The 72,089-nt window shown below is 40.1% G+C and overlaps 4 protein-coding genes across 9 annotated transcripts in view; 3 read left to right on the top strand and 1 right to left on the bottom strand.

Moving 5' to 3' along the window:
* The first annotated feature begins 16,369 nt into the window (after nucleotides 1-16,369).
* Nucleotides 16,370-39,087, top strand: gcc2 (GRIP and coiled-coil domain containing 2). Its single transcript, XM_079666404.1, has 24 exons — nucleotides 16,370-16,709; nucleotides 17,372-17,434; nucleotides 17,572-17,656; nucleotides 17,733-17,812; nucleotides 17,926-18,030; nucleotides 18,781-19,285; nucleotides 19,741-21,590; nucleotides 22,650-22,713; nucleotides 22,842-22,942; nucleotides 23,186-23,284; nucleotides 24,250-24,369; nucleotides 26,222-26,386; nucleotides 26,952-27,056; nucleotides 27,881-28,043; nucleotides 29,397-29,497; nucleotides 29,703-29,780; nucleotides 29,894-30,031; nucleotides 31,080-31,192; nucleotides 31,555-31,731; nucleotides 32,487-32,695; nucleotides 34,494-34,718; nucleotides 35,002-35,141; nucleotides 37,034-37,235; nucleotides 37,360-39,087. Exons 1-24 carry the CDS (start codon nucleotides 16,704-16,706, stop codon nucleotides 37,431-37,433), a joined length of 4,968 nt encoding a protein of 1,655 aa, XP_079522530.1. The 5' UTR covers nucleotides 16,370-16,703; the 3' UTR covers nucleotides 37,434-39,087.
* Nucleotides 35,530-36,995, bottom strand: tmem223 (transmembrane protein 223). The gene has a single exon (XM_079666411.1). It carries the CDS (start codon nucleotides 36,633-36,635, stop codon nucleotides 35,841-35,843), a length of 795 nt encoding a protein of 264 aa, XP_079522537.1. The 5' UTR covers nucleotides 36,636-36,995; the 3' UTR covers nucleotides 35,530-35,840.
* Nucleotides 39,088-40,830: 1,743 nt separating the features above from the next.
* On the top strand, nucleotides 40,831-71,381 carry lims2 (LIM and senescent cell antigen-like domains 2). Of its 5 annotated transcripts, XM_079666407.1 has the most exons (12): nucleotides 44,315-44,363; nucleotides 49,447-49,800; nucleotides 62,473-62,632; nucleotides 63,980-64,046; nucleotides 64,208-64,328; nucleotides 64,873-65,022; nucleotides 65,372-65,522; nucleotides 66,972-67,064; nucleotides 67,906-67,954; nucleotides 68,203-68,278; nucleotides 68,665-68,853; nucleotides 69,850-71,381. In XM_079666407.1, exons 2-11 carry the CDS (start codon nucleotides 49,700-49,702, stop codon nucleotides 68,807-68,809), a joined length of 1,113 nt encoding a protein of 370 aa, XP_079522533.1. In that variant the 5' UTR covers nucleotides 44,315-44,363; nucleotides 49,447-49,699; the 3' UTR covers nucleotides 68,810-68,853; nucleotides 69,850-71,381. The 5 variants fall into 5 exon arrangements, with proteins under 5 accessions (XP_079522534.1, XP_079522535.1, XP_079522533.1 ...); XM_079666408.1 differs by lacking the exons at nucleotides 44,315-44,363; nucleotides 49,447-49,800 and adding an exon at nucleotides 40,831-40,986; XM_079666409.1 differs by lacking the exon at nucleotides 49,447-49,800 and having other exon boundaries at nucleotides 44,223-44,363.
* A 622-nt stretch (nucleotides 71,382-72,003) lies between these two features.
* ranbp2 (RAN binding protein 2) overlaps nucleotides 72,004-72,089 on the top strand; it is a 45,885-nt gene continuing 45,799 nt past the window's right edge. The window contains exon 1 of one of the 2 annotated variants that reach the window (XM_079667232.1): nucleotides 72,004-72,089. This exon is cut by the window's right edge and continues 152 nt beyond it. The gene's annotated coding sequence lies outside the window, so the exon portion shown is untranslated. The other variant, XM_079667233.1, reaches the window with a different exon arrangement.

Here is a 72,089-nt window from a genome sequence, read left to right as displayed (position 1 = left end):
TACTACTCTCTCTCCTTTCAATAAGTGATAGGGGGCGTTACTCCCCCGCTTAACCAATCTCTGCACTCTATTCTCACAAGCCTATCATAGCGCTCTGCTAAACCTTTTAAATCTGCTTTCCCCCCTCTGACAGTTGTCATTTCAGGTGACTCGACGCAACGCTCCTCCACCCCTTTTCGCCTCCTGTCGCTCCGAATCCATGCTCGAGCTAAGCCGTTCCTCTTCAGACCGACCCCAACTATCCATTCACCACCACCAGTGCCTAGACCCCGGGGATTTAATCGGATCGGTTCTCCCTTCGCCAAAACTCCATTACATTCATTTGTGTATCCCTGGCAATAAATGTGTATTCTTACATCAAAACCGTCTCTCCTGATTGAATTGATTCAGTGCTGGCTCGGTATTAGAAAATGCTATAAACAAGGGAATATCTAGTGTTCTTTATGGTGTGTCCCCTAATGTAATTGTTCTAAATATCTGACAGAGAGAGTAAAGAGTTCTTTGTTTATGTGAAGAGAACAAGCCAGTGTTTTGGTCTGTTGTCATCAAACAATTAAATGAGCAGCAGTAATGAATGTATAATTATGGGGTTTTATTGACTCTTTATTGTTGTTTAGTATGTGTAATTGACAGAAACACAAATTAAACTGAGTAAGATAAGAAGAGAAGAATGGTTGGACACAGTCATATTACCAACATTGCTTTTTTACATTCAGTTTTTCTGCTGCAGTTCCGATTCATGTCTCTCTCTAGTTTGTACAGGAAGCAGGATAATCAGGATAATCAGGATAATCAGATTACCTATTTGGAATAGGGAACGATAATTCAATCTTACTAACCTATTTATCAATGTATTGCCCCTTGTACGAATCAGGACACCCTTTTCAAATCCAGAGGAATGGCTCTTAAATCTAGATAAATGAAATGGAAGTTGAATTGTTTTTTTTTTTCTTCCTTCACCAGTCATAGAGTTGTGATTATCTTTACATGCATGCTTGTATTGTATTATATTATGCTGGGATGTCTTGGTGGGTAAACTCTTCCTGAACTCTTCTTGACTGAAATCAATACTCATTATGTTATGTTCATCATATAGGTCATGACTCATGACTGTAGACGTTTGTGCTTTCTGCTAAAAAAAACAGGACAGCTCTTCTCTGTCTGAGTGTTGCTTCTTGCACTTCTAGGTAAAGTGCATCATCTGTGTCGGGATAGAGTTGAGTTTTAGTTTGGGGCAGTGAGGGTGGAGAGCTAAATGGATAAAGCCCTGAAGACTTTGAGGAAGCTAGGGAAACAACAAAGACACACACACACGCACCAACATACAATTCTCAGTGACAGAGGAACCACACACCAGTAGTTGCATAAGGACTGTCTGCCTTAGGTACAAAAGCTGACCCAGAATGGTCTCTGAAACGTTGGCACACAATTTACATTACCATCACTGACTGAGAAGGACACAGTGAAACCAGTTGAATAGTACTGTATAGTCAAGTGTGTATAGTCAGTCAAAGTAGGCCATACATCTTTATTTAATATTTAAAAATATTTAATTGTAATTCTCTCTTCTATTTGAATGTTGATACCAACATTGTTTAAGTGTTTTTGGAAATAAGCAAACTATCTGTTGTGTGGCTAAAGATATAGCAATAAAAAACTGAATCAATACATTTCAAATGTACGCTTTTCAATCGGATCTGGTCATCTCTGTCACGCTATCTGACATTTCAACTCAACTTTCTAAAAAAACAACACAAAACAAAACTGTGTTTCAAAGATTTGCCATGTCATGCACAATAGGAAATAGACGTTTTTTAAAATGGCCTGCTCAAAGAGAGGCATAGTGTACAGACATAATGTGTGATAAATGTCACAATTAGCATGCAACCTTGATCAGGCAGGGTTTGCAGGTTTTCCACCCGCATTGATTTGTTTGACAAAGAGCAGCTAGGATAGAAACTAATGGTTGAAGAGAGAGGGGGGCATTTAATCGCCCACAGGCAAAATAGGAGGACAAACATATTTACCGACCTGGTAAAAATGTTTTCCATCAATGTGAAGAAACATTCCAGTCCTGACATTTTGATGCTATAAGCAACATGAACATTTCCAATCTTCACTTTGAACTGTCAAGTCAGTCCATGTGTTAGGAATGATAATACATCAGAATTCTGTAAATGCATCTAAGGAAATAATAACAACAGTTTAGTTTATAGAAGTGTATAGTCTTTTATCCAAAATAGTTTATGTCCATTGCACATACAGCGCATGATGTGAATGAGAAGAGGCAGTAAGAGAGGCAGTAACATGGTAGAGTAACTCTTTCTGTAAAATGAAATGGGTACCTCGAGAGAGGCGGAGAGGCTATTTGTCTCCTCGTCCAAACAAGCTGGATCTAGGAGATCAATACTGATATCTTTAGGTTTCTAACTGCTCCACTAATATATTATTGATGTCTGGGTCGCTCCGGATTGAATTTGGGCTGCACACAGCCGTTCATCTTGATCAGCGTAGGGGAGATGCACCGAGAGAAAAAACTATAATTCCCTTGGAAATGTGTATATGTCCATAAAGCACAAAAAGACAGAAAGGTATTGCTTTTTAAAATAACTGAGTAATGGAGGAGGTTACAGAGTGTGATTGGAAAAGGACAACACAGCCTTTCGTCTGATCTGTCCAGTGGTGGATTTTTCGATGTTCAGGCTGAGAACAGGAATGCTTAGCCAGGGACATAGGGGGAGCTGGGCTACTTATCACTTTCTGATAACGCCAACACTCCCCCGCCCCGACACCTGTGAACATCCAGGGCATGGCTGTATCCACCATTGAGGTCACTGAGGTCCGGACCTCGGTAATATTTTTCGAGCTGTGTTTACAAAACTTGTGAAATAATTGCACTAAACGGGGTTCTTTGTAGTACTTCCATTTACTGCCGATGGGGGCGCTGCCTAACTACGTAGCCTCGATTAAAGCAGACAGAAGAAGTCGACATGTATCAACAAACCACCTCAGCCCGTACTTGTATCGGAGCAGCGGAGGAGTGATGAGGTATCTAGAGATCTGAGTTCAGCGGGCTGCTTGTGTTTCTGTTCCTCAGAGGACATCATATGACCAGCAGATCTTGTGTGAACGCTCTACGTTTGTCAGTGGACATCCGATAACATGCACAATAACTTATATTACAGCTATAGGCTATACTTTGGTTTAAAGGTGACCTATCATGCAAAATGCACTTTTGTACGTCTTTTATACATGAATATGTGTCCCCGGTGTTACAGGGAACTCACCAAGTGTCAGAAAACACAACCCTCTCTATTTTCCTCCATACCCAAATCTCCTGTTAGACCCCAAGCCTGTTTTTCAGGTTTCAGTCTCGAAAATAACAGTCCCAGAACGAATGACCATATCTTCCCTTCTAAAAGGGTTAAATTAATAATCTTTTTTCTCAAAGTAATGATAAACCTGTGACTTGGATGTGGAAAAGTCAGAATCAATATAGATGCTTTTTATTTTAAAGAAAATATAGATTGAACATGGTAAAAAACTGTAAATTATAGTGTCCGTCCAAAAGATATTTTGTACTTATAGTGAAAACTAACCTTGGATGATGGGTTAGTAGACTAAAAGCTTTAGGAATCCAAAGTACAACATATAATAAGTACCCTGTATCAAGATTGATGTAAAACAAGTGATATTTGACCTTTTTAGACAGATTTAGCACAACAACAAAAAAAAACTTCTGGGGCCACTTGGATGGATTTTCCATATCTCTGGCCCCCCTTGTTCGATTTTGACATGTGACATCTCTTTCTGACCGTTAGAGCCAATAGAATCCAAGGGAAATCGTCCCGCACACACAAAAAAAGATGGTGTCTTGCAACAGACGGGAGAATATATATGCTCTGATATAAAGCAACTGAAAAGCTGTTTTATTGCTTATGGATTATCAGAACATTTCAAAGGGGACGCAGCCACATTGTATATTAACCTATGGATTAACTACAGCATCGTTTTTATCGTTTTAATGCCATTGAAGACCAGTTTAGACCAGACAAAGACGAAGGTAAACCATGTTAGCGTTGTGGGCTACCTAGCGCCACTTGTTTTGATGTACGTTTTTGTTGATAACGTCGCGAGTTTGTATCTTTCAGTGTTGAGGCGGGCACCGTTAGATTCTGTGTCTCCTTGCAGTCATAAACGATGTGTTGGATGTGCACTTAGGATAAGTAATAAGGCAGCTAGGAGAGATTATTGGTGCAGTAATAGGTTAGCATTTTTTGCTCAGGGGTCATTTAGATGCTTCTTATGAGACTTGTGTTTTGTTTTGGTAAAAATGGTTTGTATCGTCATTTAGCTGCGATTATTCCCATTAATCTGGTATAACAGATTAATAGGTTCTTAAATATTAAGATCCCCTGAGACACAGTGTCGTGAAAAGACCCGCCGGCGGGGACCTTGAGGCTTAACAGGTTTTAAAAAGGGGCTGCAACGGATCTGATACAGACTGATCCAGATTTGAACACTTCTATGACGTCACAGAAGTGGCACTATGGCTATTGGGCCAACTCCACCAATCAGTAGGAGACTGCCGTTCGAAAGCACTGGAGACGCTGTAGTACATATGCCAGGCCTGTAGATGGTGCTGTTCTCACAGAATCAGGCCATGCAAAGACAGTGTTAAATTGAGCGAAATGAGGAATGGCTAAAATGCATGATCTGTTTGGTATTTTGAAAAATAAAAAGTATAAATATGCCTTATATAGGTATGGTCCTACACATTGGTGGCGCTAGGGGGTGGCTACTTGGGCTCAAGCCCCGGATGTTTTCTGAAAAGCCCCGGATGTTTCACTTAAAAAAATATATAAAGATAATAATATATATATATAATTTTTTTTTAAACGTCTCGGGAGTAATGTGCAGTACCGGAGTCCACCAGAGAGGCAGCCTCTGTGGGACAGTAGCCTGCGTACTGCGTAGCCTTCCCTGCCCTGAAGAAGAAGTGATCCTTCCTAGTGCCCAGCGCCATATGGCTCTGCTAGTGCCTGACGAGTTTTAAGCTAATAGCCTATAAAGTTATGGATATTAGAAAGTAATTTTTCATTGAAAAAGGCGCCACAAGCTGCAGCAGCAGCAGTAGTATCAGCAGCTGACAACAATGTCATCACCAGTAGTGAAGAAATGGATGATGTTTCAGGTTTGTGAATCTAATGGTGATATCTGCAGTCTGGCTGACTGAGTAAGAAGTGAATAAGAGTGATGTAATGTTAATGTTATAGCTAGTAAACATGGAGTAACCACACTAATTATACCCTTACAGTATATGTTAGTATGTATACAGAACATGACTAAAAATTATCCTAAGATGTAACGTTAACCCTTCATACCTCAGTCTACCTTTAAGACACTAAAATAACGTATTCCAATTTTTATATTGTTTTGGAATTATACCGGCTCTCGTTTCAGTACACTTAACAACGGAAACATAGCAACGGAACTGACAGGCAACGGAACTGACAGGCAACCCTCTGAATCAGACTCCGATTGGCTGTGACTGCATCCACTCAGTGTCCGATTCAGAAACGTGACTCTTACAGTCTTTAGGTCACAAACAAAGATGGTGGATGAGAATAGATCTATAAAACCTTAAGCAATGCGCCAGAATCAAGGTGAGACTATCCGCATCCTTTAAAACTCTACGCACATTCGTTTCACCGAAATAAGTAAACGACTATTTGACTGAGTTAAGGTTGTTAAGTTAAGTTTGCTTCATTAAAGGATGTTAATAAGTGTTCTCCAGTGCCTTTTGTCAGCTTTAAGGTGTTATTAAGGTAGGGTTAATGTTGTTCTCAAAGTGCACCAGATTGATGCTTTTAACTTCAATATTTAAAAAAAAAACTTCCCGGGGGAGCATGCCCCCGGACCCCCTAAAGAAGGCTACGACCCCCCTAAAGGATGTTTGGTCCACCCCCCACTTGTAAAAAAAATAGCACTTTACCCCTGCACCCCCCAACAACTCCTGGGCTAAGCCCCGGATCTCCTACAATCCTAAATCCGCCACTGCTCCTACACTATGACTGAGGGGCCAGGCTGAGGCCAGTTATTTTCTGAGGGGGGCACAATAAATGCAGGACAAAAAAGACAAAGACAGTATGAAGTAATTTTGTATACACCTAAGAAAACAATGCAATACAGTTATTGGTATTTGTTTCATTACACATTATTATATGCTTACCTTTGTGTGCTGTTTGGGTCTGTGGGACCCGTTTTCAGTGTTTACAAAAAGAAAATGTATGAAATGTAATTATTTGAACCTGCTTTATTTGGGGGTGGACCTAACCTTCTCTAGGGGGGTCCGGGGGCATGCAGCCCTGGGAAGATTTTTTTTGAAATGTTGAAGTTAAAAGCATCAATCTGGTGCACTTTGAGCACAAAATGAATTCATGGATACAGCTCTCAACACTCAGATGAAAGAGAGCTGTATAATTTTCAATAATCGAAAGATCTTTAGAATATGATCACAACCAATAACAAATCATTTAAACTAGTTTATTCTTATCTTATGTTACCTATAGTTAGTATTCTTTCTTTTTATTTATGCATATTTTACTAATCACTCCCCTTTCAAACTGTTTTTTGTTTGTTACTGTCCTATAGTACACATTGGAATGACTTCTTGATTTTAAATAGATAAAGGTGTGCTCTCTCTAGCTCTCTCTCTCTCTCTGTCTCGCTCGCTCACAGAGGCTCTGTGCTTCTCCGTGGCGATGACGGCTTGCGTTAAACATTTTTTTTTTTTTTATATTTGTAAAGTGGGGGCTATTGAGGTCTTTCGAGATACCGGTAGCTCGTGATCGACGTGTTGGAGACCCTGCTCTAATGGGTCCGACTAGAATGACAAATATCGTTACTTCCTCCTATTCCGTCAGCCAAGAAATCGTTTAATCATAAAGTTTTTCTTTTTTCATTTTTAGGGGGGCCACAGGGGGGTCCGAAGTCAGTGTTAGGGGGGCACTGGCCCCCCCTGCCCCCGCCCTATAACCGCCCCTGTAACAGTGTATTGTTTTCTTTTTACACTGAATCAGCTATAATGAAAAGACTACGTCAGTCGAAGCTCAGCTTTGGTAAGGAAGAGACAGGACAGGCAGAGAGAAAAAGAGAGAGAGAGAAAGTGATGGAAGTCAGGGAGGAACTGCGGGTACAGTCACACAAAAGAATGTAGGCTTAATAACCCCATCTATTTATCTATATCTATTTATCTATCTCTCTATCCATCTATCCATCTATCCATCTATCTATCTATATATCTATCTATATATAACAATAGTCTTCATTTACAATAGGCATAATTTAAAACAACATACATCTATTGCAGTTATGATGTCATAATAACATACAATTGTATAAAACACCATTTGCTTACATCTTTGTTATCTTTTGAGTATCAAACAAAACGGATTTAAATACAAAAAAGAATGTAAACAAGTGAAATGAACTACAGTAAATGGCTGAATTGCTTTTTATTCACTGGCAGGAGCGACAAGTGAGGAGGAGCAAAAAGTGAACAACGAGGGAGAGATTGAACAAAGAGAAAGAGTAGAGGACTGAGAGAGTAATGAACAGGAAGAAGACAGAGAGACTAAAGAAGATGGAAGGGATGGTGCAGGTTATGGAAAGGAGAGAGACATGGAAAATGAATGTTGACCATTTTTTGTGATCATTTTAGCCTCTTCTGCAGGTCCAGATCATTAATAGTAACAATCAACTGATTCTTATGCATTACACTTTCAAAAAAATGTATGCTGCAGCCCACTGACATGGAATGAAATCAATATATTATCCCATTTGTGACCCCCCACAGGACTTAAAAAGCACATAACTAGATCATGAAAATCCCCCAAATCTCGGGGGGTATCCCCCGAACCCCCCTAACATGTTTGGACCTCTGTATTTAGTAAATCCGGGATACGGCCCTGATCCAGGGAGCGGACATCGAGATTGTGAAATCTTACAAATACCTGGGTGTTCATCTGAACAATAAACTGGACTGGACTGATAATTCTGCTGCTCTGTACAAGAAGGGACAGAGCAGACTCTTTCTGCTGAGGAGACAGGACACCCTGTCCTCCCTGTGCAGCTCCTTTAGCGACAGGCTGCTACATCCCTGCTTTCTCACGGAGAGATACCGCAGGTCCTTCCTTCCTGCAGCGGTCAGACTGTACAACCAGCACAGCCCCTAGTAGACCCCCCCCTCCCCTACACACACCACAACATAGACTATATCACCCCTTGCTACTACAGTAAATGCCAATCAACTATGTGCAATATGTGCTATATGTGCAATATATATATGCCGTTAATAACTGTAATTTATACCTGGCTGCTAAATCCTTAGAATCGTTACAAGGTGTGTTTTTTGCATTTTGTATTTTGTAAATTGTGTAACTTGCTGCTGTTAAATACCATCAAACTATGTGCAATATGTGCTATATTTGCAATATATACATTATTATATACATATGCCATTAATAACTGTGCAATATATACCTGGCTGCTAAATCCTAAGAACTGTTACAGGATTTGTATTTTGAAAAGTTTTTTTTTTTTTTTTTACTTTTTTAAAAATTATATCATAACTTAGTACTTTTTTTTTTTTTTACATATGTAACATTAAGCTGTCTGTGGCTCTTTCCTGCTCTAACTCTGCAAAATGTCCCCTCTGTGGGACTAATAAAGGTATTCTAATTCTAACCACTCCACCTTTATACTCGTTAATCTGGTTACTTATGACAGGGTATTCCACCCTTTTCTCGATTGCTCTCTGGCTTTTAGCAATCAACAACACAGCTGCATCATCAGGGATGTTTCGAATGACAGTCAAAGAACAACAACAAAAGATGAATGCATAGTTATCTGTCCCTTGTTAATGTGACTGCATTTTTGCATTGCACTATTTACATTACAAATAGTGAATTAAAGTAAAACATCACCATCTGGGTTAAAATATACTGATGCTAAAGGGTTTTAAATGATAAGGGAATGTAGACTGCTTTCTGTCAGTAGAAATATGGACCAAAGCCAAAACACTCCTTGCCAAATCCAGTAATGAAACTTTCTTACTTTATATTTTACATGTATTCCTCATTCAAACCAAAATGCTCCTTAAGCAGGAACTCTCCTTACTTAATTAGTGTTATATTCAGCCAAAGAGGCACAAGACGCAGTCTTCCAGTCAGCCCATCTGGAGCTCCTCATCAACACTGCACTGTAATTGATGTTTCTGCCTTTACCAACCTGAAAATAACATTAGATTATTAACATATTATTGTAGACTATAGGTTTAGGTTTTGAGGATGGGTAATCTTTAGAATCTGCTTCAGTCCGCACAGTGAGTGTTTCCTGCACAAGCACATCACAACTGATGGATTACCAATTGGAATTCATTAACTTCCCTCGTTACCCCGTCTCTTTTTGCTGCACTGTGAAGCTGCTGTAATTCCACTAATGGAGTGCTTACCATTCAGGGCCAGCTTTCTGACAGTGACTGATGCTGCTTAATTGCTCTAAAAAATATATAGTGATTCCCTTCCTTTGCTAAATGCAGCATTACTGTAGCTACAGAGTGGTGCATGAGCTCTAATCTCGATACCTACGATACATTTTAACACTTAATCACATACTCTTGGGGGTCACAAGGGAGCAATATTCATTTGTGAGACTGCACATTTATGCTGAACCAGGAATTTCCATTTCTTATGAACAAAATGACAAGCCATTATTTTGCTGAGCTATGCACAAAAGAAATAGGCAATGACCAATAATACCGTTTGCATGTGTGCAGTATAGAATGATTCAACGCTAATTGTGCTCGGTTATATATGTTATCTTCGAATCAGAGGATAGCAAGTTTGAGTCCCACTGCAGTCAGCATGTCGTTGTGTCCCTAGGCAAGACACTTCACCCCAAATCGCTCCTATGGGGATTGTCCACAGTACTGAATGTGTGTAAGTCGCTTTGGAAAAAAGCATCTAACAAGTGACATGTAATGTAATGTAATGTAATATGTAACTCTCAAACATTGGAATTCATACAAGACACATGTGATGTTTTATACACAGCAGATCTCTCAGATACTGTCGAAACACCAATGTGTCTCTGCACTGTACAGTGATTTCCCTTAAGACAGCAAACATTGCAAATGTATCACCAATCACTTTTTTTCTCAGTCTTAGTGCTTGGATGGTGAACAGTCAGAAATGTCTTTATATTTTGGGTCAAAATGAATTTTTAATCCAGTTTGTTTCTAGTTCATTTTAATTATTTACTTTACCAAATCAACAAAAATCATTGCTGAGGAGCATTATTTTTTAAATGTAAGTATTTTTAGTTTATTGCTGTGCTAATCTTGGCAGACCTTATAACACACAGTGTGTATGCAGTGCTGTGGTTGTGTGTGCGCTAAGGACCAAGGCTGAGCTGAGTGCCGGCCAGCACTTCCATTAGCTTTGATTAAAATTGAGGCACTGCAGATGAAATACATTCAATTGAGGTTAAGAGTCTTCCTCTACACATATACACACACACAACTACAGGCCGCAGATTTACAAGACGAAGATGAATGAAGAGAAGCAGAAGAGGGAAGAAAAAATGGAGAGAAAAGCAGCATAGCAGAGAGACAGAGTGAGGGAGAAAGCAGTATTTCAGTCACACTTAGCAAAGGGCTGTCATTGGTGAATCCAGATGCCTCATCACTCTCAGCCTTCAGCTACTGTGTTGTTTCTCCCCCGCTGCTAATGAAATCAACACTGGCCTGCATGTGCATGTGTGTGTGTGTGTGTGTGTGTGTGTGTGTGTGTGTGTGTGTGTGTGTGTGTGTGTGTGTGTGTGTGTGTGTGTGTGTGTGTGTGTGTGTGTGTGTGTGTGTGTGTGTGTGTGTGTGTGTGTGTGTGTGTGTGTGTGTGTGTGTGTGTGTGTGTGTGTGTGTGTGTGTGTGTGTGTGTGTTTGCATGTGTTGGGTTGTTTTATTAAAAGGTCCATGCACAGGTCTGTCATTTCAGAGCTGCCTCACTGGGCTGAGTAACTCAGTACATTAGCTTCCATGGTGACTGCACAACTGAGTTATATACAACACAGTGACACAATGAAAAATGATATGCTCACTGATGTTCTTAAAAAAGTGTTTGTAATTCGTTAACAGCTGCCTTGCATGGTGGAAACCGTCATTGGTGCTCAGATATTGTATGGTATCAAAAGCTGATGGTTCCAAGACTCTGCAAAAACTGCCCTCATTTATAATTTGGTTAGTGATTGAAACAGTGTTGGTGGTGTTGGGCTTGCTCACAGCTATTTCTGACAGTTTCAGAAGCAATTGAGTTGTGTAGCTTTATTAGAGTGAGCTGTGTGAGTGAGCACACGATCTTCCTACATAGTTCTGTCAACATATGCGATAGAAAATGGATGGCAACAAGTCTCACACGAAATACATAAATAACATTTGAATTGTCCCTTAGTGAGTTTTGGAAATTAGCAAACACAAATTAACTTAAAGAATAGTATAAACACAAAGGTACTTGTGTTGCATTTGTCTCTGTAAAATGTATTCACTTTGATATATTGCATTCTCTGATGACTAATTGTTGTTCTCCTGTGCAAAACCTAAAATAGAGAAAGCTATTTGAGTCCTTCCAAAAGCATTATCTGGAACCATAAGTTCTAACATCCGAGAATTAATGTGAATCTCACAAATACCTTTCAGAAATATTTCAATAACGAAATATTCAGCTCTTAGCTTGTCCATCATGTGAATGGAACATCATTTCTGAAAAGTAGTTTTCAGGATTAGGCTGGGAGGCATTTTTTGGCCACAAAGATGAAACCTCTACCACAGTTTATGCTTATGTTTGGTTTTCCTTAGATTTTTCATCATTGTTTGTGGACGCGAAGATATCCTAAAACTTAAAAGTGCAATTTCTTAGATATTTAAACAGCAGGAAATTCAAAATGCAGCAAATCAGCAAACTCCTTAGGCCAAGTCTTCATCAGTGTTATTTTGGAGAAAGGTGACACAACAACCTTGTTTCAACTGCACTGTTGGAGGAAACTAATCAGGGAATCTACAACATCTGTACAGGATGTGCAGAATGTGCCGTAAGCACGCAGAAGAGGAGGGCAAAAGAGAGGAGAGGAACTGAGTGCGGCGGATGAAGAGGGGAGGACGGTTGTAATCAAGGGATGAGCGCTGGTGTAAGTGCAGACGGATGCAGGTTGTGCCCGTGGTCCTTGATGAAGTGCTTTTCTCCTGCTGAGCCACCAAACTATTTATTTACAACAAACTGGGCATGGAAGAGAACTTCTACCAATACTGCTCTTTCTTCCACTCTCCCATCCTCATAGATTAAAACATGGGTCGCACGTTACACACAAAGCTAAGAACCAGCATGTATTGTCTTCAAATATTCAACTGACTAACTAACCTGACTGTATACCAATCTATTGTGTGTCTCACTTCATGTGTTGGACTGGGCGGCTTCTGCCTCAAAAACTAGGAACAACCTGAGCATGAGATCCTCGCACAGATCAAAGGTCAACCATGCAGTTTGGTTTAATCACATCAGAGCCAAGCTGACAGGATGCGAATGTGACATCATCCATAATAGACGAGCATCAGGATGAGGTCTCTACTGCTGCACATGTATACACACAACACCAAATAAAGGTGTAAACCCTTTACACAAATGTTAGCTACCCCAGAAGTAAAAGCTGTGTATGTCACCTTCAAGATTAATGCTATTCCTATCAGTTTTTATAACAGTTTCTACATATACAGTTTATTGCTAATCTAATGCTAATTTGCATTAACGGGCAAATGTACACCAGAGAGTAGTGGAGCAAGTTGCAGTGAAAGGTAAAAGTTGATAAGTAACTTTTTGATAAAAAATAAGTGACCAGATTCGACAAGCTGCCAATCAGAAAACAGATTCCTGTGGTTCCTGTGACATGTTGACCTTTGTTATAAATATTTTTTTGCACCAAGAAGGGCCCCTTGTTTAACATCCTATCGCCAAAATGTCGCTTTCTAAAAAATACCTTAGTATCAGTGTTTAGAGAGGGTTCAAGTGTACAAAATAATAATGTAGCAACCACAAGCTTGCGAACTAATACAAAAAACTTGATTCATTAATGACCTTTTATCAATTATCTCACATACGTTTAATTAATCATTTACAGCTTCTGACAGATTACCTTCTCTTGAGATGATGACACCCTGACTTGATTAACTATTAACCTATTATGTTAAGAGCCAGCGCTATTAACAGGAGCGCAGAACATAATGAAATATTCTGTCATCTTTCAGAGGGTATTTATTAGAAAACCCACTTTCTCTGGCTTTGTGGTGAAAAGAACAATATGAGAGGTTCAATTCTCTCATTAATACATTAAAATGTCAAAGCTATATGTTAAAATGTCAAACCTAATGGTTCTGCCAGTCTGCAGAGGTAAATGTCAGGAAGAAAACAAATGCAGTTTGCAATGAACAAAACACAAGGCGGAGTGCTTTAAATGCCGGGTAAAGGTAACAATCTTATCTGAGAGATTCATCCAAACAAATGTAAATACCAATGTTGTGATGAAGGCGTAATCTGCAACTGCATCTTTCTTGGCCTCTGAAGGGGTCCCACTGAGAGGCTTCAATCACGCTGTAGGGGGTCAGTGACATAACTCCCCAACCTTGCCACCCCCAAAGTCACCTTTCGCTGATTGGGTAGAAGGTGGAGTGCAGTGCAGTGGAGTGGAGAGGAGAGGGGGGAATTTAGTCTGGGGATGAGGACTACGGTATGTACCCCACCCCATACAGTGTGTTCCAACAACATTGATTTGTCTCAAAAGATGACTGAGAGAAAAACAGTCACAATGTTCTATACACATCACTGCTTTAAACTTTAACAAGGCTTGAAATGTGATAAATATAACAACTTTTGTGAAGCAGTTATGCCCATAAAGTAGTTGTGGCCTGCCTGTGTGGCACATAATAGCCTACTACAGTCAAAGCAGCTAGTGTGCTTAGCTTAGCGCAACGATAGGAAACAGCAGGGCTGGCTCTTTCTAATCATTAGACAGAGCCAGCCATTAGACTCTAATAGAAACAAGTAATTTCTTTAGCTGAACATTGTATGCTAACTTATAATATAGTCATTTACGTTTTTAAAATAGATTAGGAGTTTAAAACAACACTTCAAAAACATCTACGACAAAACATTCCGTACACCATTTTAATAGCCTAAATCTTACACAAATAGGAGGCCTACGTGCAATCTGTTTTGTGACAATTGGTACAAGAGGACGATTCTTCACAGGAAAAGTTAGTAACCGTAACACATTCACAGTTATGGACTTGGCTCCACAGCTGAAGCTATCAATTTGATGTCACTTAATTTTAGCTGTGACATATATACATTAATAATATACTGTGCCATATATTTAACTCAGCAATGCAGCAAAGGGTGACTTCATAGATACAGTGATTGCATCTTTGACTCAATCTTTGCACATGAACTTTAAAGACACGTAAAAAAAACAGGATGTATCATTTTAAAATAGTTGTTTAATAAATAATTGCCTTTATATTAGCAGTTTATGATGACTGTTGAAAGGTATTATTTTATTTACTGCAACAAAAATGCCAAGTCAAATATATAAAACACAGTTGCATTTAAACAGTCAGAGTAGCCCCCAAGAGATGATGAGAGGCAGGCAGTAAAGAGGAGAATGTATCTCACTGTCCATGTTAGTTTGAATTGTGGTGATTGTTGAGACAAAGAGAGAGAGAGATAGAAATAAAAAGAGAGACCGAGAGAAGCAGTTTCTGTCGCCCCTCCTGATAGGCCCAGCCAGGCTATTCATTACTCCCTGTACGCCAGCCGGTGTCAGTTATATTATTGCAAAGCCGTCCCTGACTGACGGCCAAGAGTGGGGGGTGAAAAATGGCTGCAAAATACTGCTCAATGCCCTGGGAGAAAACAAGGGAGGGGCTGTGATGGATGGGTGTGTTTGACCCGGGCGGGGTGGAAGGCAGAGAAGGGTCTCCTCCAGATGAGACAGGAAGTCGGCAGAGCTTGTGCCCCTCTGCCCAGAGCAGCCCAGCCTTGTCAAGATGAGAGGCATCTCGCTAAGCTGCCTCCGTCAGTGCTTCTATCACTTGTCTCAAAACAGACGTTCTCCATATTCAACAGATAAAACTGGATCTCACGTGATCGGAATACAGAAGCACAGCTAGGCCGTCCACTGAGTTTGTGACAGGCCTGATGTCAAACCCTGGCCAACCTCCCATAGCAGTCTCAAAAACAACATCATGATATATTAGACAGCTTTGGGATGATTTTATGCCCCATGTGGCCTTGCACAGTGAAAAACAAACAATCGGAACAGTTGGTTTTAGGTTCTCAGCTATATGTACTCAGAAGCCTCCATGTCAAGCTGTCGATATCTGGGTTTCAACATCACCTCTATTTTGCAATCAAGATCTGTGCGTTTTCTGTTCATTTCTATGCTGGTGCTATGTCAACATGTTTAATTGTCATTAAGACATGTTTTTTATGTCAGTAAGGTGTGTGTTCATTGGAAGGAGATGCAATTTGTATTATATTGAGCTCTTTTAAAATATCATGTAATCACTAAGAAATGTGTTTATTGTAATGCTTTTGATACAATTCTAAAAACTATTGTGATATGCTTCTCCTTACTTAAAAGGACATGTGATGCGGTTTCATTATCTTACCATATGTCAGAATGCAATTAAATACATTTACTACATTGTATAAACAAGAGCATAACTAATGTATGGTCCCTGTTTATTGTTTCTGTGGCTATGGGCCACAATATGTATTCAACTTTGTATCTTTTATTTTACAATCACGTTTGGACTCCCGATATAATTGCCTTGGAACCAGTTCTTTTTTTTTTTTTTTAAACAGGCTAAAGGTCTTAATTTGACCTTTTCATTACTCAGTTTGACACATGCTGGAGCCCCCCTGCTGCACTGTGTGGTTAATTACATGTTTGCCTCCAGGGAACACTGCAGTTTGCCATATTGCAAATATGCAACAGTGGTTTAAGATGAAGAGAATCATGTTTTGGTAACACAAGGTGTTCAAAGGGTGTCAGTTAATTGTCTTACTAATATTTTTAATTTCAGCATCGACAGACGAATAATGTTCAGTTAATTCAGGTGGCTGTACCCAATAAGTACAAAATTCTGTCAAAGAAAAAAAATGTTCCCAAACTAAATAATTACATCCTGATTCTGTGTACATCTCAGACCCATACAACATCAACATCAATCCGGAAGTTGATAGACGCCATCTTGTGCAACTAGCCTAAAATTATAACCAAATAAGCAAAAATTAATGCATCCATAAAATAATGGAGAATTGTTGCCATTGTTGCTGCGACAGGACTTAACCACGAGCCAGGATCCTGTTTGACGCGTGACGTACATAATGCTGACGTCACGTGGTTGACGTTTGCGGAAGCAAGCCGTTGCTTTAACGGCTGTTACCTCACAATCAAAACAGAGGGGATGTTTTCGTATTAAACCTCGAGAAATCACTAAAGATATAACAGATTTCGCTTTTACTCTGTCCGGTCGACATACCGGTTATCTCTGTTTGCCTGACAGACGACTGAGAAGTATCTAAACATTGACTGAGATGGAGGTAAGTGTTCAGTGTCGAGGAGTTAGCTTTAGCCAGTCTGAAACAACTTAGTAATACCTGTATAGCATCTTAAAGTAACCTTAAAATATAATGCTCTGCTGTATATAGAGTTGTGCTTTGGACATTGAAACAGGGCTGTAAAGCAATAACATGTTAAGGGACTCGTTTGTTTTGTTTACTAGCGAGCTTCACTTCAAACCATCTTATTTAAATTTACTCAATATCGACTAAAACGTTACTTGTAAGGACATTAACATACTATATACAGTAGTACATATATTATATTCTAAAACAACCGGTATATTAAACCTGATTCCTCACCGTTTTTCATAACTTGCCTCTACCATCAAGTACATTGTGTCACTGTTGACACAGGGAAATATGAATACTTTGACTTAGTATATGTACATGCTGAATAAAATATGAGCTCCCAATGAAATGTATAAGCGGGTAAAACATGCTCTGTCAATTTGACATTTTGCAGACCAACATAGCGATATTATATTTTAGATTTTCAAAGGAAATACTGTAGGCTACTAGTACTGACTAGGAGACTGGTCTTTTGTCAAGCATGGGGAAAAAAGGAATAGCAGAGTTTTTAAATGTTATTGTTACAATCTGCACATATTTAGGTTTGCCTTTTTTTCCTTTGACTGAAACAGGAGCCTAGTGGTACCGGAGGAGAGTCTCCAGCTCCATCACCAGCAGGTGCATCCAAGTCCAAGGTACTGCACATTTAAATTCAGACTATTGATAAAAGGGATGTTAAAATATCTAATATTTGTCGAGATTTGTGTACAGTTAATTAATTGTTTCATATGTATTGGTATATATTCCTTCTTTCTAAATATTGTATTTGCAGCTGGACACACTGCCCAAAGATGACCTTATCAAGTTTGCAAAGAAGCAGATGGCTCTCATGCAGAAGATGAAGGGCAGATGTGGAGGTAGCTATACATGCTCTAAAAGCTCGTTTCTGTGGACCAACAGTGTACATCTTTGTGATAACATTTCCCCTTTCAGCTTTGGAAAAAGAAGTGGAATCCCTCAAACAGCAATCCAAAAACAAGAATGGCAGTTCAGATGACTCCACTCTGATACAGGTTTGTTTGTAGGGCAGAAATCTATCATGTGTCTGCTTTAAAATAAGGATTTGTTAACATGTCCAGTTCAGTTTCATACTTGCTCATGCAAACCCTGTGTGTATGTGTAACAGGAGTTGACTGAGAGGATGGATGCCTTACTGCTGGAGAAGGCTGAAACTCAGCAAAGTCTTTCAATTTCTCGCAAAGATCTAGAGAAGACTAAGCTGAAAGCCAAGGTGACTACAGCACAAATACTTTAATGAGCCAGTTTTACTGAATTTTATGCTGTTTCTCTGAAAACTGGGACATTTCAGCATATTTGCATACATTGTAAAGGCAAGGCAAGTTTATTTATATAGCACCTTTCAACACAAGGCAATTCAAAGTGCTTTACAAAAAATGAAAGACATTAAGAAAATGGCATTTAAAATCAGTCATTAAAAAGAAAAGATAATAAAATAAACATTAAAAGAAAAAATGCATGGATAAAAGTTACAGTGCAGTTTAAAGGGGACCTATCATGCAAAATGCACTTTTGTATGTCTTTAATACAGGAATATGTGTCCCCGGTGTGTCAGGGAACTCACCAAGTGTCAGAAAACACAACCCTCTCTCTTTTCCTCTATACCCAAATCTCTAAAAACGGGGCTGCAATGGAGCTGATACAGACTGAGACAGATTTGAAATTGTTCTGATGTCAGAAACAGGGAGCTCCACCTATATGGGCAACTCTCCACCAATCAGGGGAATGAGAGGTTGGGCCACGGCCGGTCATTGCCGCTCGAAAGCGCTGGAGACGCTGTAGTACATATGCCAGGCCTGTAAGTGGCGCTGTAGTCTGCCACAAATGCAGCGTGCCATGGTTGCCCTTCTGTCCCCTTCTGTTTGTTCTCCGCTGTGGCTCTTTTAAAGTCCAATCATTGATGCATGTATGCTTAAAAGGAACATATATTGTCATAAACCCCCATATAACTTATTTTGTGCAGGATGATGTAGCAGTGTTGCAAGGAGAGCTTGACCGTGCAATAGAAGATCACCAGAGAAAGATCACAAACCTGGAAAGTACAATTGAGGAGTCCAACAACAAGCACCAAGAAGAGATGTCTTATTTCCAGAGATTACTTAAAGAGCAAGAAGACAGTGACAGGGAGAGGGAGAGTGAAAGAGAGAGGGAGCGCCAGGCTGAAAGTGCCAGCGCAAAAGAGAGCACTGAAGAGGTCAGCCGTTGCTTAGAAGCACAAATGGAAGCGCTTCGATCTGAACTGGAAGCAATCCAAGAGCAAAGATCCAAGGAGATCGCTGAGCTGCAGGAGAACCACCAAAAGGAGTTCACCAAGGCCCAGCAGGAGGTGGAGAACCTGAAGGAGGAGCTTTCTCACAAGGGTCTGCAGCACGAGGAGGAGATGAGGGCGCTGGAGGAGGACTGTGAGATCGAGAGGGACCGTCTCCTGCTGCTCCACGAGGAGCTGACCGAGCAGCTCGCTCTCAAAGGTACAACAGAACTTTATTTGACAAAAGAGGTCGGAGCGAGACCTATTGCAGTGAAGTGTGCTCACTGTTTCCTAGAGAGATGGTGATACTGTGTATGCACACTTTGAATTGATTTTTGAAACCTAAGGGTAACCCAGTTTTGCAGCATAGAGACTTTTTATGTGCAAGCAGAATTGGGGCTGCTACGATCGGGTTATTTTATTATGGAATCTTCTATACTTCTAACACAACATAATTCACAAATTAAAAGCCAATCTGAAGAGGTGTGTTTTGGTGTACACATTTTTATTGTGTATATGTGCTCCAGTCTAATGAACAAATGAATAAATGAACAATGAGTGCTTATATTATAACTGTATTGTCAAATATTGTATCTGTGTGTCCATATCTGTAAATCATTGTTTCATTGGACATTAAAAAGGCTTTTCCAGCTAACATGAGCTATATGTTTCCAGACAGCTTCCTCCAGGATGTGCAGGAGGAGGACGAAGAAGCACCCCGCAGTTTAGGGATCGCTAAAATGCTTGAGCTGTCGACCTTCAGTCAGGGTGAGTCCACCCAGAGTGAGGGAGAGGAGACAGAAACCGGGAGAGTGAGAGCACCCATGGAAGATCTGCAAGCCCAGAACACCATGTTACAGGACGAGCTCACCCTGCTAAGCAATGTGAAGGGTGAGCTCGAGGCAGAGCTGGAGAAAACCAAGGAGGAGTTTCAGACGGAGAAAGAAGAGATGGAGTTTAAAATCAATGAATTGCAGATGAACAAGGACATTCTTCCCAGTGATGTAGCCATAACCCTGAACCCTGAGCAGCAGGATGCAGAGTTACAGCAACACAGTGAAGCCCTCCAAGATAGAAGTGAAGAGTCGGCAATAGCTCCTGAAGACCAACACCTCTTGAATCCAGAGGAGCTGAGGGCCAAATGGGAAGCTTTGAACACCGAGAGAGACTCTGCCGTGACTGAGTGTCAACACGTGAGAGAAGTGCTGCAATGTGTGGAGAGAGAACTGGGCGAGAAGACACAGGATGTTGTTCTTCAGCAACAAGCCATGAAAGAGCAAGGGGCCAATACTGTACAGGAACTCCAAGACAAGATGGAGCAACTCAGCCAGGAGAGGGAGGAACTACATGTGAAGGTGAATCAGATCTCAGAGGAGAAAGACACCCTGATGAAGAACCTACAAGACCTGCAGCTGAAGCTTGAAGACCAGAAACTCCAGTCATCTGTGGAGGAACACACTGCTTTAGTGTCTGAGCTGAAGCAGTCTGTGGAGGAAGTGAGCAGGCAGAACGAGGAGATCCTCTCCCAACTGCACATGAAGGAAAACATGACCCAAGACCTGAAAGAGATGGTGAACACACTGACTGAAGAGCGGGACAGGATAGAATCCCAGCTTCAGCACAGAGAAGAGGAAATGGAGAGGCTGAGCGACAAGAGAGAGACAGAAATCCAGAGGCTGCTGGAGGAAAAGGAGAAGGAGGCGCTTGTGTGCAGAGGGGACCGAGAGCAGGAGTTGAAACTTCTTGAAAAAGAGAAGGAGGATGAAGTGCAACATCTAAAAGAGGAGAGGGAAAGGATGCAGGAGACAGCTTCTGCTTTGGAGCTGACAATCAAAGAGTGCTCCACAGAGAAGGCTGACCTCCAACAGAAATTGGAAGAGGCCTCTGCTGGCCTTTCCAAAGCCCAGGAAGCAGCGGGGCTTTTGGCCTCCAAGCTGGCAGACCTGGAGGCTCAGCTGGAGCAAGAAACATCTGAAAAGAACCTCCTAGAAGCAAAGTTAAATACACTGAAGACGGAGGACACAGAACAGGCCCGCGCCACCATCACAGCTCTGGAGGAAACTCACTCTGAAGCGCTCAGAAACTCCACAGAGGAAGTTGAGGGGCTCCGATCACGTGTGGGTGAGCTGGAAAAGGAGAGGGAACTGTTGAGGAGCAGCAGCGTGCAGGAGTCTGAAGGGGCCGTAGGGTCAGAGGAGGTGGAGAAGGAGCTCCATGCTCGTATCGCAGACCTGGAACAGGAGAGGGAGATGTTGAGAAACAACCTGGAGGAGGTGGTGAAGGACACTGAAGGTCTGCAGAAAGACCTGGAGGACATGAAATCAGTCAATGAGAAGATGAATGAGGAGAACCAGAGACTGCAGACTCACATCTCTCTGGTGAATGAGGAGGAAGAGGAGAAGGAGGAAGGGGAAGTGGAGAGTGAGATGGAGGGTTTGGAAAAGCAGAGAACAGAGCTCAAAGACCAGCTGACGGAGAAGGACTCCCTCATAGCTCAGCTGAGAGGCGAGATCGCAGCGCTGCAGGTGAGGGGAGACCCTGATGCTTTTGGTTGGTGTTAGTGAACAGGAAATGTAGATGCTGTTGTCCTGATCATGTCAAGCTAAATGTTCTGAATCATTAGTTGTGTTTGATCATGCAGATAAAGCTTTAATAAGGTCACACATGGTCATTAGGACACATTCATCCAGGCAGACCTTTTCTGATAGCCCTATTTTTGAAAAATGCTCAAATCAAAAGATTTCCCAAATTGAATATAGTTAATTTAGTTAAAAAAACTAGTTAAAAACAACTAACAAGTAATTAAACCAGGGGTGTCAAACTCAATTTCAACTCGGCCACATTAGCATCATATGGTTGCACTCAAAGGGCCAGTTTTATATATAAGACTATATAAGAACAAATATATAAATATTTAATATATATAAAATAATGTATTATATAACATTATTGCCTCTGCATTGGATTATTATCGGATAGGGTAATAACTTCATAATTAACGACGTCTGAAAGCAGAAGTCTAGGGCAAACAATTGCAAGTCTCTTCAGTGCGCATGTCACAAAATGATTTAAAAAGAAAAGCCAAATTAAAAAAAAAAAAGTGACATTTTGAGGAAAAAAAGGCAAATTCGAAGAAAAAAGTCTAATTTGAGATGCATTGTGGGACATGTAGTTTATGGGCAATGTGCTTCTGTAAAGCAGCATGTAACCGTATAATAAACATATTATATTCTTTGCAAGCTCTTGTGGGGCCGCATTAAATGAAGTCGCGGGCCGGGTTTGGCCCCCGGGCCTTGAGTTTGACACCCCTGAAATAAACATTTGTAAAATAACTAGCATTTGCAGCTTTTGCCTTAATTCTTACATATTATATACCTATAAGTAGATTAAATGTTTTTTTTCCACTTTAGAAATATTGCAGTTCTTATTTCCTGTTACTCTGACCCAGGTATCTAACTCTGGAGAAACAAACAGATGCACATTTTTAGGGGGGAATGTTTTCTTTATGAACATTTTGATAAAAAACGATGATTACTGACTTTGGATTGGAATGTTTTGTGCTTTTCACTCCCTTTCTCTCTCAGGATTCTGCCGTCCAGTCGGCTTCCTCTGAGGAGAATGCAGCCAGTGAGACCACAAAGAAAATAGGTAAGACGACATTGTTAGTATTTATACTATATATTTAGCTACTAAATATATGGTCCTTAGTTTGCTTTCCCTTTGGAGCAAGTTTGAAATGACAGATGATCATAACTCAGGTCTTATAACTCCCTCAGCTCTCCTGGTGAAAGAGCACAAGGAGAAGGACGAGAAGATGAACAAAATCAAAGCAGTTGCCATTAAAGCAAAGAAGGAGCTGGAAATCAGTAAGAAAGAGGTAAAGAGAAGCATGCATTTTCGATACTGTTAATGTTGGATTGCTATCCTTTATTAAACATGTACTTGACATTTGAACATTAGAATGATAATAAATAGGAGTTTATTGTGTTTCCTGATTGTTTAACCAGAGTTTGTAGTGTAAGGAAGCAATATACCAAGGTCAGGAAACTAGCTAAACATTGATACAGTTTATTTTGTTCCCTCTGTGCTCTGATTAGTGATTGTACACATTTCCCCCCAGGTTGCCTCCCTCAAGGAGAAAGTAGAGTCACTGGAAGCAGAGAAGGCGAAAGTGAGCAGCTCTATGAAGGATATCATCCATGGTGCTGAAGGCTACAAGGTATGCGCAACAGAAGAACTACAGGAATATCCTGCTTCAGTAATTGTATCAGTGTCTAAATATTTCCTAATCTTTGACAACAAAAGGCATTATTTAGCCTGGAGCCACTTTCCTTTGCCTCACTGGCGAATGAAAATGAAGTTTCGGTGTCCAGCGGTATCAAATGCCACCATGTTTAGACTACTGAAGGGAGTAGCACAATCTTCACTTTTCCAAAATCCTGTATGTACGCTAAACATTGAATTATTAAAAGGCTGCTGGAAGAATTTTGGCGGCCTACCCAGGACGTTAGCATCGCCCTGGTTCCTTCAAAATACATTTTCTTCCATTGGAGTTTTGATTATAGCGTACTAAAGTCTGTGGCAAAAGCGTTTATGATATGATATGATGACTAATGACACACTACATCTTTACAAATAAACACCACTTTAAAGATTGTTTATGTGTAAATGCAATCGCTAAAGTTCGGATATCAAGGAACTACCACCATCAAGGAACTGCATGATAATGTTCAGTAGTCTAATTTATCATGCGTTTTAATGTCGTAGGACAAAGAATGGCAATCTATCAAGGTTATTAGCCTTTTTGTAGGTATCTCACCAAAAACGTATTGACTTTGGAATAAGACAACCTGAAGTGCAAAACATTCAAACTAGTCTTTGTTTTAGGACTAATTCCTGCTGCACTCTTCTTCATGCCTTTCTAAAATGCTGCTTATTAGCAAGTGGAAGTCTGCTCACTATGAAACAGACCTCTGCGCATGATGTCACTCCCCAAGGTCCCCATAAGCTGTCCCAGAATGCACTGTGCTTTACGACTGTGTCTCCATTAGGGGAGAAACCAGTCTGTTGTGTCTAATGAGAGTGTGTAAATACAGCTGATGTTTGAGATGCATAGTGTTTACCTTCAGTGAACTGTTCAACCGGCTTCCAGTAATAAATGAATTTGTGTGTGTTTGCGTGTAGAACCTGCAGATAGACTACGACAGGCAGACAGAGCAACTGGATAAAGAGAGGGAGAAGGTGGAGGAGGCGGAGAGACAGATTGCTGAGATGACCAAACGATTCAGCAGTGCTGTCACACAGGTAAAACAAACACACACTCAATCACACACTCCCACACATAACAAACACAAAGACTGCCCTCACCCTCCAGTAAATCCCAGCAGCGCCGCTTTCTCCGGCAATATATCTCCAATACTTCTCGCATAACTCAGCCACCATCTGATTTACAGCGAGTCATTTTAGCCAGCGACACTTAACGCTGTGATGCTTGGCGGCGCAGCTCCTGCAAATAGCCCATCAGATGTGACTGGGTGAGCTGCGGAGAGATTTTGTTTATATATACTCCTCTCCCCAAGCTCATAACTGTCTCTTTCCAATGAGGGAACAACAAGCAGGTAAATGGAGCGGAGTGTAGCTTCCATCTGCTGCGTGTGAGAGCTACACCATTTCTGAGACTTTTCATATTCTTGTGGGTCTCTGGTGGGGGGGGGCAGAAAGACTGAAAGCTAGTCGGGGATCTAAGAGTAGGCCTGGACATCTCTGTTTGTTTACCAATCATATTCCAGTGTTTTGCTGACAAATGATGAAAGGTAGCTTCTGCTGCTCGTTCAGTGTTCCTTGCAGAGGAAGCCCTCAGGCTCCGCCGCTGTCAGATTTGCATGAATGACTCTGAAATGTGTTCATGCAGGTTTGGCACATTTACCTATGTTTTGCATTTGCAGGTGAACACCTTGGATCTGAAATAAGTATCTTTGCAGTGGGATTTTTAAAGATTATAGAATAAAAGCTAAACCTAGCTTAATTTACCACAGTCAAATCCTACTGATTATGTGCAATATTCAAAGAAAAAGTACAAACAGAAGTTATTTTGATTGAACATGCTAATGGAAACCTTTACCTAAACCGGAGGAAAGGCAGATACTGTATGTATTCACTTAAGGATATAAGAGTCAAAGCTGTGTCTGTCTGTATATGTCACCCCTTGTTTATTTTTACCATTGATAATGAAGTCACATTTGATCTATTGGTAAAGGCAAGTGGACATATAATCAGGGGTGCACACAACTTTCTCAGTGAGGTACTCAGATGAGTACCTGGAGTCAGTGTTTGGTACTCCAACTTCCAGCTCCCCTCAAAGTTCCCATGAAGCCCTCTGTATCGCGAATGTCAGCGGGTGGGGGTGCTAGTGGAGTATGATGAAGCCCTCTGTATCGCGAATGTCAACGGGGGGGGGGGGGAGTAGTAGAGTGCAGAGCTTCGTGACCACAGAGCGTGTGAACGTTGTGATCAGCTGTTTTAGCGCAGTGCTGCTGTACAGGCCGACGTTAACAGCAGCCCTGTCTGTGCACACGGAGACCAACTCCGTCGTCCGATGATCTAACCGCCTTCTGGAAAAGCTTCACATATACATCGGTACGCAAATGCGCTTTGTGACACAAGTGACGGTACGCATTTCAGATTGTTGCCGCGCATGCGTACCTGCGTACCACTTATGTGCACCCCTGCATATAATTCACATGTTCAGGTTCATATTTGTATTTTGTGTCTCTACTCGGACATGTTTACATGCCTTCCTGTTCAAAAAGGTATTTATTTGTCTCATACTGCCTGTGCTGCAGCACCTCTTTTCACCCTCTGTCTGAAACCTGAGCGCAGTCAACCGCTTAGAGATGTCCCGCCCCTTACCCTATTACATACAACGTGTTGGAGCGCTAGTCAATAGAAGCACAAGTACTACATAGTGATGTCATAATGTTACGGAAGTAAACAAAAGAGTCCAATGGAGGCGTTTCAGGCAGGGGGGGGAGTTTCTTGGCAGACCATTTACATGCACACAAACTTATATAACACTACAGGAAAGGGAAAACTCCAAAAAGCATAATTAGTTGCCATCTTGAAGGGTTAGTAGTCTAAATTGTGAATGCTTTTACAGATTGAAACGCTGAGCTGTGAGAAGGAGGACCTGCAGGCCAGCCTGGAGACCACGAGGAGCACAGTGAGGCAGCAGGAAGCACAAAACCAGGAGCTGCAGAGACAGTCAGCCGCTCTGGAGAGAGACCTGCTGGCAGAGAGATCGATGAAAGAACAGAAGATCAAGGTAGAAATATGAGAGAAGGATACTCTGTACTCATATGTACTCATCAGAGGTCATGCCAGCTTCTGCTCCCAATTTTGTCTGTAAACGGATCTTATAAAGCAACATTCAGCGAGGGAAACCTTAGACTAAACTATGACTGTTTTTTTTACTGTTCCAATTTTATGCAAAAAACGTGAACACATTTTGAGAAATCACAAAAAAGTATTAATGCTTTGCTGCTTGGCCAAAGTTGGTGAATTGATAAAAGCAAATATGAATTGGACAAAGCAATGAACAGTTTCAGAAAAATACATGACGTATAAATGGCATCCGATTGATGTAAAAAGAATAGTTCTGCAATGGAATAATAGTTTTCTGACTGGTTGACGTGTATCTCTTATCTTGATGAACTAATCACTGACAATCACATGGATTGAAACCAGCGTCAATTCACAATGTTCTTATCGGATTTTTCCTTGAAATTCTGTTCAAATTTAAATTCATATTGAAACTATGAAATGTACATTATATACTTAATAAAAACTCCTCTGTGTCCTCATGTCTGTGTGTTTTCCTGCTTTTCCAGGATTTGTCATCTGCCACAAAGGAGTTAGAAGAGCTGACAGCTCAGCTCCGCAAGCAGCAGCAACAGTCTCAGCAGACTGCCCAGGAGCTGGAGCAGCTACGCAAGGTACACACACACACACACACACACACACACACACACACACACACACACACACACACACACACACACACACACACACACACACACACACACACACACACATACACATACACATACACATACACATACACATACACACACACACACACACACGTTTCAGACTGTAGTGTCTCTGAGGGCCTGTCCACTCAAGCGGCTGGACTGGTGATGGTCGGCCTGCAGCTACAGTAGCACCTCTCAGAGAGAAAGAGCAGTTTTAGCCCACAGCACAGGAACTGATGTTTCTTTTCCATTAATGGAGACCCTTTAAGTACAACAGAGTACATGCAAGCCGCCAGGAGCTCTGACTTCATGTCCAAAAAACACAGACCTCTTGAGGTCCATACAGATAATAGTCTTTGAGAGTATAGAAAAAACGAATAATGATATATTGGATTTTATTGATTTTAGAGTAGTGATGAAGAAATGTGTATTGTCTTCCATTACCGCCTTATTATTAAACTTTAAACTTCCCTGTACAAAGTACTACAAACATATATTCATCTTTAAAATATGAAAGATAGTGGGTGAGGGTATTGTCATTGTTATTCAATGATTCTACATTTTTGTGAGACCTACTTCAGTCCACTAAAGAATACAAATGAAATATTTAATAATATATTTTTTAAATATAACAACGGCTTAAAAATGATATTCTCTTTCAATTACATTTTGGATAAAGATAGTCAGTTGTTGAAAGTCAACCTCAACTCTAAACCACATTTTCCTCTCCTGTAAACGTGTGCAACATGTTCACTGTACTGATTGTATTTTGGCTCTGCCTGCAGGAGGCGCAGCAGAGCTCTCTGCTGGACATGGAGATGGCCGACTACGAGCGACTGGTGAAAGAACTCAACGCCAAACTCTTAGATGGAGAGGAGTGTGCCGTGGAGTTAAAGGCCCAGATAAACACACTGAACCAGAAGGAGGACACACTCAAACAGGAAATCCGTACGTGTGATACAATATCAGCTGGGGTTGGCTGCAGCCCGTTCACACCCCTTTAAATATAGGCAGGTCTAGCTGAAGGATGGATATATAATTATGTAGAAAATGCATGAGAATAAGAACAGCGTGATTCCACACGTATTTGAAGATTGTTCAGACCTGTACAACCTCAAAGGATTCAAAGGCTTTATTTGTCATATTCACATAGCTACAGTGTACAGTAGTTGTTGGCGAGGAAAAACTTGAATCTCAGACTCATCCAACAATTCAACATATCATGTATCAAAAGAAAAATACATAAAATAGTTCAACAGACAAAACGGTGCAAGTAAGTGTTAGGAATAAGAACAATACATTAATATAAGATAAAGAAATAAACAGAATGAAAAATGAAATACTTGTAGGATAAATACTGTATACTGCTATAATAAATAATTGGAAACCTGTTTGTTATTTGACAATTATACAATAAATATGTATTGTACTGTAACAAATGAGACAAAGCACATCAGAGCCATTGTATCAGGTATGGCTGAAACTGACCTGCTCAAATAGGATGTTTAATAAAAAGGAGTGTCTTTGTATAAATGCAAGCCATAAAACCGCAACATCCCGGGTTTACATCCTGACTTGTGGTTAGACACACCCCCACCCCCCTGTCTCTCTCATCATTTTCTATACTACCCTCTTTCAAATCACGGGGAAACACTTCAGGGAAATGATTTTTAATAAAAGACTGAACTCTAGGATATTTATTTTTGACAAAGTGATATATGCTACAGGCCTGATAAGTAAGTGAACAGTTTTAGTTCTCCATTAACTGAGGGTTAACATTTATTCTTCCTGCAAAGCCCTAATGATTTACTGTCTACCATATTACTGCAGGGTAGGGCTGCTCGATTATGGCAAAAATCATAATCTCGATTATTTGGGTCAATAATTGATATCACGATTATTAAAAACGATTATCCATTTACTTTGAAAACATCAATTTATTGAAAAAAAATGTGAACAGTATGTTTTTAACAGTTGATTACCCTGAACTTTAATTAAATTATTATTATAATTCAACTGAAAAAACAATCAAATAAAAAAATTTTTAAAATCGTTTTATTTAGATTATGTTGTTTTCATAATCGTTGCAAGCCAAAATCGTAATTGAGATTAAAATACGATTAATTGAGCAGCTCTACTGCAGGGCCGTCTGTATTCTGCCTGTCTTTTCTGTCACACTCCGTTTCCTGTTGTTTGAGACTGTCAAGCTGTGAAATAAAACACTGAAGTGTGTTTATTTCAGCTAAACCATTTGTATGTGTCTGTGTGTGTTCACATGTGCCTGTGTAATTGTGTCTCCAGACACTTTGAAGTCCCAGCTGGACCAGGGGGAGGAGAAGACCTCCAAGATGAAACAGCTGCTGGTGAAGACCAAGAAGGAGTTGGCCGATGCCAAAATGCAGGTCTGTGTGTGTGTGTGTGTGTCCCGCTGTGTTAGTGTGTGCAACACTGCTGCCTGATGAATGTAAATGGTGTCATGCAACCATGTGTGGGCATTATTGAGGGGTAGGCCTTGAAGATATAGGGTGTAGTTAATCATTTGTGCATGTTGCCGAGATTGGTAATACGAGTGTATGAATTTCAATGTGTTTATGTGTGTGTGCTCAGGAAAGCTCCCTCATGATGCTGCAGGCTTCTCTGAAGGGAGATCTGGAGGCTAACCAACAGCAGCTAGAAAGCGCCAAGGTAACACAAGCACCAATCAGCACAAATTCTGTCAGCTATCCCTTTTGATCAAAGATATAGTTCTACGAATGAATAAGTCACATGCTAAAGTGTGTGTGTGTATTTGCGTTGAGATTGAGGCATGTGAGCTGATGGCCGAGCGCCATCAACTGCAGGAGCAGCTGAGGTCTGCGCTGGAACAGCAGCAGAGAAGCAGCAGCTCCCTGCAGCAACGCATCAACAGCCTGCAGCAGGAGAGGGACATTGTTAAGGTACACACACACACACACACACACACACACACACACACACACACACACACACACCACACACACACACACACACACACACACATCATGTCCATCCTCAATGAATGCAAAGTTCCTGGAGAGCGATGTAATATAGAGCTATAAATCATTACTATTTCCTTTAATAATCTCTGTTATTTCTGATGAATCGTTTTAGTCGTATGCTCAATGTGACACCTTTGTTATTGCTTGTGTGCTATGACCATCAGTTAAAGAACGCCTGTATAAGAAGCTGGTAGCTGTAATGTCTTTGTACTTTTGCTTAGAGCATGAATAAAACAGTCAATTATGAAACTTTGTTTGTTGTCGATTATCAAAGGACTGATCCATTCAGTAGTTACTTGTTTTAGCAACAAGCGTGATGTGACTGGACCTTTTTGACTAAAAAGCAAGAAGTTTAAGATCATTCTTTAAAATACCCTAACATGAACTCTCTGTTAAAGTGCAAATGTTTAACAAACCAAAAACCAGCGAGCAAACTGATCATATTGTTTGTGTGTCACATATTTCCATGGATTTTGTATCGGTACGTAACAGTCTTCCATCTTTTTAGAGACCCACATTTTTATATCATATGCATCTGCTCAAGCATGAGGTAGATACAATATTTTCATATTAAAATGTAGAATTGAATAAACATTTCTGAAATAGTTTCCTAATGGTGTTATCCCAGGGAGACACTCTGCAGTACAGTGAGTGCACCATTGCACTGAAATAAAGTAGTTGTGTAAAGGGTTATGATTCATCATCCTATTATCTGATGCACTTTTTGAACATAGGTCTTTAAACGGTTGGCCAAAGTCAAGTTGCAGTTGTTTTTTCTAAAGCAGTGAAAATGATATCCTAAGAATAAAAGTCCCTAGGTAAAATTAAGTCAAATAAAGACCTCCAGTATTTCTCTTCAATTGTCAAACAGAAGGGCAACTACAAATTGGTTCATCTGTCACAATATTTCAAATGTATGCTGTGTTATTCACTTTAAATGTCTTGTTCATCTTGGTGCTGATTCCAGGCTGAGCTGATGTCAACGACAAATGAGTTTGAGGGTTACAAGGTGCGAGTCCACAATGTGCTCAAACAGCAGAAGAGTAAAACCACGGCCCAGGGTGAAGGAGACTTTGACAGGTAAGGACAACACCTGTGTGACCAATTTCCATGACAAAGGAAGATGCAGGGGGGAAACCAGAAATATGGGTGGTGCATGCTGTCAATCAAAACAATTCCATAGAAAGACGCACACAGGAAATTACCTGAATGCTAATGCATTAATAGCTACACAATCAAAAATATTAAAACTATACAAAGAATATCTACATGTTATCCACACAATTATATTATTAAAGTAACTAAGTGAGTATAATCTTTTTCTGTTACAGGCAGCTACTCAAATGACCTTATTAGACCAAGCATCATGTAGCAGAATGTGTCCGTTAACACACACAAAGAGTGATATGAATATACTGAATATGTGGTTATGTGTCTGGCAGGACGCAGTTGTCCTCTGAGGTGGAACAGCTGAGGTCCAGGCTGGCAGAGACTCAGCAGAGCCTTCAGAGCAGCACGGCAGAGCTGCAGCAGCTCCAGAGTGAGCACGACACTCTGCTGGAGAGACACAACAGGATCTTCCAGGAGACCGTCAGCAAGGAGGCCGAGCTCCGCGAGAGGTGAGCTGGATTGGTCAAATTTGATTCGTCTCTAGTTGTTCATTTACCCTTGCTTGTCTTGATTTTGCCAAAGTACCATCTTGATTGATTGTAACTTCTCTCACACTCCCTAAAAGCATTCTGACAGCAAGAGTTTGTGCTTTTTTTCAAAATATTTGTATTTCTTTTTTTGCAGACATGGCACTTTCAGCACATTAAACAAAGTACAGAACAATTTGTCAGTTAAAGGAACACCCATCCCCGACCCCTACCCCTACCCCATTAGGTCATGGTCACAGTAAATAGGAAACAATGACAAAAATATATAATAATAACAATACAATTAAATAAAATAATAAATAAAACAAAAATAATCAAATTAATAAATCGCATCACAAAGTCACAAATAGCAGGAATACAGCAAATTAACATTGAGTAAAATAATGAAGACACATGAGAACAATAAAGGATACACAGAGTATTGGTCGCAATAGTTTTTTTTGTCATGACATTCCTACTGATTCTTATGAAAGCCCTTCGAGGCAAGCAGGCAAAATAAATGTCTATATCTGATCTAAATTGTTTTTCTATGATAATAACCTAAATCAGTTTATGTTGAGGTTATCACATACAAGTCATAAACACAGGAGGCAAAACCATTTTAGACCAGACTTAGAAAATAGCACCTGCCTCTCAGGGCTACTGTACATTTCCTACTGAATGAAAAGTCTCTAAATCATACTTTTAATCACCTCTTTCTCTGTCTCCCCCTCCAGGCTGCTGGCGTTGCAGGCGGAGAACATGGCTCTGAGGACAGACCTGACCCAGGCTCAGGCTGACCTGTCCTCACAGGTGGAGGCCCAGAGGCAGACCTACAGGGAGCAGCTGAGGAAGCTGCAGGACGACCACCGAGCCACCGTGGAGACCCTGCAGGGCCAGCTGACCCGCGTCGAGGAGCAGCTCTACAACCTGCAGAGCCAGAACAGTAAGTATGACGGCAAGTTCAAAACACGATCAGTTTAAAATAATCAGGCAATAACTACCTGATTCTATTTAAAAAGTGGCAGTGGACTAACATGAATTGAATCGTATAAAGATTGTCAAGGTTTTCTGTCTTGTTTTCTCTGCTACTCTATAAGAGAAATCATAAAAGAGAGAATACAGGAAGGGGCATGTTGGTGTGTTTATCAGTTGAGGGGCCCTGGATGCTCATTCATCACCTCCCACACAGCTGCCCCCTGGAGTCAAACAGCAAAAACACACTGTGATGACTCGGAAAGGAAAACGCGGGTGTGTGTGCGTGCGTGCGTGTGTGTGGGTGTGTGTGTGTGTGTGTGTGTGTGTGTGTTTCTTCTTCTGTCACTCAGCCTGGCCAGGTGTTGGCGAGGCTCCTCAGCTCCGTCCCCGCCTCTCAGTGTGGCACACGGCTAACTGTGGCATCTGGAGAGACTCATCATTAGCGGCTCACACATGCAGGCCAGGATTAACTCCATATACGAGGCCAATCTTAGCATTTACTGAAAGTCATATATTTGGATTTAATGGTAGTTAAAAAGCAGAAGGGTGTTCCAACATCAGTGTGTGTCCCTGGCCGTAGTGGACAGGTGGGTCGTAAAACTGCCGGCCCCTGGACAATTTTTACTGGCCTCATATTTTATTTTATGAATCAACTGTGACCAAACTGTGAAATTGATCGATGTTCAATATAATGTCTCGTCCCATTTGCTTTCTAATCTAAACAGAACATAAACACACATTAATTACAGAAACAGGCTTTTTTACAATTTAGAATTGGGTAAAAGCAGCTGCTTTTTTTTAAAGAGTGGTCCAGGAATTTTATTCCAGTAGGAATTGGTGCCCCCAACCCCCATTCCATATCTTTCTTTAACCAGATGCAACTTCATTCTCTTGAATCTGTCCTCCATTGTTGTGTCAAGGGTCAGGGAAAGTACAGTAAAACAAAAAGCAAAATGATGCAGACGCAGCATTATAGACTCAAGATATTTGTGTTACTGTTTCTGCTCTTGGCAATGTGAGCTCTCAAGTTTACTGTTCCACCTCAGCTTTGTACTGGCCTCAAGCCCGGGAAACCATCAACCTGATTGTACGTTTCTCTGAATCCAGACCACACATCAAAATCTGGTCTAAACTCAGATGCATTTAATCTGATAAATGTACCAGCGTCTTGCTCTTCTCACTCAGCCGCATGTGCAGAGGCAGCCACCTGGAGGTGGGAAGGTGAGGAGATTGGTTTAGTGTCGGTCTGCTCTTTTAGTTCAGTGTCAGGCGCATTAATCATAATCTTCTCTTTTGTCCGCCCACTCTTTCAAAGCACCTCACCCTTCCCTCTTGCCTTCTATTCACACTTGTTGTCATTGTTCATGCCAGCTGAACTGTTTAACAGCAGAGTGTGTCTGGTGCCCCCTCATGTCACAAAGAAGTAGGACACTGATTTCTAATTTTGAGTAACTGCAAATGAATAGGGATTCTGCTCAGTGTGTGGATGGACCGATCATATTGCTTTAAACATCCAACAAATATACACTAACCTTTACTCTAAACATGTCTTGGTATATTTAAAGCCCTTATTTATTTACAGTGAATACTGCCACTACCTTGAACACTTGTATAATGTATATAGTATCAATTGTGTGTGTTAGGAGTAGGTTGTACATTGCTGTTGTTTAAGCACATTTTTGCTGTTTAGTATAGTATGTTTCTATTCATTTGAAAAACAATAAATAACTAAATGTGTTCTTCTACCAACCCTAAAACTCTTTCAGATTCAGTGGTTGTGCAATCCAGCCGTAAGTCCCTGATGTCGGACTCCCGCAGAAACACAGATCCCAACCAGGCGGGACTGGGACTGATGACCCTCAGCGACCTGCAGTCTATGGCCAGGGAGGAGGGCGAGGGAATGGAGACCACCGAGACCGAGAACTCTTCTCCTGCCCGTACGCCCCTGCCCTCTCTGGAGCAGCTTCTCACCTCCCCCAACCCCAAACAAGGTGTGTTTGAAACAGGAAGTGCTCCTTTTAACACTTATCAGATGATAAAAGCAAAGTGTTTATTACAGTTTGAACTATGTTTAGTATAATTTAGTATTTATATTCCCTGCTACTTTATAATTCTTCTCCAGTAAAATCCAGAAGCAAATATTGTACTTTTTACACCTACAAGTATTTTATAACTTGAGTTACTTTGGAGATTCAGAAACAATAACACACAAAATAAGCAATGCTTTTTCAAACAGTGAGCTTTAACAAGTGGGTTTTTTGGTCTTCCCTTTAGAGCCATTCGTCTGGACCGTGGAGCCGACCAAAGAAGAGCTCAGTCAGAAGCTGAGCACGGCCACGCGGAGTATGGAGCATATGAACGGCCTCCTGCATGAAACAGAGGCCACCAATGCTGTTCTCATGGAGCAGATCACCGTACGTATACACACACAAGTTCACACATTAAGAAAACACAAACGATTGTCAGTTTGATTTCAAGCTAATTCAAATTGTTTGTTGTTAGTTATATATTTAGATTTCAAATAAGTAGTTGTTTATTCTTAGTAGGGCTGTCACTATCAGATTTTCTGTTCTCCTGGCCAAAATAATTCACAATAATGATATAACTGGGATATCTATTTGGATTTGAAAAATAATAATAAATAATAAGGCTTGTAAAATTCAGCTTTCTTGTTTTTGGCAAATAAATTACACTCAAAATAGGATTGTAAGGAGGAGGAGGAGAACGAGTCTGTAACCATAGCGTGGGTAGGGAAGGGGAGAAAAAGAAACCGAAGACAAACAAATGGTTTGAGACGCTGGATTATTTGCATAATATTATCATTTGTATTATTATTTTGATATCAATTTCATTTTTATGAATATCTCAGTCATCGTCAATACCAGTATATCGCAACACCACTCATCGTAAATGATTCCAAATAGAAAAAAACGTTCAATTATATCTCAAATTTAACATCCTTCTTTAAATTATCCTCAATATCCAAATAACACATTTTATCTCATAGATATGATTTAATTGACAAAAGACAATCAAACAGAAACTGAAATTTGTTTGGCAGCTATGTTAAATCACATCCGTGGCGTTAGGTGTCCAACAAAGTTTTGCTTTGCTTAAATTGACCGGTAGGCCCCAACAGTGACATCAAACAGCCTAGCATTGGTTATGGTCCCCTCATTGTCCAAAAGGAAGTAGAACTTGTGTCCTTTGACCCTGAGCGGGATGAATGAGGGGGACTCCTGTCTGTGAGCATAGCAGGCTACCTGGGACAGTGGGACTGTTATTGTTTGGCCTTGGCCTGGTCCCAGAGGGGACTGTGTACAGACGGTCACCATCTTCCCCCCTTGGTGCAACACCACTTTGCTGACGGAGCGCCTGCAGAACAGCGCCCCGAGCCCGACAATCCATGCTCCTATTGCCACGCAGCCCACCGTGAAGCCGTACCTCCAGGTTTTGGAGCCCAGGTTCATCTCGAAGCTCCACATTCCGGCCAGTCCTGTGGTGCTGGGCTGCTTGACTTTGCCCTTACCCCCTGTGTCTCTGAGCCCGGTGAAAGCGAAGTAGCCCATGTACGTCCAGAAAAGTAACTGGGCGCCGCAGAAGGTCGAGAGGAGCCGGAAGAAGCGGGTCCTGTCGTGCTGGAACAAGGTGACATCTCTTGAGGGCTGGGCGGAGGAAGAGAGGCGGACAACCGGCTGTGTGTGAGCGGAGGCACCGCGGAGGCTTGTGGGGACGATAATCCTCCACAGACCAGCTGCACATGTAACCCGGTTAACCATGGTGGCCTTGCTCGATGTAGTCTGTGTGGACATCGACGCATTTTGAAATACTTTTTGCTGAATATTAACGAGACGAAACTGTTTGGAGTAACACTGCAGTGCCCCGCTAAGCAGCCGCTCTAATCCCATTTTTCACGACGTTAAACAAATGTATTCCTCCAACAGCTGTTAAAACTAAAGTATCTTATAATATCAATTTAGTAATCGTTGTTGTAACGTTTAACGCTTCTCTCCCAACACTCTTGACAGCCGCAGCTCAGAGGGCGCCGCCATATTTGTTATGTGTGACGTAGTTTTTTTTAAACCAACTTTATTGAGACAAATACACAACCGGTTTACAACAGTTAAAGCTTACCATTTGAGTCTACAACGTTCTTATTATACATCCATGGTCTACAAGCGGCAGATGGAAGACATTTTTATCAATAAATATCTAATAAAAAAAACAAAATATCTTATTTGAGCATACAGTGGTTGAAAGAAAATAGTATTATTAATTAACAATGCTGATGTGTTCTACTTATTAGTTGTTGAAGAGTGAAGTGCGTCGTCTTGAGCGAAACCACGAGAGAGAGAAGAGTGTGGCCAACCTGGAGTATCTGAAGAACGTCCTGCTGCAGTTCATCTTCCTACAGTCTGGCAGCGAGAGGCAGGCGCTGCTCCCTGTCATCCACACTATGCTGCAGCTCAGTCCAGAGGAGAAAAGCAAACTGTCTGCCATTGCACAAGGTATGTACCAAGAAACAAGGTGAACACCAACTGAAATTCCAAATAATGTATCTTAATCATGATTTTACTATCAATTATTTCTCCCTAAAATCTGACCGGTCGTTCTTTGCTGTCCTTTGTGCAGGTGAGGAAGAGGGGTCTGGGTCTCGAGGCTCAGGATGGAGCTCCTATCTACACAGCTGGTCTGGGATCAGATAGAATTGTTGATCAACCAACTCAAAAAAGTAAACAATAGGAGCATATTAAGATTGTTATTGCGCCTTTTTCTGTGAAAATGTGTGTTAAGATGTGATGCTGTTTATTCAAGTCACAAAGTGGTTGGTTAGGGCATTTTACAAAATATGAGTGTACGATAGAAGGGACCAAGAAATGTATCAGAAAAAGGATGAGGAACTGAGTGTAAAAGATTCAACCAAACCTTTTACATAAATATTGATTTTAATTTGCCGTTTAGTAGACACATTAATCTCTTAATCTCTTGCAAATCAAGTGAACTGTGAACTATTTCTGTCTTCCTTACTCTAACTATTGAAAAATATATGTATACGATATTTACTGGACTTAAAGGTTCCTCGAAGTAGAGCTCACAGTGCATTGAGACATCATTAGCACATTGTATACCCCTAGACAATGTGCACATATTATGGGAGAATAATTAATTGAAGGGAAAACTGAGTGGGGTATGGCATGATACAACTTGAACATCACTTTTAGACTTATATTGGGCATGCTCTGTGTAGCAGTGCACTTAATGGACTATGCTTGCTATTTTGGTTCATATCAAAAACGCTTCACATTTCTTTTAAAGAAAGTTTAACGGCATTTTGCTACCTGAGAAAGCAGCCATGTTTTTCATTTTTGAAGTATGTAAATTCACATGAAACTTGCTCTTTTTTTATTAATTGTGGCCTGGATGGTAGAAAAAGACCTCAAGAAAGCTTACATTCTTTAAAAAAACAACAAGCAGTAAGTGTTTTTGTAGAATTTATGGGTTAAAACATGCTATACCATAAATGTTTATCATAATTTCACTTAAAGTATGAAGGTGTGCATGTGTCTACAGTTTGACCGCATATTTATTCCTTTTTTTTCACTGTTTTTGCATTTGTTAACTAATGCCTCATTCTGAGATTTTGAGCGGTTCTTATTTTCATTCCTTGAGTTTTGATTCATCATATCCTGTAGTGATGTTTGGGATTTTTGTTCTGGTTACTGTGTAATTTGTCGTTACTGCTTGTTGTGGCTGATGTTATTATTTAATGCCAAATTATGATTTCAATGGTTTCTATGTCTATTTTGGGAATACTTTTGGTTTTGTCGGATGTTGCGCTGTTGTTTAATCACTGAACAGGAAAGATTTGTTGCAACTTCACCTGCTCGACTGTCTTGTTGAAGGACGGGACATTAGGCACGTCCTCCCTGCTAAAGTGCCCTTGAGAAAGACTACCTATCAGAGTGTCTGACCATGACCTCTGACCTCCCTGTGAAGGTGGGGGAAGAGACAATTCTGCATAGAAAGCACATCCACCCCCTCTTACTTTACATGCATTCCACTTTGCTCATGCACAAACAAAATGAAGTTAATTTCCCGGTTTCTTTTTTCATTCCAGTGGCAGCTTTTTTTGTGATTGCATCAGCATAAGTGAATGTATTTTTATCAAAGGCTTTTATATTTATGATGGTTAATGTCAACAGAAGCTATGAGAGATTACCGTAACTATAACATTTAATCTGTAAGCAGTAACAGTATGCTAACTACTTCACTGTACAACTTATTTCAGAGACAGGTCTTGTTTATTTTTCCTGTTATTTCTGACTGTAAACTAAAATAAAGTTAATGGCGAAGAAAATATTTCCGATTACTTTTATTTTAGAGCATTTTGCAACTTTGAATCTACTGGTCAGCTGCCAGATTTGTATTTGTTTGTTGGTTTGTTTTTCAAAAATCACAGTCACACCTTTATTTCAGAATTATACTGTTGCCAAGCACCTTAAGCATTAATTTCACAGATATTTAACCAGATAGTGATTCAGGATGAAAACATCAACATAAAAGAACACCAAACTGCTTATATTGTTGACATCCTGATTTCAGATTTGGAAAAACCTTGATTTTATGGCTGGACAGGGAGATTTCCCCCTTCTCTTCGCTTAGGAAGTCTTCTTCCTTATTGAACGAGGTAAGGGGGAGTAGGGGCTTTCCTTTTAAGGAAATAAATGTGGTTTTAGTGTCATGACGCAGTGAGGGGAGGAATCAACAATTAAAAGCTACTGTACGCCACTGGGAGTAAAGGTAAACATGATATTATCTGCTCCTACCCTACAGTGGAGCAGCACTAATAACCTCAAAGGTTTAATCCTATTTATTATATTGTTTCATTTATATCCTCTTACTTTGCAGATACTTGCAGAGTAGTGGTCTAATAGCCTATAAATGGTCTTTTCACTACACCCACTCGCCATGTTGAAGTTTTATAGTTTCCGGTGGTCAGAAAATGAAAAGTCAGACTTTCCATACATTCTGACCCGATGTATCATTTGTAAATAAAGAACACTACGTGGTAGGCTAAGGCAGCAACCTGCACCGATAACATTTAATATGTACACGTTCCATACGTTGTGCGGGCGGGTGTTGTCGTTTTCTGGCTGAAAACTGAATTAGTATTTCTCCAGCTGTGGAAGCTCGCTCGCAGACTGAATGACAAGCTGCCACAGAAAAACAGTTAACAAGTGCGGTGTCCTTCAAAAATAAAAGCACGGATGTTTGCAATTGATGAGTGTGTGTTTGTCTCCTTGGGTTACAGGACAGGCTACAAGTCCATAGTAGATTGTGAACCTGCTGCTCCCTGAATATCTATTATTTCCCCCCGCCATTTTAGTCCTTAGACATTATCACATCCTCAAAACATTATCAGGGACTTGCCTATGTCCTACTGTGACAAGCCTATTTGTAGAAGCTTTCATATAGTTAAAAAGAGAGTAGCAAAATTGGCTTTTGTATGAACCTCAGAATCAGAAACATGTTTATTGCCAAGTAGGTTTACGCATACGAGGAATTTGCCTTGGCGTATGTGGTGCATATAAACACTGTCAAAGAAGATACATTGTAAGAAAAGGACCAAACATTAAAAACAATTAAGCAAAAACTATTTTAACATAAAAAAATAGAGCAATCAGATAAAGCTGATTTTGTGAACATGTGCTCATGTCACAGATAGCTGAACAGATATGAAACCAAAACCAGCATTATTACGTGTCATTATCCAACCACATTTTTAATTTATTCAAAACATTATTTTCATATTTTATATTCGTCATACTTATTTATTATTTGTTTTTATTGTAAACATGCTGTATGGAGTAGTTTGTAATCACTGATTTAAAAAACGTCTTAATGAAACTTATAGTATAATACTTATAATGTGTCATGTGTTGGTATTTTATTTTAATTTAGTTCGTTGTTTATTTTTTCAAAAAATATAAAGCTGTACTCAGTTGAAAGACATTTTCATGAATGATAAGAATGGTTTTACTTTGAAAGTCAGAACCAGAAGTGCAGTATTCCGTTAAATCTGACTTTACGGTTTGTGAACAGAGGCGAGGCCCGTCTTCGCCATTCTGCTCTCTGAGAGGAAACCAATACTACATCCCAGACTTCAAACATCTGTACATCTGCAACTGGAGGCGGAAAACCCCAGCCTGGACCGGGAGAGAGCGGAGTCATGCTCGGCATCACTGAAATGACGAACGGGTAAGTGAGACGTTTTACAAGTGTTTCCCTAAAAGAGACTTTTGCCCGAAAACTTGGGAAGTTGACAGTTTCTCGATGGATGAAAAAAGACGCAGCCCCGGTTTGTTCTATTCTGTCATGGCTCAGGAAAACTGTTGGATAAAACATTTTAGAAAAACTGTCTTTTATCCCGGAAAGTTGTTGTTACATTAGCTACACACTAACTCTTTGGAGCTAGCTAATGTAGCTTAGTTACTTATAATGTTGTAAAGCTACAATCTCAGCCTCAGTTAAAGTGCTCGCTAGCGCCCTCTACCGTCTTCACGATGAAAGCTTTTAGTTGGGAAAAACTGTATTTTAAGTGATCAAAATGTTCTATAAATGATATATCCGTGGTGTGTATCAGATTTATACAGAAGTGAAAAGTATCTAATGGTCTCGTGGACCTATTAGCCATTTAAAATGACAGATGTGATATTGAGGTTGGTTTGAAGAGCATCTTTCTGTTGAGAAAGTCACCTGTATCCCATTGGGCTGTTTTGATATTTTCATCATGCTATGAAACATATTTCCAAAAATACAGCAATCATGTTCTACAAGTAGGATGCCACAGAAGCAACAGGGATTACATTTCTATATTACTGTGATGATTTAACAAATCACATAATTATTGTAAAACAATTGTTATCTCGATGATCAGAATGAATTCCCTTCCTTACCTTACATTAAGTAAATTACTTTTACATTGTCTGTTGGTACTGGTGTTTTTATTTCAGATTGTTAACAAATGCACATGTATTTCAATATTATATCTCGCTATTGTATTACAGTTATCAGATTTCTGTGTTAGAAACAAATCTCCTTATTTTTTGAGTTTCTTTTTTCCAATTTCCATGCTTCTGCGCACCAAAATAAATCCTAGCTTTAGCAGGTTTTCCATTAGCCACACGTCTAGCTTAAAACAAATAATCACAGCGACAGTTTGGGAGAATCTCCAATTGCATATTATATAAGCAAAGTTGTAATAATGAAATACCTAAACCGCTCTCACACTTTAGACAGGAGTGATACACTCACAACAATGCAGCCAAAATACAAATGTAAAGGAAGAAGGAGGAAGATCCTCTATTTTCTACAAATCATTCTACTCCCTGCACAGGAATGTCCACAGAACCTCACTGGACACTAGTTATTGCTTTCTGAACCCCTCCTGACCATCTGTTCCCGGGGGACTGCTTTAAAGAGCCGTATTATTTTCCACCAGTGTGAATGCTACTGTGTGCACCGCTGAGTTAATTATGGCCCGGGATGAATCTGGCTTTTATAAAGCTCTCTGGACACTAAAAGCTGTCAGAGGGCAAGTCTTTGAAAGGCCTGAGGATTGCTGCTGCTGCTGCTGCATTCCCAACGTATTACATTTTCATCTGATTCTAAACGGTGTTGATACAACCAGAGCTTAGAAGAATGTCCCGGGCTCCTCCAGTGTGGACTTGTCCTTGTTTGGAAGAGCGGTGCACTTGTGTGATTTAGGATTTGGACTGTGTGTGTGTACGCAATGCGGTGTGTGAAGAAGTGTTTATTGCAACCTACACTGTAGCTCATTTCTACTACACGGAATAACTGACTCTGCTCTGGATGCATATTTAAGGCCTACCACTTCATTACTAGCTAGACTTACTATGATATTCTAAAGGGTTCTTTGCTATATGAAACAATCAGAAACTGTTGTAATTGAGATATTTATCATAGCAAAGTTTGCTATGATAACAGCCTGGCTGAGGCAGAAGGAAGAGTGGAACAAGAGGCAATGGTTGCAGCAGTTCCTCCTGCATGGTGTGTGTGTGTGTGTGTGTGTGTGTGTGTGTGTGTGTGTGTGTGTGTGTGTGTGTGTGTGTGTGTGTGTGTGTGTGTGTGTGTGTGTGTGTGTGTGTGTGTGTGTGTGTGTGTGTGTGTGTGTGTGTGTGTGTGTGTGTGTGTGTGTGTGTGTGTGTGTGTGTGTGTGTGTGTGTGTGTGTGTGTGTGTGTGTGTGTGTGTGTGTGTGTGTGTGTGTGTGTGTGTGTGTGTGTGTGTGTGTGTGTGTAAAGGGAACTTCAAATTGTTATGTCATGCTATTTCTATTCCTACTTCTAAACATTTCAGCTATACTCCCGGATAAATCACTGGAAACAATGAGTTGCTTGTGTTAAGGCAGCATGTAATTCAGCGATCTGCACAAGTCATCCTTCTAGTTAACAGTGACAAGTTCTAAAAACATGTTAGTATACCAGAATATTTGGGAAAACACAGAATCTTTTTTATATACTGACACTAGGACATTTCAAAGATGTCATATTGGACTTTAAGAATCTGCAATGGATTTTTTTTTAAACCTTTTTTGTGATATTTTATAATTCAAACAGTTAATCTAAATCAAAAGATGAATTGGCAGATGAGTCAACATATGTATTTGCATATTTGCAGTCTGACTATATTTCTATTCAAATGTAGTTACTAGTTTTGTTTTGTTTAATATCCTTATTCTGTAATCTACAGTATGTTCCTGCTGATACATTGTACATTTAAGTGTAAACGTGTGGCATTTAGTTTAGGGGTTTTAAACGTTTTCTTTATTCCTATTTACCTATTTTTTTAGTTTGACAGCCAACACCAACAAAGTTCCTCTAACTCGATTACTTTATTATGTTGTTGTCATGTTAACAGCCCAAAATAGTTGCGAAACAGTCAGTGAAGACAGAGCTTGGTTTCATATTTCAAGGCACACCCATGATTATAATGGATCATCCTCACTCCCAGTGGGTATACTGTGCCAGTGGCAGTCAGTGTGTGTGGTAACGTGGTTTAACCTCTCACCATTGAAGCTGGAGAGATAACATGGCAGGTCTATGAGAACTACCGGATCCTTTTTTCATCTCCCTGAATCTCCCCCCTCCTCACACCCCTCCACCACCCTGCAACACGACACACACACAGGGCTACAAGTATGTATGCTGGCTTTACGTCCACCCATCTCCCACACACACATACTGGCACATGGACACAAGTAGGGACACACATTCACACCCTCTCACCCGCACGCACACACACACACACACACACACACACACACACACACACACACACACACACACACACACACACACACACACACACACACACACACACACACACACACACACACACACACACACACACACACACACACACACACACACACACACACACACACACACACACACACACACACACACACACACACACACACACACACACCACAGCAAACAGGAAGTGATGTGGTCTTGCAGACTAAGATAACGGCATTAAGAGTGTTGGCAGTGACAGCAAAGTGACTTCAGCTACAACGACACATATCCTCACTACGGTTGGTCACAAAGCGCTGGTAAGAAGATGTTATGTTAACGTTTAAACTATTTGTAATTGAAGCAGCAAATGAGGCTCCATTGCTTTCTTCAGGCTATGTTTTGGTATTATACTGTTTAAGGAGCTGCATGCTCACCTCGGTCTGTGAACCCTTTGAATATTGCATTGTGTATTTTGACTTTGAGAAGATTCCTAATAATACTAACACAACAGTGATTTGTGCTAGATATGTTGCTCTTTTTCTTCGTATACTTCTATAGGAATATCCGTAACATTTACACTTTTCTATACTCTTTAACAGGCAGACCTTGTCATTGTGATACAAACAACCGTTTTCAGCACTGCATGAACAAAAGTTGAAATGTAGATATATGAACTTACTGGTTGATGTTTGGTCGATCTAACGCTTTATGCATTCCCCTTCTTTAGTGAATGTATTAATTCATCAATACAGCACACATTTACAACAAAAAATAAACAAAAATGTATAGAAGATAAGATTGATAAATTTTGACAACAAACCATTTTGACTAATGCAATGAACTACGAGATGCTGAGAGGTTGTAAGACTTTTAAACAGAGAACCACTATAATACATTGTAAATGAATGTGCCGAAGCATTTGTAATTTGTTTGCGAGATTGAGAATTGCTTTTACGATCTTCACATGTGGCTAGATTATCTGGGTTAAACAAGTAGTTCTGAGAATTTCCACTCTGATCTGAGAATTGTACCAACATGCCTGAAAGCTGATAGATTAGCTGTTGTACCGGTGGTGTCCACACGGTGGCAGTGCACTCATGTGGCAGAGGGTTCATGTTCAGGGGAATCTTCTAGAAAATGTCTGCTCTGTTTTGTGTGATGAGTCAGAGTTTGCAACAGAAGAAATTATTACTAAGAAGTAAAAACGATAAGAACTCCATCCAAGGGTACTGTTAGGTTTAAGGTCTCAGAGGGTTCATGTTAGAACGGGCCGTTCAGGTGTTCAGAGCAGAGCTCCCTGTCGGAGCGGCAGAGCGTGATGTGAACTGAAAAGTTTTTCTGTGGCAATATTATTTAAGGAATCGTTGAGCTAGCTAGCTAGCATACATTGTATACAAGCGTATGGCTGACCTGTGCTGCAAGCTGTATGTTTTTAGTAGTTATGTTTTTAAACTGTGTTTTGCTTTTAACTATGTTTGTAAAAATTGTTTTTAACCTTGTTGTACGGCGACCTTGAGTGCCTTGAAAGGCGCCTTATAAAATAAATGCATTATTATTATTATTATTATTATTATTATTGTCACTATCTGCTAACGTTAGCTTTAGCCTTCTATTTCTAATAGTTTTTTTCATAGGCTATAAACAGAGGTGGTATAAGTAGAGATATATATATATATATATATATATATATATATATATATATATATATATATATATATATTGTACTTGAGTAAAAGTAGAAGCACTCAGATCTTGTACTAGAGTAAAAGTACTCAGGTCTTCTACTAGAGTAAAAGTAGAAGCACTCAGATCTTATACTAGAGTAAAAGTACTCAGATCTTGTACTAGAGTAAAAGTACTCAGGTCTTGTACTAGAGTAAAAGTAGAAGTACTCAGATATTGTACTTGAATAAAAGTAGAAGTACTCAGGTCTTGTACTTGAGTAAAAGTAGAAGTACTCAGGTCTTGTACTTGAGTAAAAGTAGAAGCACTCAGGTCTTGTATTTGAGTAAAAGTAGAAGCACACAGATCTTGTACTAGAGTAAAAGTAGAAGTACTCAGATCTTGTACTTGAGTAAAAGTAGAAGCACTCAGGTCTTCTACTTGAGTAAAAGTAGAAGCACACAGATCTTGTACTAGATTAAAAGTAGAAGTACTCAGGTCTTGTACTTGAATAAAAGTAGAAGTACTCAGATCTTGTACTTGAGTAATAGTAGAAGTACTCAGATCTTGTACTTGAGTAATAGTAATAGTCCCAGAGTGTAGGAATACTCTGTTACAGTAAAAGTCCTGCATTCAAAATGTTCCTCAAGTGAAAGTAGAAAAGTATTCTCATCAAAATATAGTGAAAGTAGCGACAGTAAAAGTAGTCATTGTGCAGATTGGTCCATTTCAGAATAATATATATGATATGTTTTATAATGATTGATCATGAAAGTGTTCTCAAAGCTGGTAAAGGTGCAGCTAGTTTGAATGACTTTGTATACTGCAGGGTAGCTTGTGGATTTACTCCAGGTGGAACTAAAGTCTGATTTAACACTTGATTATATTTCACATCATTCATCCACATCTGTAAAGTAACTAAAGGTATTAAATACATGTAGGGGAGTAGAAGTACACCATGTACCTCTGAACTGTAGTGGAGTAGAAGAACAAAGTAGCAAAACATTGAAATACTTAAATAAAGTACAAGTATCTCAAAATTGTGCCCAAGTATAGTACTTGTTGAGTTTATGAACTTAGTTACTTTACACCATGTGGCTATAAAGATAGAAAGACTAAGCCTTGCACAGAGGCATGAAAATACATTTTGAAAATGCTCAACAGTGCTGCCAAAATTATAAACTGACTGCTCCACAATTTGAAATAAATGCTTTTATATATTTCTATTAGATGTGACTCTTTGGCGTTTCTGTTATTATTAACACTGCTGCTTTAGTTGTTCTGACTGCTGAAATCCTCTGTTATTCCTCATTTTAAAGCCAATATTCCGTGGGGTGGGGGAGCCGGGGGCTCGGATCCTTGTCACCTTTTTTATACCTGATGAGTTTGCATCCCTGTTTATTAATACCCACAGGTACATTTAATTAGCTCTGACACACACACAGGCCTGAGATACCTTTGTGCACAAACAGCACTTATACACGTTAATGGGGAGGTGTCCTATAAAGGGGGTTACCATCATTAGGCAGCCTAAAACACTTACATAAACACTGTGTGTGTGTTCCAGTGCACAAAGCATACTGCGTGTCACTTTTAATAACCATAAGACATACCAGCGTAGAATTATGTGGTTATGAAAATTACCTTTTTTTAAATTTAATTGTAAGGGGAATCCACATTCCAACTGTAGTGAATAGTTAGTGAGGTGATCTCAGATAGAGCCTAAAGCGATGATTCATCATGAACGTTCTTGCATACTCAGACATGTCGGTCCCGCTACGGTGAGGCTGATTCTGAATCTCAAAGATCACATTCTGCGCTGCCACTTTCTGTGTTTTCATGTGGAATGCTGAACAGGTCAAGGCAAGCGAATGGAGGTGAACTGTTCATAGGGCATGTACCTGTCTGTATGATAGGGAGAGACATGTGTCAACCTTTAGTACCCCCACAGCCATTTAACAACATCACACTTTCACTCCTTTGCCATCTATAATGACAGGTACTGACTAAATGATAATGTGCATTTCAGATAGACTTGTCTCATCACACTGCATGTTTTCTCAGAGCTGCAGTCAGTGCTCTGTTTGCATCTGTTTCTCTTTAACTGCTTGTTGACTCTGCTAGTTTGGTTCTTCTGACCAATCCCGTCGCTGCTTCTGATGACATCACAGCTTCTCGCTTGTAATTAACATGCCTCAGAGGAAAATATGCATCTGCAGTGTTTTGTATCTGTTTGGGAGGATCTCTTGTTCCCACATAACATTTTGATGAATTATTCATAGATTGACATTTTCCCCTTTTTTCAATCGTTTGTTGTTTCTGTGGGGATGGAGGATTGAAGAGCGGTGTATGATTGAAAATATGACTCCATAATAAGGGGGCATTGTTCAGCAGAGTGCAGCTTTATTCGACCCATATGTTCCCAGCCTTCTAAACAAGCTGCTGCTCTGACTGAAATGCTGACTGCAGGGTTTGCTTTTAGCTTACTATTCCTCCTTGCTGTGAACAACATAACATTATTACGCCTGGCCTGGTTTACATGAGGCTGCTTTCAGGTCAGATCATAATTTCTATAAAAACATTGGTACGTTAAAGGTATAATTATAGCATTTAAAAAAAAATTCAAACTCCTATTATTAAATATAAATAATGCTACTTTTGATTATATTCTATTATTAGGTATTAAGGAAACCAAATAGGCAAACAATATTAAATAGATACAATTAGAGACTATTTTCTCATGATCTGTTGTACATTTTATTTCCTGTGAATTTAACTGCCTAAAATGTACTATTATCTTGTACATATTAACTGTTTCTGTTATGATTGAACATACAGATTTGTATTTAGCTATAGGAAATGACCAAGCATTAGGCATCCCTAAAAACATGTAATAATTATAAGGAAAACACTGTCAATCAATCAATCAATGTTTATTTATATAGCCCAATATCACAAATGTTACATTTGTCTCAGTGGACTTCACAGTTTGTACAGAATATCAGTATGACAATACGACACCCTCTGTCCTTAGACCCTCACATCGTACAAGGAAAAACTTCCAGAGAAAACCCACAGTTTAAAGGGAAAAATGGGAGAAACCTCAGGGAGAGCAACAGAGGAGGGATCCCTCTCCCAGGACGGACAGACGTACAATAGATGCCGTGTATAAATTGAAAAGATAATACATTTGCAACATAGGTAGTCCAAATGTTTGGAAATGCATGTGTGTATAACACTGGTGTAATTGTTGTTAAGTATTGGTTTAAGCCTCACACTTCCAGTTTAGGTAGGGCTCAATAAGATAAGATAGGGTGGAACTGTATTTATCCCCGTGGGGAAATTCAGGCATTTAATATCAGCAACGGGGTCAGAGTGAAAAACAGGATTCACACAAGGTCAAAAATAAAAATAGAATACAAATAAAGATAATAATACAAACATTTAAAATAAAGTGATATAGTAACTGTTGAAACAAGATATCACAGTAAAATGTTGATCATTTGAATGGACATATATACATATTTGGATTGTTAAATAATTCTTTTTTGTTATAGTCTGTCTCTATTTCACATAACTAGCAAATACAGCTTTCCATTAGTGTGGGAAATGGCCTTTATTCTGCTTGCATTGCCTCTTGTGAGCCAGGGAGAGTGGGAGGTCAATGGAGTCGTGGGGGTGAAGGCCAGAGAGGGCAACGCTTTTCTCCGTATATGACTCTTTCTCCTTTTCTCCGAGGCATTCCCCCTCTACCTGCTGCAGGAGGAGGAGCTACACTTATCTGATAGGTGTGCAGGCTGTGAAACCACGCCTCTGAATATGTCCTTCACCAACGGTGTGTGAGCCCTGGAGGTGTGTTTGAGAGAGGAAACGAGCACAGCACAAGACTTCATCTTTCTATTTGACACACACACTTTCTCTGGAGTATTACAGTGCTTTCAGTACACGAGGAGTAGGAAGGAAGCAAGGGAGGGAGCGAGGCGAAGGGGAGATGAACTCTTTGAGGCTTAAAGAGTTGTCAAACTCAGACTTGTACAGGCGGAGACAGGAGAGACCAGACAGCTATGGAAGTCTGGCAGGGGAGAGCCTCAGGTGAGTCTGGGAAGCTTTTCATCTTCTGTCAGATGATTGATAAGAACCTGTTTGACAAATGTTGATTCAACGGCACCATTTATTGTATCGCCCCTCCACCTGTTTGTGAGTCCTTCCTAACTTTTACTCCACAGTGTACTCCTCATACCTAAAGGTGTTCTGTGATGTGCAAGACATACTAGTATCGCAACAAATCAGCTCCGATAAATCGTTTTTTAATGGCTCCATATCTATGTTAAAAAATTAACAACAACCATACAGAGCTTGTAAACGTTGCCATTATTGTTTACGTGTGTCACGGTGACCAGCATCCCCATTGGCTCTCTAGGAATCTGTGGATATTTTGTTTTGGATTCTTTTCCACTGTGTACAAATGCTTCTGCTTTCAAATCTGTCACTTTGTCCACAGCTTACCTTCCTCTCATTGCAATGTTACTTTGCTGTGTCACCCTTGTTGACCAGTAGTGTGTGGCGGTGTCGGGTCAGCTGACACATCTCTCTACTTATTTTTGCTACCATATCTTTTGACTTTAATATAATTTTCCATTTAGGTCTTGTGAAGTATTTTTGGTGAGCCATATCTTGTTCTAAGAATGTTGACTTTAAACATTTGGGTTAGTTGTGTTATTTTAGCTGGAGCTGATCGACACTGTCTTGCATCATGTGATGAGGGTTTGGTTGTGTTGCTACAGAAACATGTTCCTTACCAAAGAACTTCTGAAGAAAACTCCTCCTCTGTGTGTCGTGTATTGACAAAGATAGATACGGAGAGGTGTGAAGTATTTGATCAGTAAATACTGCAGCTGATGGCTGAATTCCTCCAAGTTGTGTGACCAGAAGCGATGTACAATGTGCAGTCTTTTGCAACGCTCCTTTCACAACACAAGAACATCAGTTTTGGATGGCCTTTTTAATGTCTTTCACAATTACCTCTCTGGCTCTCTCATTGACAGTCTGTTTTTGTGTGTGTGTGTGTGTGTGTGTGTGTGTGTGTGTGTGTGTGTGTGTGTGTGTGTGTGTGTGTGTGTGTGTGTGTGTGTGTGTGTGTGTGTGTGTGTGTGTGTGTGTGTGTGTGTGTGTGTGTGTGTGTGTGTGTGTGTGTGTGTGTGTGTGTGTGTGTGTGTGTGTGTGTGTGTGTGTGTGTGTGTGTGTGTGTGTGTGTGTGTGTGTGTGTGTGTGTGTGTGTGTGTGTGTGTGTGTGTGTGTGTGTGTGTGTGTCCGGTGTCTGTCAGCAGTGTTACAGAAAAACAACTGGCCTGATTTGTATTAAACTTGGTGGAGGCGTGTAGCCTGGGCCATGGAAGAACCCATTTTGGAGCAGATTCACGGGATGGATACACAAACTGTTTCACTTTTGCTAATGTGATAATGTCATACATGCTAATGTATGAATAAGGCTTTCTGTCCAACACCTTGATAGCTCTCTTGTACAGCTGTGTGTGTGTGTGTGTGTGTGTGTGTGTGTGTGTGTGTGTGTGTGTGTGTGTGTGTGTGTGTGTGTGTGTGTGTGTGTGTGTGTGTGTGTGTGTGTGTGTGTGTGTGTGTGTGTGTGTGTGTGTGTGTGTGTGTGTGTGTGTGTGTGTGTGTGTGTGTGTGTGTGTGTGTGTGTGTGTGTGTGTGTGTGTGTGTGTGTGTGTGTGTGTGTGTGTGTGTGTGTGTGTGTGTGTGTGCGTGTTTAAAGGAATGCAGTAATGTGAGGAATGTGGACAGAAAGAAGGCGCTCTCTCTAGATGTGTCTTCGGTCAAATACTCAAGAGCTTCATGTCTTGCTTTGTAGCCTAATTCCTTCTGACATGCAAAAGATAGATAAATAGATTGGTTCTGAATTTTTCTTATGCAAAGTTGTTCCTAAGCGATATTTGCACTTTGATTCATTTATTGAGGCATAACGTTTTGAGAGGAAATGCTATCTAAGGAGGTATAGGGTCACTGAGTTTAGCAAGCAAAGCCTCAGCCTCAGAGAGTTTTCTGGAATTTCTGCTTGTTTGCTTCAAACCAAGCATTCAATTTATTTCTAAAGGAGGTTACATCAATAAATGACAGGACTACGATCAACCACAATTGTAGCAGAAACAATGAGAGGGAAAAACAAGAGGGTCAGAATCAAAGAAACTTTTCAGTGAGGAAGAAAATATACTTTTATAACTTTTGACAAAGAAAAACTGGCCTATAGCAAAAATAACAATCCCATTCTGTGTGGATTTTAACAAATATGTAGTTATGATAATGACAGCCAAAACCATATTGGCACACAACCAAGTCCACAAAGCATCTTATTTCCATACTTACAAGCACCGTTGCCAATAAATGGCAAGACTGTATCGAAATGGGAAAGCAGACATAATCATGTCCAACATGTCTTTCAAATGTGCCAAAATAACTTACTTAATGAGCAACATTGTATCTTTAATCAGACTGTAATTGAGCCAGATAGCTCCTTTAATACTAATTGCTTCTGAGACAGTAATAATAATAATAATAATAATACATTTAATTTCTAAGCTTTTTTTCAGGTGCTCAAAGACACTTTATAGTGGTATTAAAAAGGAAATCAAATCAAATATAAAAAATGGAATTAAAATATTAAAACAACACACTAACACAACATTATTCACACATTAAAAGCCGGTCTGAAGAGGTGTTTTGGTCAGTGGGGAGGTCAGTACAGTCTCTGATGTTTTGTGGGAGTGAGTTCCAGAGTTACATTAGTGCTGAAAGATATGATAGCTCTGTGTGTGTTCCTGGCCTCTCCTGCACAGTGAAGTGTTTTCTGACCCTTGTGCGGGTCACATGGGCGTGGGGAATAAAGGAAATGTTAGTCATGAATTATGTTTGCACACTTAGTAAATGTATGTGTGTCACTGAGTCTTACGTGTGTGTGTGCATGTTTGTATGTGTGTACTCTAGTGTGTGTACTCTCATGCCTTACCAAAGGAAAAATGATTTTGCCCAAGCAGCCCTCATATGAGTGTCGCCATGGTTTCTGTTGACACAGTGTGTGAGCAGGGTGTGTTTGACTTGTTCCTTTGGCCTGAATCTGGTCGTCTCGCTCCGGATGAGAGTCACGGTTGTTGCATGGGTCTGGAAAATGTAAAAGATACAGATTTATTAAGCCAACCTCATTTCAAACAGACATGTTCTGTATTGCACATTTATTTTTATCTACAGGATTTTGTGTTTTTTGCCCATAACAATACAGGAAACATTTTGAATTGACTCAGTTATTTGAAATGTCACTGAGTTATGGGCTGACATGACCCAACCTCTTATGATACATTTTAGTTTTTTGTGGCGTACTTATTAAGAAATGTGGTATCATGTATATTTTGTGGCTTTATCTGTCCTAAAAATTAATATGAAGAAATAAATCATTTTTGGCTCAAGAAAGAAACTTAAGCCTTAAACCATGAGGGATTAAATGACAAGTGTATCTGACAAATCCAAATTGACCACCAACTAAAGACAAATACTTCCAGGATCAACTCGTGAATGGAGGTAAACCCTCGGCACATACGCACTGTTATTGTGCCAAGCAGATCAAGCAGTGATATTTTCTACAAGGCTTGCATTGGAAACACACCCTTGTCTTATCATTACATTTTCTTTAGTTTTTAGTTGCTTGGTTTCATTTAATCATTTATTTGAACAGGGACAATGCACATTAATGAACACTTTCGACAAATAATGCTTCAAGTGTAAATATGCCAGATTTGAGCTTTGAGCTAATTTCCATCCGTAGTCCCTGACATACAACATATAAGAATGACATTTGAAAACATAGCAAAAAATACATGACATGCAAAAAGAGCAAGAGCAGCATACACAAGTATTTACCGCATGGCAGTACACTATAGCAGCAACGACACATAAAGTGCAAGAGAAGATACCCCTGTGTTAAAGTGCGTTTAGCGGCGATTACATGTCTGGTTGTTTCTCAACCATTCTTTGAGTTGACCTTTAAAACTATTGAGGGTGGGACAATCCCGTATCTCAGTTGGGAGGCTATTCCAAAATGAGCTGCCTTTAATGGAGAGGACATTTTGTCCAAAAGTGGTCCGTCTACGGTGGACCTCACAGTCTACTCTGGTTTCTGACCTAGTGCAGCGTCCTGTGTGTTTTTTGTGGATGAATTCCCCTAAGTAAACAGTCCATGTAAACATTTATTAAAAAACACATACTTTTAAAAGACTTAAAATTGTCAAAACTCAAGAAATTGTGTTCATCAAGGATGGTACAGTGGTGGTATGAATAAGGCTTTCTGTCCAACACCTTGATAGCTCTCTTGTACAGCTGTTCTATGGGTTTCAGGTTTGTGGCACAAGCAACCGACCAGTTTGTCAAACAGTATTCAATGTGGGATAGAATCATACAGTGGAGGGGGTATGACTTTGCAGCATTGACAGTTAAGAAAGGTCTAATCTGTTTAAAATGTTGCAAGGTTTGGTGTGTGTGTGTGTGTGTGTGTGTGTGTGTGTGTGTGTGTGTGTGTGTGTGTGTGTGTGTGTGTGTGTGTGTGTGTGTGTGTGTGTGTGTGTGTGTGTGTGTGTGTGTGTGTGTGTGTGTGTGTGTGTGTGTGTGTGTGTGTGTGTGTGTGTGTGTGTGTGTGTGTGTGTGTGTGTGTGTGTGTGTGTGTGTGTGTGTGTGTGTGTGTGTGTGTGTGTGTGTGTGTGTGTCTGGTGTCTGTCAGCAGTGTTACAGAAAAACAACTGGCCTGATTTGTATTAAACTTGGTGGAGGCGTGTAGCCTGGGCCATGGAAGAACCCATTTTGGAGCAGATTCACGGGATGGATACACAAACTGTTTCACTTTTGCTAATGTGGTGTCGTAATAAAGGGAAAAAGTGGTTCCTTACTGGGAGGTTTGCGTGAACACCCCACCAAATAGGAACTTGAACTCGGGAACAGCTATCAGCATATTGTTTAAACACTCTGAGCAATAAAATACAACACATCCTAAAGTTCACAAACGGCTAAAGTCAGAAAAACTGACCATCCAATATGTGAATGCACCATTGTCCTTGGCATTGAAATGTATTTAAAGTTTTAGTTTTTAAGACTCCAACATTCTATGTCTTTCTGTTTAGCCTACTTATTCCCATTTATGTTATTAGTTTTTCAAGAATACTTTTGTTTGGTTTTGTTATTGGGCCAAATATGTCTGACTTTAGGAGCCATGCACAAATCCCCCCTTACATTTCCTAAGTCATTTTCCAAGTGACCTGCCTGAAACCTCCTCAGTGACCTTTTATGACCCCATAAGGAAGTCTCAAAATCCTATCCTGCAGGGGGGGGGGAGGGGGCACACCAGAGACACCTTGTCTGCTGCTGACAGTTGCTGTAGCCATTTTAAAGATCAGGTTGACACTCATATCATTACTCTTTGCTTGCGGAATTTTTTTGTCTAATCACTTGTTAATAGCTAAGGTTTAAAGTATTAAAAACAGTGTGGCGCTCTATTTGTTCTCAAATGTATGTATTTAAAACCTAATAATGTTTAACTGAAGTTCATTAGAACAGTTTAAATGTGAATATTTGGTATTATGGACACCAGTGGGCTGAGTTCCCAATCTCTGGTTTTTGGGTGGAACCATCTGGCAAGGTCTGTAATCTGTTGAAAAGATTACGTGTGTTTCCTGTTGAGCCCCCACCCTCTGTCCATTGTACCCCAGTCACTCAACAGTGGTTCCAAGTGGAGGAGATCCTCAACCGAGCCCGGGCTGAGAGCACAAGACTTCTCTGCAGTCATTGTTATGTTTTGGGAAAGGCTCCTGAAGGTGAAGATGTTGCCTGGTGACATGGTTCATTATAACTTTTTGACATTATAACATTTTCTTGATAGAGACTAAATACATAAAATAGTGTTAAAAAGGGAGGTGTTTTTCAGTGGCACGACCCTTTCATACTATTGACACACTATACTAATTATTACACAACAATACACCACTGCTTGTGTTAAGAGTCGCCTAGAAAGAATACACGCACTTAGAAAATATGATGCATTTCAGGGGCCAATCGCCCCCAAATGAAAAAACATGAATACAAAATAATAATGTGAATGGATGCTTTGGATGTAATATCCAGTTGTGTAGCTCTTTTAGAGGACATAGAGTTGGCCCCTACTATGTATACAAACTCTCACACACACACATGCACAGAAAACAGCAGCTGCCAGCACCTAGTTTGGAGTTGAGGCTCCACTAGGTGTCTATTTGTAGAATTATGGAGTAATGCAGAAGACTGTAAAATAATAGAGGCACGCAGGGGTTGGACACACACTGACACAAACACACAGGCACATTGTTTTGACTTGTTAAAGACCGATGTGTTCATTGCACATCCCGTAGCTTTGCAGGATTAACCCAGCAGCTGCTTTCCATTGGAGCATGTCAAACATGTGTGTCTCTCTGCAGTGTATTTCCAGATCTTGCTTTGTGTTTTTTTGATGGTTTTGGGAAGTGGTCAATGATTTGAGATGCCAGCAGAGTTTAACCACATAAAGAGCTACCATTTACCCAGAGGAGACCCAGATCTGTGGGTTTAAGGGAATGTCTTTTGACCAACATGGGATTTCAGAGGACGATTAACATATTTTATAATTGTAGATCTAGACCGCTTTAGATAGTTGTTCCAAACGGATATTCAAGTTGCTCCCATTTGGAGAAGACACATACCATATTTACATCATGCTTTACATTAAGCAGCCAATAAACAAACACAACATGGTTTACAAGTACTGTAGGTGGGTTACAATACATTTGGAACGAACACAACCAACAAAGGAAACTCAAATCAGTTCAGGTACCAAACATTACAGCATTGATTAGTCACTGTATAAACGTGTAATTAAACAAATGACATTGCATTATACCTAATCATCTCTGATAAGACAATATCTCCAGTGTGTTTTTGCAATGACTCAAGTAAAAAGAAATATTGTAACTGTTCTGCTTCTATCTTAATGATTGACTTTATCTTCTCTGCCTTTTGTGTGACATTCCCAATTTGCGCAATACTTGGAGTTGGAGCCACCTTGTTATATTTACCAGAAAGCTGAGAGTTCCAGCTGTTTAACACCACACACACACACACACACACACACACACACACACACACACACACACACACACACACACACACACACACACACACACACACACACACACACACACACACACACACACACACACACACACACACACACACACACACACACACACACACACACACACACACACACACACACACACACACACACACAGAGATATTAGCCACAGGCGAGTTACCAGGGATGCAAAACATTCAAATAAAAATACTGCTAAGGCGTGTGTGTGTGTGTGTGTGTGTGTGTGTGTGTGTGTGTGTGTGTGTGTGTGTGTGTGTGTGTGTGTGTGTGTGTGTGTGTGTGTGTGTGTGTGTGTGTGTGTGTGTGTGTGTGTGTGTGTGTGTGTGTGTGTGTGTGTGTGTGTGTGTGTGTGTGTGTGTGTGTGTGTGTGTGTGTGTGTGTGTGTGTGTGTGTGTGTGTGTGTGTGTGTGTGTGTGTGTGTGTGTGTGTGTCACAGTGACCTCGTCCATGACAGGCGTCAGGGTGGGCTCTTCAGTTTCAGGAGCCTGCCCCAGAATAGACAGTGAGTGGGACAGGAGGGGAAACTGAGTGCGAGAGAAAAATACTTGATGTGGGAATGAGAGAAAGAGGGTGTGTGTGTGTGTGTGTGAGGGAGAGAGAGAGGTTGAGAGAGAGAGGGAGAGTCCTCCCAGCGCAGTCTGATTAGTGTTTGGGTCTCCTTCTTGCTCTGTGGATTACAGCTCCCAACGCTTACTGGACTGCTATCTCCATTACTGGAAACTTTGACTAACCAAGCAGAGAGGATCTTCTATCGCCCGCAGTGACTGTGATACAGGTGTTAGGCATTTTATGCAGTGAATTTGGACTGTTGTAGACGAGTATGGAGATAAACGGTCGTGTCCTGCCTCCATCGATACCTGAGGATGGAGAAGCCCCAGACTCAGTTGCTCACAGGGAGATAAACGGTTTCCACCAGAGGCTTCCAGGGGACGACGGTGGAGAGGCGGAGGTCCCGGTGTCAAAGTCCCAGAGACGGAAAAGCGATGTCAAAGTCTATAAGGAATTTTGTGATTTTTATGCTCGCTTGTAAGTAAACTGTTTACAAGACAGGGATCAAAGCAATGCAGTTTGTTGTCGACCAAAATATAGGTTTTTACCAAATGATAACACTTGCAATTTGGTCCTTAAAACATAACTAGTGAAATCCTACTTGTGTGTTGTGAAAACATTTTCTTCAGCGCCCAGTAAAACAGGCAGTGGAGAAGAGTTGGTTTGGCTTTAACATAGTTTTATTTTTCAAGGACACACCTCCACTCTCGAATGTCATTATGTGTACTAACTGTAGTAGTGAGTATGACGGATCATAGGCTTGTGGTTTGATGCCCTGGCTTATGATGGCTATGATTGGTCCATTATTTATCTCATATTACCCTGACAGATATTTTTCATTTCGGTGACCGACCTAACTAACGAAAAAATGTATGAGGTAGTGAATGTGTGTGTTAAGGGATTCTGTCTGCTCGTACACTGATTGGTATCACTGTGTGAGATTACTGTAGGGTAACAGAATGTGAAGAATTCTGAGATTCTAGTAGCCAGGCTCACCAGCCAGTTTGATATTAAACCTTGGGGGCCATGTTTGTGCAGGAATAGCTGTGAGCGCCACAGGAGGGGAACACAGGATGGGATATTTTTGTGCGTAGCTGTTATGCAAAGTAGAGTATGTCAACTGGCATTCCAATTATGTGAGCATGACGGGCATGACGGCTAAATATACATACTTTATTTTGGACTAATGTAGCCCATCCTAGGCGGTAGGACAACATGCACATGGGTCACCTACAGGTTTGTGAAGTGTCCTTTTGAAGCTTGGAGATTTTATTTTGTTTAGACATACACAATCACATTTTGGAATGTTTCAGAGCTAAGATGGGACACGCGGATTAGATTGTACACTAAGAGTCTGTTAGTCAAAAATACATTGAAGCCCCCTATGTGTCCTATTTGAATTATTTTGTATACATTTTATTTTTACTGAACAAGTGAGGGTTTGACTACATTACATTCCAAAATGTCAAGATGACAAAAATGTAACTTCCTCTCCTAGTAGTAACGCATCAAAACACCAATCGCATCCTTTTACTAAAAAGGATTTGTCTTTGGCAGGAGTTTAGATTTTAAAACCTAATCCGTGTCTTTCAATATGATTTCATAAACAAACTGAAGATTTGGGCTTTACATTGAGTTAAAGAAAACACAAATGTACAATGACAATACAAGCAGGAAGAATTGAGACAGGAAAGACATCGACTAAACTTTGAATATTAGGACAGCTGTCAGCAATATATTGTTGCAAATAAAGATTGATTATGTATGGACTATATAGCCTCATAGTGTTTGCAGATGTGTACAGGTTCCTGAGAACAGAGGAGAAAGTTGCAGAGATGCAAAATAAGGGAACTGAAGACACATGGAGACCAGAGGAGGGAGGGTGGAGGCAACAGGAGGAATTCATCACAGGAGTGATAGTCTGCATCCTTTCCCGTAGCTGACAACCAGCCTTCATTTATAGTCAAAGAGCAGCTTGCTAGTGGCTTCCATGGTGGAAGGAGAGTCATATGGAGTGAGCTGCTCACAACCTACTTTTGTCTCTGGTAACAATATTGGTCTTTACCAAAACAGATGCTTTTGTTAAATCAATAAACTATTATTTTTAAAAAATGCGGTAGACATCACACAAACCCTGAACAACTAAAAGTGGGTTCATTTTTCACATTATGTAAATGTTCAATTTGATCCACCACAAAAATACAAAGTCGTTTTGTAATTATTTTACACTTGTTTAAAGTTGTGTTAAAGTAAACAACAACAATTCTACTTAAAGTCAATAAAACTACTTAATTGTCAAAAACTATGTTGTTCTGCAGAATAAACTCCCAATTGTACAATCACTTTTAAAATAGTTGATCGTGAATGCAATCGGCAGAAGTAAATAACTAAAACAATGCTATCAACAAACTACAACACGGTCACATGACTTCACTTCACCACCGCTAAGCTAAATGCGGCTAATGTTCAGCCTGATGAAATTCATTATTATAGAGGGACATGTTAGAAAACTACATTTTTTTAGCTTCAAACATTCACGAGTGGGGTATTTACCGACATGTAATTTATTTTGTAGTATAAAAGACTCCAATTGAGGTATTCCAGAAATGCTAAAATGCTAACTAGCAATAGGGAAACTGATAATTTGCCATTGTATTGAATGAAATATAGAAAAGCAACTTTGACTGCGTATGGGTTTATCTCCCCCTCAGGCAGGGTGCTACAGGCAGATAGGAAGGTGGAAATGCCTCAGAGATGTGTCACTTCCCCCTAAAAACCCTTTGGAAAGGGCAGGGCTGTCAGCGTGTGATATCAGGCCAGACAGGGTTTATGGACCAATATGTATTTGATAAGTGTGTGAGGAGTGGATACAGATGGAAGATGTGCTTATCCCTGCATCTTGATAAGAGTGATGAGCAGTGTGTCTGGGAGTTTTTGAATTCTTGTTAATTCCCAGATTGATCTAACGAAGTTAATATGCACAGATGGCATCATTCCATTACAATCTTACTGTGTGTGTGTGTGTGTGTGTGTGTGTGTGTGTGTGTGTGTGTGTGTGTGTGTGTGTGTGTGTGTGTGTGTGTGTGTGTGTGTGTGTGTGTGTGTGTGTGTGTGTGTGTGTGTGTGTGTGTGTGTGTGTGTGTGTGTGTGTGTGTGTGTGTGTGTGTGTGTGTGTGTGTGTGTGTGTGTGTGTGTGTGTGTGTGTGTGTGTGTGTGTGTGTGTGTGTGTGTGTGTGTGTTGGGGGGGGTGTGTGGTTGGGGGTGGGTGGGTGGGTGGGTGGGTGGTCGTGTGTTGCCAAGATTCACTTTGGTATTCTGACCTTTATAAACAAAGCAGAGGAGCCAGGATGGTCCCACCATTCTCTTCAACACTTCGACTGTCCACATTTTCACCTTGATTGACTTAATAAGCAGTTTGGTTATTGTGTGCATTGGCTTATTAATTAGTATTGGGCTGTTTAGTTAGTTTGTTGCTTATGCTTGTTTTAGACCAGTTTAACCATATTGTTTTTATCCTTGGTATGATTTAGTCCGAGGTTGAACCTAAACATAAATCTGACACAGAAGTAGGTTTGGCTAATGTATATTTGCTATGGGACGATGATGTGTCCAGAGTTGCCTAATAATAAGATAGCTTAACGCTAGTTAGATACATATTGAACAGATGAACAAGCAGGTGTGTTTCACTGATGGCGTGACTCCCCCTTCTCTCAAACAATGTCAACATCTATACAAATCAGGTTTCAAAATGTGAACATACCATTCGGATTCGTTCAGTTGACAAGATATCAGGTTTCCAGATGAGAAGCATGATTTATAGTTTAAAAGCTTAAGCAAGCACCAGTGAGTTTGTTTTTCCTGTTGTATAAGGGGAGACAAATTAGTATGTCAATAATATAAAGGACTATATCTACCTATTTTTCGGTCAATTTACCATATACTCTTAGCCATAAAGCCAATACATACCTGAGACTTCCCCAATTTCATATTATTTTCTTGTACTGACTTATTCAACATCTGAAAGTGATAAACAAAAACGTTTTTTCAAAGCACTGCGCAGGTCGTTGGGTGTGGCCACATTTGTGCTGCTGGTTCTGGCATCGACATTTCCAATGGAAAAGATCATTAGCCTGGGGTCTTATTTATATATTACATAGCCTTGTTTTGAGGAGAGGAGGTCAAACAATACTGATTGTTTGATTAAAGGGCAGGATTGGCTTCACATGTCACTCCAGGGTTGTTTTTGTAACAGTCATTGCTCATTGGACTATGTGAGATAGTGGTTTTGGCAGTTTCTTCCATGATATTGAACCGTATCAGTGTGTGCACACGCCATTCACAGATACACTGCTGACACAGTGCAGATGTATACACTGTAACTTCACCTTGACTCTCAAAAGGCAACAAGCAGGTTTCCCACTTACTCCCACACCCTGATAAGCAGAGCCAAAATAAACCTAGAACCAAGAGATACGTCAAAGTTTCCCTACTATCGTCTCCTTTCTGGTTGTGTTAAGAATATCTTCCAGATGTTTATGACAGGAGAAACATGGGATACATGTTACATTAGTTGTGTTAGATGTATCAGGACCTTGGCTAATGCCATTGATATTCATACAAAAAATTTACTTACAGAAACAAAATGCCTATATATTAAGAATAATTTTTAAACGATACTGTATTTTAAACAGAGGAAAATCCTATTGAAAAACTTGCATATTGTAAATGTCATTATGGGTTAGATACATAGTATGGATTACAGCATTTTTTGATGTATCTATGTATTTAAGAAAGGATGATGCACTTTCATTAACATGAGCACTTCAGTCTAATATGTACATTTGCCAAGTTTAGCCATAGAGGCTCATATTATACCTGCGATCCCTGTTATATAGAAATGGCATTCCCTGCTACCACATATTGTAGAACTATTTTCAAATGAGTGTTTTGACTGTTTAAGTGTACACCGATCCTTATTATGCATTTGTTTTCCTTCTCAGCAACATGGCCAACGCTCTGGCCAATGCCATGTGTGAGCGCTGCAAGAGTGGCTTTGCCCCGGCGGAGAAGATAGTGAACAGCAACGGGGAGCTGTACCATGAGCAGTGCTTCGTGTGCGCCCAGTGCTTCCAGCAGTTCCCAGAGGGACTCTTCTACGAGGTAACACTTCTTCCGGACTAAACGTCTTATCACTGTCACTCTCATCTTCTTATAAAAGACGCAGTATGCAGCAATCAACAGGTTTAAGTCGAGAGATTGTTATGGGCATTCGAAAAAAAAACAGTCAACATTAAAGCATTTGTGGGCAGATCAACATGTTAAGAAGATATTTAGGATTACTGTATAAACAGAGTGGCTCTAAACATATAAATGTAACCATGGTAACACGTTTGTCTTTTAAGCTCTAATTACATTTCCACTGGCCGTGTTGTCTGGCTTTCTCTTTCCATACAGTTAGCTAACTGTTAAGTGCAAGGCTGTTGTTAAAGCACATTCCTAAGGCTTAGACAAATAATCTAAACACTTGGTCCTGCTGAAGTAAAGACGAGTGAGCTCAACCTTAATGCAGCATTGAATTTTTAGAAGCACATTCCAGTAAGCTGTTTGCATAGCAACCTTGACACCAGGGCCAGATGTCTCTCCGTCAGAACCTGATGCTCCTCTGCTCTGTCAGTTCATCAATGAGAAGGAGGCTCTAATGCAACGATCAAGATGAAAGGCAATGCATTACCTCTCATCCCCTGTAAAGAACTCTACCTGTTTCCATAAATACACATCCTGACGCTGTAGTGAGCCGTCTTCTTAATCCTGCTAATGTACAGGAAAGTGATTAAATACTGCTTTTTCACATTTTAAGTGGAAATTCAAGCTGTGTAAACATTCTTAAAACATATCTTTAATACGTCTTATTGTATTAAGCTATGCTTTTGTCATGTAAATGTGAAGCTACAATGCGCTCATGGCAGTTTATCCAGTACATTATGGCCATGCTTGCATAGAGTTGTATCACATGCAGACTTGTGTCTTTGGATATAAGATTTAGATAATTATGCCCATTTTGCATTTTATGTTGCAAATCCTTACATAAGACTTAACCAATCATAAACATTTGAATCTTTACTGATCTTTTTCCCTTTGCTTTCTGCCTTTACCTAATTCTTTCAGCAGTGGAACCTTTTAACTGCGGGTTAATTTGAATTACCAAATATACGTATACAACCTAAAGGGTCTCCACTTTGATTCACAAACTAATATAACTTGCTCTTTTTACTGTGTGACAACTGAAATGTTGTTCATTAGAAAACGTCATACATTGAGTCATATTTTAAGACATTTCTGATCAAACAGTGTTCTCTGCAAAAATTATAAAATATATTTCTGGAAAATATTTGTTGGGGCATTATCCTGTTTATTAATGTTTTTGCTATAATATTGTGTTACATCTGTGCACATTATCAGTGGACATGTAAATGAATTGTGGACATTTTGTTTGAATTCTCTTGACAGTTTGAAGGCAGGAAGTACTGTGAGCATGACTTCCAGATGCTGTTCGCTCCCTGCTGCCACCAGTGTGGTAAGTTCAGGAACTGCATCAACAGAGAATAAATACCATCCATCCTCTCTCTCTAACTGAGCCTCAAACATCACGGTTATATAGAGATGGAGCTTGGATTTGATGCCCTTTAAGCCATTATCAATAAACAAGTTCTCCATAATCTTCCTTTCTTCTCATAGGTGAGTTCATCATTGGCCGTGTGATCAAGGCCATGAACAACAGCTGGCACCCCGACTGCTTCTGCTGTGACATCTGCCAGGCTGTGCTCGCTGATGTGGGATTCGTTAAGAATGCTGGAAGGTCAGTTGCTGTTATCCCACTTGTGATTTTTATAATTATGATTTCATGTCTACTGCAAGGCAGGATGATGTTTTCTATGATGCTGGTTCCTCTCATACTGATGTTTTACAACTCCTAAACAACTGTCAAGCAGTCTCACCACCTGTTCCTCCTTGTTTTATTGTCCTGCCTCCAAATATATGATGTAAGGGTCCGATGTGGTACGAACCAGTACTAGCCTTGTTGTTCTTGTTCTGTTAAGAAATGACTTTTATAATTCAACGAAAGCCAATATGAGAATTCAGCAGTTTGTGCTAGATAAAAGTTGCTGTATTTAAATTTTACAGTGTTTTAGAAGAATATTCCTTATTTTTGTCGTCTTTGTTGAGCTTCTCTTGACTAAAATGCTGCTGCTTTAGAAGATCCAAAAGTAGGAATGATTACACTGACTTGTAGTAGAAGTTAGCAACCCCTGAAACACGTCATAACTGTCTAATCAAGTGTTTCTCTCTTGGTTCTATTTGTTTCTCTTTCTCATCTTGTCTGTAATTCTCTCTCCCATCAGGCACCTGTGTCGTCCATGTCACAACAGGGAGAAAGCTCGGGGCCTCGGCAAGTACATCTGTCAGAAGTGCCACGCAATTATTGAGGAGCAGCCCCTCCTTTTCAAGAATGACCCGTACCACCCTGATCACTTCAACTGCAACAACTGCGGGTAAACGCGCACACACACAAACCTGTCCAGCTGTGCAATTACACATTACACATAATACTTTAAAAGGTCATTCCTGTGCTGTGGTCTGACTGAAATTGTCTTCTTACATCTTGTGTTACCAAACCCTACTTTGTCTTTTTTCTCCAGATGTGTGTATTTGTCTTTGTCCAGGCTCTGTTTGTACATACAAACAGCTTTTTTAAATGTATTTCTATTTAAAAATACATCCGTCAACGGCATCAATGACCTTAGAAGCTTAAGTGTGTTTCAATCGCTTGTGTTTACATGCTATTTTGAATTACCTAAGTGAAGGCAGAGCTTAAGTTTTGTTTTCCTCTTTCTCTTGCAGTAAGGAGCTGACGGCTGATGCCAGGGAGCTCAAGGGAGAGCTGTACTGTCTGCCCTGCCACGACAAGATGGGGGTCCCCATCTGCGGGGCCTGCAGGAGACCCATTGAGGGCCGCGTGGTGAACGCCATGGGCAAGCAGTGGCATGTGGAGGTACGAGGCTAGGCTTAGAGACCCTGGATTCAGAATAACATTCAAGAAAGTTAAAATTGTGAATGTGTTCATTTGTTTGGTATTGTTTTTATATGTAAAACATGTTGAATAATATTATGTTACAAATAATTAGTATTCTGTTCTCTATATAAGTCTCTAAGGATGAAATGCAATTCCATTTGTAAATATTTGAGAATTTAAAAGTAGCCAATCATTCATTCTTGTTCTCTCTATTATTTAAAAAATGTGTATTTCTCAAAGATGATTTCACTTAAATAGTTGCCATGTGTGTAACTCGTACTTTCCCCAGCTTTATCTCCACAGTCCAAACGTTGTCTGTCTCTGTGTAACATTCTCTGTGGCGGTGGTCATTCCTCCACCTATCTTCATATGTTCACCTATCTTTCATTTTCCTTCCTCCACATGCAGCATCATGTGTGCACTGTATGTGAGCGCCCGTTTCAGGGCCACCCGTTCTATGCCGCGCCTATTGTGAGAGACACTTTGACATGGTGAGCGGAACAGGGGTCGTCCTGCCGTTGATTACCTGCATCGTGTCTGGCTTCTCCCTGCCTGGCTAGAACCCCCCAACCTCCATACAAGGGTGACACTAATATATCAATTCCAACAACAGCTGGAGCGAGATCTACGATCCAGATTAGCAATATTTTTTTCCCTGATGCCAGATTATATTTTCAACCCAGTTACCTGAAATAAATTCCTAATTCAACATTTATACTGCCCATTATTTTGAAATAGTTTAAGGAATACAGTATTACCTGAGGTAATAATCAAAAACATACTGCTTACCGTGTTTTATTTACAGAAAATGTGAGATAAAAGACATAAAGTTTAAATCCAGGATGTACAATTATTTTATTTTATAAGAGTTTTTTGTCCTATAATATTGAATGACCCTGTCAAAGGCTTTTTATACACCACAATAATATAATTGCATGGGAATATGTTCTTCATGTTGGGTATTTGAATGTTCAAATTTGAAAACATGGTTAAAAAAAAAAGGCTTGTAAAATCTTCCCCTTTTTTTATCTTTTGAAAAGTCAGATTGGGGCAACTAATATTCAGTCAAGGGTGCCCTCATTCACAGACATACAGTATAAGTGGGCCATAATGAGTATTTAGTGAGGGCATTACAAGAAATAGCATATATTCCTTTATTTTTCATCTTAGCCTACCATCTATTCTTCACTCCTCTGTGAGGAGGATTAGCACGCCCTCTAGTGCTCACTATCCTGCCACCGTCTCTCCTCTCTGTCTCCTGCCTGGACGCAGTGACAGCACATCTGGACTGCACTGACGCTGTCGTGGTCTGACCTGATAATGTCTAAACCTGACTGCTGCTGCCTTTAACACAGTCTGTGGGATGTGATAATGTACTGACTGACTGCTGTGCTAACCCTGTGTGCTTGGCCTTGGCTTTGTTTGCAGCATTTTGTGTGTGCTAAGTGTGAGAAACCCTTCCTGGGACACCGTCACTACGAACGCAAGGGCCTGGCCTACTGTGAGACGCACTATAACCAGGTAACATTCAGCGGGAATATGTTAAACTCACAGTCAGAAATTAAAACGTGCTGTGCTAGGTTTTCCTGCCATAAAATGTCTCTTTAATTTTTTAATAAAACTGAACCATTTAACCAATGAGGAGATATATGTTCCTGTTTCTGAAACTCTTCTTAATATTCAAATATGACTATGTAAATAAATATGTTTGAAGTAGTTACAGTTTGCACAGCTTGTTTGCCTTAAGATTGTAAAAGAATTGCTTTTGACAACTCTCAGTCTGAATTATGCTCCATTAGAGGGTTCCACATGTAGTCAGTGTAACGACTCCATCTAGTGCAGGGGTGTCAAACTCAATGCCCGGGGGCCAAATCCGGCCCGCCACTTCATTTTGTGTGGTCCGCAAGAGCTTGCAAAGAATATAAGTTTATTTTAATGTTACGTGCCACTTTACAGGAGAACATTGCCCATAAACTACATGTCCCACAATGCATCTCATTGTGTGACATGCGCAATGAAGAGACTTGCTATTATTTTCCCTAGACTTCTGCTTTCATTATTTATTCATTATTTCATTATTTTATATTTATTATGTATTTTTATATAATCTTAAAGTTACCACCGGCCCTTTGAATGCAACCATAATTCTAATGTGGCCCGCGATGAAATTGAGTTTGACACCCCTGATCTAGTGAAAGTCGATTTTTCCCCACCTAAACCATTCTACGTTTTTGAAATGCCTCTGTAGCGTGTGTTTGTTTGCATGTTTTTTGACCATGGCATGTTATATGAGCCATGATTAAATGAAAAAAATGCGCTGCATTTTGCTCACTCTCGGTTTCTCTCCCTTCATCTCACTCAGCTGTTTGGAGACGTGTGCTACCACTGCAATCGTGTTATTGAAGGAGATGGTGAGAACATTTGAAATATATAATGTTTAAGTGGGTAGACTGCTCATGAGATTAGGGTTTATCAGAGCACTTTTGACCTTCTCTCATTTTTTAAACGTATTTTGATCTCTATATCGAGTGCAGATTGCTTGTCTTGTAGATTTCTCTTGAAAATGTTTTGAATTCCAGACTGAATCCATTTAACTTTTAGTCACATGATTTTAATCTCGAGCAGTGTCTCATGTGAGTGTTTCTTCTATTTTTATCAGTGGTGTCTGCTCTCAACAAGGCTTGGTGTGTCAACTGTTTTGCCTGCTCTACCTGCAACACCAAGCTCACCCTCAAGTAAGTAATACACACGTCTAAGATACACCATCACAGTATGTTTGGTACAGATTTAGTATTAGTTTAAGTCTCTGAAGACTCACATGGCCAAGTCCACTCTTCTCTTGTACATTTTCTCTTTCTCAACTTTCCTGCATCTGTGACTATTTGCTGCAGTCTTAATCCCTTGTCTGGGGGACTGTTTGCTCCACATCTCCCCTTTCATCATCTCTCTTCTGTGTCCCCTTGTGTGTATCTCCTGCTTTACCTTTCCTTCCTTTACCTGCTCAAACTTTCTTCTCTCCTTTCTTTCTCGTCCTTCTTCTTTACTCCATTATTGCCTCTTCCTTCCCTCCTCTTTCTCCTTCACAACCCTTCCCATCTCTCCCCCCTCCCTGCTCCGCCAGGGATAAGTTTGTGGAGGTGGATCTGAAGCCGGTGTGTAAGCACTGCTACGAACGCCTGCCGGACGACATGAAACGCCGGCTGGCCAAGCGTGAACGCGACGTGAAAGACAAGAAGAAGAAATCACTGATACCCATGTGTTTGTGATCCGCTCTTTTTCCTTTCTCCTCACTTCCACTGTTCTTCCTTTGGTCAGTTTCCATCTTTATATTCTGTTTCTGTTCTTTTGTTGTTACTTTTTCATCATTTTTCAAGCATGCTCCATGACAACCTTTTATTACTCATATCCCTGTAATACGTAGTCTAGGTCAAATCATGAAAGCAAACATTTAATAGGTGAATAAGAACAGGTTGTTTGAGTGGACACAAATGAGTTGATACCTATTAGCCTGAAACAGTGTTTAGGATTAGGGCTTGTTACTGCTGCTATGCAAACAGATCAGTCACATGGTGAGGGAATTGCGTTGTTTCTTGGGACTCCCGGTCTGTCTGGGCGTAGAGATTAAAGCTGTAATCGCTTCCGGCAGCTTTCTGGCCACAGCTGTGGAAGTGCTGAGGTCTCTCCACTTTTAACACGTGCCCTATCCTGCCAGAGATTAACTGCTTGGAGCAAATGTTGTCCGGGACAGCTGGGGTGAGAGCCTGCCAGAGTTAATGGAATAAAAGGACTAAACATGATTGTTTTCATTCAAGCAATTGAAGCAGTTATTCAAAAAATATTCCATGTGCTACAATGTCTAGAAATCGATTTAAATGTGTGTCTTTATATCTGTATCCAGGTTTACACAAACATTAATTTTTAACATTTTCCCAAGTTTTACTTGAAATTAGCTTCAAAATGGTGGCTGTAAAAGATGTACACAATAGGGGAAATTCAATTCAGAATTTTTTCACTGGGTTTATCAACAATTTGAATCTACAAAAAGCTATTTGTCAGGAACTATACAAAAAACATTCTAGTCATTGCGTCCATCAAACTCCTATGTTTACTTTCATAACATAGTGACGTGACTATGTAACACTTGCGCTTCTATTGGCTAGCGCGCCAACACATTGTTCGTGATAGGCTAAGGGCATCTTTAACCAGTTGACCAATCACAACAGAGCAGGACAGCTAACCAATCAGAGCACACTGGGTACTGGTTTCATCCAAACTGTAACAGCGTCTTCCCCTCTCTCTTCCACAGGAACAAGTTTGTGGAGTTCGACATGAAGCCTGTGTGTAAGAAGTGCTACGAGAAGTTCCCTCTGGAGCTGAAGAAGAGACTGAAGAAGCTCTCTGAAACTGTTGCTCGGAAGTAAACACACAGCAGAGCAGCTATAGGAAGGGACAAATAGATTAGAGATGCAATTCCGAATTGACAATCGTATGTTACATTTTGGTCGGTTATTTCAGCAGAACGCACCGCTTCTTGTCCTTTCAATCGCAGAGGATAATCTAACTAGCCTGAAACTGACAGATGGCCAACAGGCAGATTGTTGGTCAGTCAGCCAGGTTATACTTTAACCTCTTTAGTGCCTTTAAACATAAATACTGCACTGTATATCTTTCACATGCTTGCCTTATTTCACTATATGTATTAATCCTGGTCCTGTATTTCAAAATGGAATGTGAGCTTTAAGAAAGCATAGAAACATGAGAGTAATAAAAAAAAGGCTGTTAAACTTTTGACTTATTTTACTGATACTCTCGTATAAAAGAGTTAACCCAAAGACAGTTGCGCAAAATACCGTTTTATTAAATGTGTATATATAGTGTCTCAATAATGTCCTGTTTTCTACCAACATGTATTATTTTATGGATTATTAATGTGTATTTTCTTTAATATTATGCTAAATGAGATTTTGAATTTTCGACATCATACTATCCTGATGAACTGGCTTGCTGCAGTGATGAACTCAGCCAGCAGTTCTTATGTGCAATACATGAAATGTGTAAAACAATCTCTATTCACTGAGTTGCTAGTTTTTCACCCCTACAATCTAATATAAAAATAATGCAACAGTAACAAATATATATCCCAAGTGTAAACAGTTGAGTTTTTTTTCCTCAGCTTTAAAGTTACAGTAGAGATAATGAAGCAACACCTCTGAAATACTGTCAACAAATACTGAACATAATGAGATTCACAGTAACAGGACTTATTGCATGGCAACTGGTAACTGTGTGACTGGCAGCATGTTCAGAAACCGGATGTAGGAGTATTGATAGATGTTGGAGAACATGTGCCTCTGCTGTTTGTAATCCAGAGAAAGTGATCCTCTTAGAGAGGTGTAGCGACTTCCTCAGGACTCAGACCCTCTTAGGAGAGAAAGCCAACTGTACCTAATGGAAAAGTAGTTTCACTAATCATCATAATTTCATCATAGAACGTTTATATTTGACATAATAGTTTAATAATAACACACATTCCACTATTTAATGGAAATACAAAGCCTTTGTTGATAATACTTTCACTATCTCTGTCACAAAATGTTTTAATGTCATGTAGAATTACAAGTACCCTCTTAACGTCAGTTCCCATATCTTGCAGGGCAACTGAGATGACTACACAGACAAACAAAACAATGCTTTTATTCTGTATTTTATCATTACAATGCTTGTCAAGGAACAATATTTATTCATGTAATCACACCAAAGTGCATGTCCTAGACTATTTTTCATTATATCTAAGGTCATTTTGTCAATTCACCTGAATAAACATGTATGTCAATGCTACCTGTGTGTAGTTTTTTGATTTGCATTGTCCTACCTTTCTACGAGTGTAACATGACATTACAATTTGTTGTTATATATGGTTTCCACATGATATATTGAAGCATATAATAATAATAATAATAATAATCAGATGTTTTATGCTAAGATACCATTGCTCGGATAAGAATATAGGATAAAAAAGGACTGAGTATCTGTTGTGGTACTTTCACCCCCCATTTTAGCTGCATAAAGCACAGACAACACAGAAATAACACTATCGTATGGTACTTGATTAATCCACTCTCTACTTTAACTCACACTGATGAAGGCAATATGCATGGTTTGAAAAATAACATTCAACCATTACTGGATGTCTATATTCCCATATCAAAAAAGAAACATAAATGGTTTGCAAAATATAATGTGCATTTCTATTGGTGTTTGATTGTTGTTATTTAGAATAATTTCATAAATAGTGTTTCTTGCAGAATATTTCAAATACACTTTAATGCCAAAAATACGAGGTCCAGAAGGTTCCCCCAGCAAGCCCACCACCTCTCCTTCAAAATAAAGTGCGTCATCGTGCGTCACTGAATTCTCGGTTTTCATTGGTTAGTGGAGCGATTCAAGGGAACTCACGGCCCACGTGACCCGCTTGCAATTTGATGGTAATGAGACTGCGCAATGTCGCTATGGGGAGTTAACGTTACGGAGTAACCGATATTAATG

The sequence above is a fragment of the Notothenia rossii genome (assembly GCF_949606895.1).
Source record: "Notothenia rossii genome assembly, chromosome: 2".
Taxonomy (NCBI): Eukaryota; Metazoa; Chordata; class Actinopteri; order Perciformes; family Nototheniidae; genus Notothenia; species Notothenia rossii.
The sequence above is the reverse complement of the archived record's forward strand: the minus strand, read 5'-3'. Positions and strand labels throughout refer to the sequence as shown.

Excerpts from the sequence above, each read along its gene's own strand:
- gcc2 (XM_079666404.1), top strand. Across the intron at positions 17,813-17,925 it reads ATGACTCCACTCTGATACAG|GAGTTGACTGAGAGGATGGA; the intron begins GTTTGTTTGTAG and ends TATGTGTAACAG. Across the intron at positions 21,591-22,649 it reads GCGAGATCGCAGCGCTGCAG|GATTCTGCCGTCCAGTCGGC; the intron begins GTGAGGGGAGAC and ends TTTCTCTCTCAG.
- tmem223 (XM_079666411.1), bottom strand. The coding sequence starts at position 36,635 with ATGGGATTAGAGCGGCTGCTTAGCGGGGCACTGCAGTGTTACTCCAAA.
- lims2 (XM_079666405.1), top strand. The coding sequence starts at position 57,744 with ATGGAGATAAACGGTCGTGTCCTGCCTCCATCGATACCTGAGGATGGA. Across the intron at positions 57,950-62,472 it reads TGTGATTTTTATGCTCGCTT|CAACATGGCCAACGCTCTGG; the intron begins GTAAGTAAACTG and ends TTTCCTTCTCAG. Across the intron at positions 67,065-67,905 it reads GTGAGACGCACTATAACCAG|CTGTTTGGAGACGTGTGCTA; the intron begins GTAACATTCAGC and ends CATCTCACTCAG.